Here is a 71,729-nt window from a genome sequence, read left to right on the forward strand (position 1 = left end):
CCATCCTCGCTGTGAAGCTCCGAGGGTGGACCATCCACAGTTCTATGTTGCATATGAAGCAATTAAGCCACAGAGAAGTTAAGACATTTGCCTGAAGTCACACAGCTTGTAAGTGCAGAGCCGGGTTTTGAACTCGGGCTACATGCTCTTGACTCTCTACACTGTACTGCCTCTTCAAGGGAGGGAGCCTCTGAGAATTTCCATGCTGTGTGCGTCCGTGCTCCTGGGTTGGGGCTTAGGCGAGGATGTCTGGAGGCCACCATCAGATCAGTTTATTGACGGTCTTGGGTATGAAGAACAGAGTTCGACTTTGGAGCTGGGCACAGCTGGACTTGCATCCTAGCTGTGCCACCTGCCGCTTAGGTAACCACCAGCCATTCACGTATTGTCTTGGCCCACCTGTGAAAGGAGTCAAGCCCGACCTTGGCGAGGTTTCACATGTGCTGAGTGTGCCCGGCGTGGAGAAGATACTCCATAAACCTTGCGCTCGTTGCCTGCCTTCCTGGTGGCCTGAATCCATGAAGCTTGACCTGGTTTCTTCCTGGCTCTTTCATTTCCTGCAGGATACGGTTTCAGGTCTCTTCCAAGTGATTCACTCTAAACAAGACGCGGGTGGGACGCTGTCTGCAGAGCAGGCCGGGGTGCCCATCCAGGGACTCTGGCCACGCTTAGCCTTCCTCCCCTCAGGAAAGGCCCCCCTCCGGTCCCCGAGGGGCCCTGCCCTTTGTGGCAGCCGGAAGGAGAAGCTGAGGCCAGCTGAACTCCTGTTCTGCGTCCACAGCTCCTTGGGGCCGCCTGGCGCCCCAGCGGTTGGGCCGAGCAGGGAAGGGCGGCTGGCTTGGCTCCAGAGCAGCCCGGCAGGCCCGGCCATGCAGGCGGCGCTCGCTCAGAGCCCCTTTAATCCGATGGCGGGGTGCAGTGATCCGTGACCAGGGCTTCCAGGAGCCTCCCGAGCCAGGCACCAGCCTCCCGAGCCTCCGAGGGTGGTGGAGAGGTTGTCGCCTGGCTCCACGGAGCTGGCAGGAGGCGGGCGGTGGAGCCGGGGGCTAGAGGCTCCAGGTGGATGCACACAGGTCCCCTGGGAGGTCCCCTCTGGGTCATGGGAAGGGGGGTCCGAGCTGACAGTGGGGAGGGGCGCCCGGTGAACACAGGATGGACGTGCTAGGGGAGCCCACTGAGCGGGCGCCGCTTCTGTCCTGCCCCTCTCCCCTGACCTCCGGACAGCTTGAAAAGCTTTTCTATCCAACAGCAGTCGGGTGGGGTGGAAGAGGGGCTTTTGTTCAGGCAAGATCATGGGGGAGGAGAGCAGGGTGGTGGGGAATCAGAGAAGCCAGGCTCCGACCTCAGTGCAGTCACTTGGGCTGTTCGACCGCAAGCAGGTTACTCAGCCTCTCTGAGCCTCCGTTCCGCTAGTACAGCACCTGGCACATATAACAAGCAAGGAGGAAATTGCTCTGTAATGTCCTTCCTCCTCCCCTCAAGTAATTCTGTGGTTTTCACCCCCTGCCCGCTGTGGTTCTCCCAGACCCTCTGCTGTCAGACCTCATCCCACGGGACCCTGCTGGAGCCCAGAGACCAGGCTGCGTCTGCCCCTCCCCTGGAGGGAGCCAGGTCGGGCCAACACACTCCCGGCCTGCAGGTCATCCCAGGATGGGGTAGAAATTCAGCTTGGAGCCGCTGGTCACACGTTCCTGGCGGCCAGCTGGGAGGTGGCCCTCGTCCCTGTGCACAGACACAGCTGAGCTTAACATGATTGTGGAGAGAAGCCTGGCGTCTGGAAGAGCACGGCTGCCACTGAGGTTCCTGCCGTGTCTCGTCACCTGGGAAGCTTGCCCAGCCAAATCGGCATCTCACTCTCCAGGGGCCTGGAGAGCCCAAGTGTGGTGGCTTATCTGTGGGTCCTCATCTCCCCCACCACCCCCAAAGGCCACTGGTTCTGAGTAGCCCACTTCCGGGGTTCATCCTTCCGGCCACCCCCCGCCTTCATGAGGAAGATTCTCATCAGAACATTCCCTGCTGCCGCAGCTTCCAGGTACTAGAGAAACTTTGCCGCCAACCTGGGAGATAGGACAGACCAGCTGCTGACTTGGGGGCAGGGGTCCCTGGAGACCCTGGCAATATTCCCGGGAGATTGCACCTACTGGTGTGAATGTGGATAAGAGTTTTTGCCTGGTTGGGCTGGTCCCAAAGGACCCAGCAGAGCCCTGACTGGAGACAGAATCTGATCCACGTTTTATGATTCTATTCCAGCATCACCTCCTCCAGGGAGCCTTCCCTGAGTTATACACATTTAAACAAATTTTTTCCCTGGGTTTACAGTTTTCCCTGTGCTCCCCCACATCAAATGAATCAGTTTGAATAGTAATTGTTTCTTTATCTGTTTGGTCCCCTAGGCCATGAACTCCGCAAAGGTACGAGCTGTATCCCAGGTGCCTGACACAAGCCTTGGCTCCCCAGGGAAGTTCAACAAATGCCTATGGAATGATATATGGGGGGGATCAAGGGGAGAGGTCACTATGGTGGACACAACAGGGCTTTTAGAGATGAACCGGTACCCAGAATGTCCTCAAGAAGCTCACCCCCTAATGGGCAGAGTCCTGTGTTGGGCTGCCTGGGTCTTAGGTGTCTGGGAGACTTACCTGTGATGGGGGGAATAAGGTGGCAGAGCACGCAGCAGTCTTGCTCTGAGAGATGCTCCTGCCCCCCCGACGTGAGCGGCTGGCGTAGCGGTAGAAGCCGCGTGGTAGGATGAATGCCCAGTGTCTAAAGCGTAGAGAGAATGGGGCTTAGTCTGGCCAGAAGGCGGCTCTACCCACAAGCTCAGGAAAGCAGGAGCGTAGTGGGTGGGAGGGGCAGTGGGCTGTGGTGAGGCTGCACCTTCCAGGACAGCTGGCCTCCTCCAGAGGACAAAGATGAGAAGTCTAGTTTCAGTTACCGGGCCTTAGATGCCCAAACACTGTTTTGGAATCAAGAGCGTGGGTAGTTTGAGGCCCTCCTCCAGCAGGCCCAAGTCTCCAGCTTTTGTTTTTGCTTTTGTTTTTCTGTATCCGGACCTGGAGGATGTGCACTGGTATCTCTTTTAGGAGGCTCAGACCACGGGTGATAGCCATTGGCAACAGCCCCCAAAAACACTATCCTTGGGACAGAGGCCCTGGGCTGATGAAGGCTTTGGCATCGCTGGGTGGCGTTGGGGGAGTGGCTTAACTGTCCTGGGCCTCAGCTCTTTATTGCAGTGGAAGCATTCCGCCTCCTGTAGCTCCCGGAGTTGACATGGCGCTTAGGTCAGAGGATAGATGTTCGAAAGTATCTTCCAAAGCAAATACTCTAAAAAGCATCAGGTGCTATTGGTATGCGTTTGAAGCGGTGGTTAGCCGGGCTCATGTGACCTCAGCCCCGACACCACCCTGCCCTGCCCCCAACCATCACCTCTAGCTGGGTTCTCTGGAGCCTTCTCCAAATCAGGGAGTTGGTTTTGCCTGTTTGTCTTGGCTTCTGACACAGACAAAGCCTCATGAGCTGCAGAGAGTGTCCTGGCAGTGGAGTCAATGCCCAGGATGCCTGGCCCGGACACTGCCTCCAGGAAGTCGGGGCTCTTGTGACCGGTGACACTGCGTGTGATTTCTCTGCAGAAAGTGGGTGGACGTGGGGTTTGGCAAGCTTTCTGTGCCTTCAGCCCTTCCAGCTCCTCCTGGAAAAAGCCTGGTCCGTGTCCCTAGGCGCGAAATAGTCCCTTTGAGCGGGGCCAGGTTACTGCTGAACATGTGACAAAGCCGGTTTGCTAGATAGTTCCGCCCTTGCTCTGATCATCGTGAAATACCAGTGTGTCCTCAAGGCCATCCGACTTAGCCCAAATCCTTAATTTTACAGTATTTTAAATCCTTAATTTAGACTATGTATAAAGAAATATCATTTTATACATTTGACTTTAAAAAAAAATTTATTTAGGGCTTCCCTGGTGGCGCAGTGGTTGAGAGTCCACCTGCCGATGCAGGGGACGTGGGTTCGTGCCCCGGTCCGGGAAGATCCCACATGCCGCAGAGCGGCTGGGCCCGTGAGCCGTGGCCGCTGAGCCTGCGCATCCGGAGCCTGTGCTCCGCAACGGGAGAGGCCACAACAGTGAGAGGCCCGCGTACCGCAAAAAAAAAAAAAATATTTATTTTAATTTTGGCTGCGTTGAGTCTTTGTTGCTACGCGCCGTCTGTCTCTAGTTGCGGCGAGCGGGGGCTACTCTTCGTTGCGGTGCACAGGCTTCTCACTGTGGTGGCTTCTCGTTGCGGAGCACGGGCTCTAGGCGTGCAGGCTTCAGCAGTTGTGGCACGTGGGCTCAGTGGTTGTGGCTCATGGACTGTAGAGCGCAGCCTCAGTAGTTGTGGCGCACGGGCTTAGTTGCTCCACGGCGTGTGGGGTCATCCTGCACTGGTACTCGAACCCGTGTCCCCCATGTTAGCAGGCAGATTCTTAACCACTGCACCACCAGGGAAGTCCTATACATTCAACTTGATGGTACCCTAAAAGCCAAGATATTGAAGAAGTTAATGAGTAAATGAATGTAAAAATCGCCAAGAGCAACTGGCTTACGTTTCATCTCAGGGACCGAGAAGTATGAACTTGGACGCGAAATGCAGGGCAGCAGAGGGATAATAAGATGAGCCTCTCAACTCCACGGACAATTTCAGATCTTAACAGTTCCCGAGCTTTCTTACTTTTGGAGGCTCCACCCTCCATCTTATCAAAAGAGTTAAAATGCACCCACACCCCACATTACATATAATTCTACAGGAAAAAAAAGAATGAGGAGACTTTTATGATTTTTTTTCTAACTTGGAGATTTCAGAAAGAAAGATCTGTTCTTGTGATTTAAGCTTTATATATTCATTAATAACTATTTGAGAATTGAGTTAAATTACCACTGGCCAGTTAACGATGTTATTTTGTAGATGCTTGACTAAGCATTTGGTAAAGATAGGTTTCATAGTTCTTTACATTCTGAAGCCAGTGTTTTTTGTTTTTTATTTTCTTTCTCTTTTCTTTCAAATGTTTTCATGCGCCCATGAAAAGCCTGTAGATTTTAATCACTGTGCCTATATTGCCTTAAAAAAGGAAAGTCTTATGGGAGTCAGAGCTTAAGCATGATTCCTGGCTAAGTGTCACTCACTGTGACCAGTCCAGGCCTCACTAGCTCCATCTGTTAATGGGGCTAATTCGCTCTCAGTGTTTCATATGATTGTTTTGACAGATAAGCTAAGATAATAAATGAAAGCACATAGCCCAGTGCCTGACTCTTCCATAGAAAGTCGTCTGGTTAAATATTATATGTTAGCATTAAAACTCAAGTCCACAGAAGACACATGATTTTCTCCTATTCTCCAGTAAGTTCCTGAAAACTGAAATTTTTTGTTTGTTTGTTTGTTTGTTTTTTTGCGGTACGTGGGCCTCTCACTGTTGTGGCCTCTCCCGTTGCAGAGCACAGGCTCCGGATGCGCAGGCTCAGCGGCCATGGCTCACGGGCCTAGCCGCTCCGCAGTATGTGGGATCTTCCCGGACTGGGGCACGAACCTGTGTCCCCTGCATCGGCAGGTGGACTTTCAACCACTGCGCCACTGGGGAAGCCCTGAAATTTTTTTAAAAAGGTAATTAACAGGGATTTCATTCATTAAGAATTCAGAATAATTTCACCATGTTTTAGATTTACCTTTAAACTTTGTATGATAAAAAGTTGAGTCCAGGGAATTAACGATAGAAACAGTAGTTGATGGAGAGGGGGAGGTTTTTGGTCTACTTGAGGCAAGGAGCTTTCCAAGACCTTAGAAACAGCTGCTTGGAAACAATTGTGTGTTAATTAGGGAGGATTCTTGTCAGATCCCACAGAACCTCTCCTTGCCTGTGCCTTTCTGGACCATGTACTCTAGCTGCAAATAGTATCAGCATCCCTATTTTTGGTGGCTTTCTGTAACTGAAGGTTTTCTCTCCTTCAGACCAGTCTTCCTCCCTGAGTTTGACCTTGGGAGCTGTGTGGAGGTTGACCTTGATGGGTAGTGTCATGGGAGACCCCCGGAGGCCACCTCCAAGCATGTGATGAACACACACAGGACATGAGTCACACCCGAATGACACCAGGTAGTCTACCCAACATGATATTTGGCAGTCATAGTTATTGTCTTTCTCATTGGAAGGGCAAAGAGGTAGGTGGATGGATGGGAAACTGCAAGCTGGAAAGTACGTGGGCATTTCAGAGGATGTACTAACAGCCGCTTGGCACGACTTTAGCAGGGTTGTTTTCTGTTTCAAGGCCACGTGCCTCGGTCTTCTCTTGGTATATGGGGTGCACACGATATTCACGATGGTGTAGGAAGCCCTGGGGTTCAGGACACCTAAATTTCAGCTTGAATTCTGTTAATAGTAAGTCGCCATGACTGTGGATTACCTAGGGTTTACAGCATATTGAATTTGATAAGAATGATACATTGGGGGAAATGAGATACTTTCCCAGAGCGAGCTCTAAATAAATGAAGTTTCACCTGACTTCACTGGCTGGTTAAAAGAGTAAACTTGAGCTGGAAAATAGTCTTGTTTGGCGGACTCCCAGGTGCTTAAACAACCACACCCAGAGTACCAGAGGCTCATTTCAAATCGTCGTCTTGCTCTTGGTCTCCATGCTCGTCTAAATTTTTATCAGTGACCTGACAAAAGATCAAGAGAGTCCTACGACGCCGCTAGGAGTGAAGCCGTATACGACGGATGCCAGCGTCAGGATCCCTGATACTCTCCACGGACCCAGACGCTCGGCCAAACCCAAACCCAACAAGATGGAAGACTTTCAACTATCGCTGTTCAGTTTCATGTGGTCTCAGAATTCAGAAGCACAAGAACTAGATTAGAGAGCCCTCCACGGGCAGCAGTTCCCATGAAAGAGATCTGGGGGTTTTAGTCGACCACAAGCCTAATTTGATCCAACAGTGTGACTGTTGCTAAAAATGTTAAAAATGCTGGTAGGCTGCCTTAATGGACATATGGTGTCCAGATCCCCAAAGGGGACGCTACAGGGTCTCCTGGCCTGAGCAGGCCACGTCTAGAGGAGTATGTTTAATCCTAAGCATCGCATCTGAAGAGAAACAGAGTGACCACTGGGGGCAGGCAATGGAGGTAAGAGTTGAAGACATTGACCTGGAAGAAGTGGTATCGTAGAGACCCACTAGATGCTCTCCATCTCACAGTCTCTTCCCAGGCACATTGGAAATCAGCATTTACCAGCCTCCCCTGTGGTTAGTTTGGGCCTTCATCTGACTAGCTTCTGGGTGACGGAATATGAGTAGAGTGGATGCACTCCATCTCCAGTGCCCTGTAACATGTCCTCCTGATGTTATCATGTGCTTGCTTTTCTCCTTCACTGTCCCCGAGAGTACGACAGAACAAGATCGAGGGAGCTGGGCACCCGCAATCATCGGAAATCCCACTCGGAAGGTTTCCCATCCAACGTTCGTTTGGACTATGACAAGAATGAAAAAGAAAACTTTTTCTGTGTTAAGTCACTGAGATTTGGGGCGTGTTTTGTTACAGCAGCCAGCATTCACTATGCCGATTATTCTAAGACAGCTGTGGGAGAGCATCCAAGGGAGAAAGTGATGGTCGTGCACTAAGAATATGTGTGGCAGAATCTTCCATGGGAATTCTGTCTTGTTCTCACAACTACAGGACACTTCAAAGAATGAGAAGGTGACTTTTATCCTCCTGGAAATATTCCTGGAGAAATGGCTCCTGTATAAGCAATTATCTCTCCCTTTCTAGTAATAGTTTTTTTTTTTTTAATGGTCTAATCATACTTTCCCCACTTGCTAGTGATGTGACCTCCAGCAAGTTACTTGACAACTCTGTGTTTCTGTTACTTAATCCATAAAATGGGCACAAAAGTAGCACTCACCTTATGGAGTTTTTGTGAGAGTTAAATGAATTAATCATACAATATACAATAATGCCAATCTGTGTGTCTTTTCTTTGTTTTTCTTTTTTTTTTTTTTTTTTTTAAGGGGCTGTTCCCAAAGAACTCTCCGCTCTGGTCCTTTATTTTTATTTTTTTTTAAATTTTATTGAAGTATAGTTGATTTACGATGTTGTGTTAATTTCTGCTGTACCACAAACTGTCTCAGTTATATATATATTCTTTTTCATATTCTTTTCCATTATGGTTTATCACAGGATATTGAATATAGCCCACGCAGGTCTTTAGAAGGTTGGGTGCATCAGATTCTCCACAAATGAGAAAGAGGTTTTGGTTTTTCCATAGATGATGGACTCAAGGCCTGGCCTGCCTTCGGTGCCTTGGGTGGGGGAGGGGAGTCCTGTAGGGAATCCTGCAGGAGCGGAAGGATGATGGGGAGGACCCAGCGTGAGAAGCAGCATCTGGCTCGTAACCCTGAACCTAAGTGTTATGAACCTGAGAATGGACGCCTTACGATGATGGAGGCCACCACCTAGAACACAAGGACCAGATCCTCCCTGTGTTCCAGGGGCCACAGAAGCCCGGGGTTGGAGAGAATATCTGAGAAGAGGGTGGGATTATCCACCCCTGGGGCAGTTCAGTGAGCAGATACGAGGTGATGATGTATTGCTGAGGGCAAGGGCCTCAGGTCCCCCCCAGGGACTCTGCCTCGTAAGTGCTGTGTGCCCTTGGAAAAGCCACTTACCTTCTTTAGGTATCACTTTTCTCATCCTGTCAATGAGGCTCACAATACCTGCTCTGTTATCTCCGAGAGGAGAGGATGCTAAGTGAGATCGTGGCTGTGGAAGACTTTGACAAACTCACTTGTCGGTCGCAAAGTGCTACCGCCTTGCGGGTCTCTCTAGTTCCGTTTTCGCTACAAAGGAAACTCCTAACCTCTTAACTTGGACTTCAGCGGTTTTAGGGGGCAAGGGGCCCCTGGGAACCGGAAGTGATGAACAAGAGGCCAAGGATGCAGGAGAAATTGTTCTTGCAAGACCGGAGATGGACCCAGATGTACTCCGGGGTCCTTGCCAGCCTGAGCGCTCTTCCTGGGGAGTATTTTCTTGGCACGAGTTCTTGGAGGGGCTGCAGGCATGGGGCCAGGTCGCAGCCTGTTTCGACAACGCCGAGCTGTCCTGTAGTTCTTGGCCTTTCCCAGGCTTCACTTGAAAGTGGGGCCGTGCGGCTCGCACCCCTCAACCAGCAGGGTGGGCGGGCGGGGGGGTGCGAGGAGGAAGAAAGCGCAGGCGCCTGGGCGTCTCACGTAATAATTTAGCGCTGCCTACAGCCCGAGAGGTGTTTCACACGCTGCAGAGGTAGGTCATGAAGCATTCTTCCAAAATGAGGGAATGCGCCTTTTCTTGACTCTCCCCCTCCCCCCAACGCTTTTTCCAATAGAATCATTAAACTGGGATTTCTGGAGGGCCCGACACCTCACCGCGCTAGCAGATTCCGCGGGGAAGGGGAGGGGAGCTCTGAGCTTTGGTGGGAGGGGAGAAGCCGGCCTGGGAAGGGGCTTGGCGAGTGACAGGGAGAGAGCTGGCCTACCGAGGAGGGCGTTGGGTCTCCGAGGGCACAGGGGAGGGGCCTGCTGATTTCTCACCAGCCCAGATGACATATGACTTCGCACGTCCCCGGGTCTCCAGGGCTGCAGCCGGCTGTGTACATTCAACATATGTTTGGTATTATCCGTGTTTTTATAACAGTAACTGCGGTCTTGAAAGGGACTAAAATTAATTAAAACGCAGCACTCTGCCACATTTCACGTGCTTATCATAGGAATGCTTGCCTGGAAAGGACCTCCCTTGGGAGGGTCATCTTCCCATCCCCACGCCTCTGCCTGGGTCGGTACCCAGGCTGGCCCTACCAGCCCGCCTTAGGAGATTGCCAGTGAGGGAGGGTCTGCAGTGCAACTCTTTCTTGGTACTTGAACTACAGTAAGTAGGACAGTGCAGACATTCAGAGGTTGTGCTTGAAATGTCAGGATTACAGCGAGGAAGCCCCCACGGGTCATGTTTATCAAACCGCTGTAAGCTCTCCCCTGAAGGCACCTGCCGGAAGGCATCCCTTGGTTCCGAGATGCATCATTTGGCAGGTTTAGGGCAGGGTTTCTCAGACTCCACTTGGCACCATTGACATGTGGGACTGGATCATTCTGCGTGGTGAGGGCTGTCCTCCCATGGCAGGATGTCTAACAGCATCCCTGGCTTCTGCCCACCAGCTGCCAGGAGCATCCCGCCCTCCGGCACGTGACAACCAAAAACCGTTGTCCAGGCACTGTCCAGTGTCCCCTGGGAGGAAGGCAGAATCGCTCCTGGTTTGATCGGCTCTAATTTTGGGATCCGGATGGGGAAAGGGGCGAGGTGCCGTCTTCCGGATCAACACTGAGAATCCTTAATGGGTCTTGTCTGAGGCTCCTTCTGCCATGTTTGAAAGAAGGAAATAGCTGGGGCAGAAAATTCAGAAAATCTGGGGTGGGGCGCAGGGATTTGCATTCCTGAGGTTCCCAGGAAAAGCTGAAGCTGTTAGTCTGGGAACCACCCTGGAGAAGCCTGCTCCGAGGCAGGCGTCCTCACCCTCCACAGTGTGTGCGTCTGCGGTCAGAAGACTCCGTGTTGGCACCGTCCTGTGCTCTGGAGGATGTTGGCAGCATCCCCGGCTTCTACCCACTAGATGCTAGTAGCACTCCCCCCAAATTGTAGACAGCAAAAATGTCCCCAGACATTGCCAGGGACAGAATTGCCTCTAGTTGAGAGCCACTGATTCAGGGAAAGGCTCTCTGGAATTTCTGCTGTGTCCCAGGTGTCCAGGCGGGAGGTGGGAGCTCTTCCACGTTTCAGGAAACCCTGCTCGCCAGCTCCGCTCGGCTCCAGGGAAGCCGCTGTAATCCAGGGAGGAGTGACAGGCGAGTGTGTCACCGTCAGTTCTGAAGAGGGGAGCAAGTGACTTGCTATGAATAACATCCTGGGGTCTGAGAGTGATTCACCTTTTAAAACAAAATCGAATGGGTATTCACATAGCAACACGGCTTTCACTCTTTTGCCTTCCGGTATGGTTTTCCGAGTGGCCAGAACTGGAACGATCCCCACCTGTCTCATTTTGAGCACAGCCCAGATCGGCTAAGCAGCTCTTGCTAATATGCCCCGAGTCGTGTTTCAATTACAAAGTATTGCCGCGTTTTATTGTTTCATCACGAGCTGGGGTTGCCCAGGGGACCATGGCACATACAGGGCTGCCATCCTCTGGCTCCACCTACGAGAGAAGCTGGGCGCACTGGTGTGATGCACAAGGCGCTGTCGGCCCCGTTGGCTCACCTCCCATAACTCCCCCCTCTCACGGATGTGCTCCAACCACAGTCGCCCCTTTCTCTACCTCTGCCACATACCTTCCTCCCCACACTGCCCGGCCTTCTTCCCCTGATGCCCCAAGCATGGCTCACTCCTCCTCTGTCATGTCTCAGCTCCAGTGTCACCTTCTCAGAGAAGGTGGGTGCCCTTGACATCGTGCTGACCTTGTCCTCCCCGCCAAGTCAACCACTATCATGTTGCCCTATTCTCTCCCCATAGCACAGGTCGTTACTTGCAACCTCCCTGGTTTGCATGCCCCCCAAGTACGGGATGGGCTCCCCAGGAAACAGATGCTACGATGGGAATAACCCCTATAAAAGGAAGGGGACGAAGCAGGCTTGGGCAGGAGGGGCCATCAATGTGTGAAGACCTAAAAGGTCTCTGTGGCCCGTGAGGGGCACCAGAGCAGAGATGACCCACTGGAGGAACCCCTGTGGGTGGACATGGTTTGGTCCTTGCCCATCACCTTGCACAGCCATTGACCAGGGGCTGCCCCAGAAGAACGTGACCTCAGCTTGAAAGCTGAAGAGGACCTTGGAGACGCTAGTGGCTGAGGCTGTCCTTCTGGTCAGGCAGTGAGTCCTTCCTTGAAGGGGGATCTGGGTGGCTCATCTCTGGGTCTGCCCTCCTGGGCTACCATGTATGTTCTCTGGGAGCAGGGATCTCACAGATCCTTCTCACAGCTGGTCCCCATTTCCTAGAACAGAGCATCACAGATGCTCAAACAATATTATGGAAAGACAAACATGTGTTTTGGGGAAGGAGAGGCAGAGAATTACCACTCAAACTGTTTTTCACCTGGCAGTGCTTCCAAGGTTTTCAAAGTTAAAAAAAATCACCATGGTGGGGTATCCTGTCACCTGCCTCTTATAGGTGGGCTGGGTGACATCTCTTGAGCCTGCTGTGTGAGTCAGGGGGGAGGGAGGGTGATGAGGGGAAAGCAGCGGCCCAGGGGGATCTCAGAGGAAAAGGAAAACAGAACTACCAGGTGGGCCAAAGGCACATTCCAGGGGCCGTGGGTGCCTGTCAGACCGGAATGGTTATCCCGTCTGGCAGAGCCGAGCACCTTGGGTGGCCAAGTAAACTTCAGATACGGTGTTCCCAGAGACCGGGGTGGGTGGCGGGGAGTGTCCTCTCCTTGCTTAGCCTTTCTCCTGCCCCAGCATTTTCCTCTGCCAATGAATCGGGCTGGGATGGGCTTGTCACCGGAGCTGCAGTCTTTTATGGGGCGTATTGAAGCCCGAGATTCCAAGGGAGCCAGCCCCACGTATGAAGCACACAGGGAGGCAGGGGTATCTTCCTGGGTGGCAGAGACGCCCGTGGGGCAGGTGCCCAGGGGCTTTGGGGTAAGGAGGGGAGGGTGTGCACTCTGGGTGCTGTGGGGAGAGGACGGGGGGTGGGGGTCTGTCCTGGAGAGATGCCTGGCTCAGAGAGCAGGTGCGAACCTCTGTCTGCAAACTCAGAAATGCAAGAACTACAACTTGATTTTCTTTTTTTTTTTTGCGGGACGCGGGCCTCTCACTGTTGTGGCCTCTCCCGTTGCGGAGCACAGGCTCCGGACGCGCAGGCTCAGCGGCCATGTCTCACGGGCCCAGCCGCTCCGCGGCATGTGGGATCTTCCCGGACCGGGGCACGAACCCGCGTCCCCTGCATCGGCAGGCGGACTCTCAACTACTGCGCCACCAGGGAAGCCCCATCTTGATTTTCTTATAACTCCATTCCACCAGGGCATTTCAAGTTCTCCCCCCCGCACCCCGCCCTCACCTTTGTCTTTGGAGTTGCATCAGGTGTCAGGGGGTGAGGCAGGCTAACTGAATGCAGTGGCACTGGGGGCTGGGAAGCGTGCTCCTTCTCATCATGTATCCACACGGGACTCCCCTGAGACTTCCAGCTATACATCAAGAGGTCTCTGGCCATTCGTTCACACTGGTCACTGCTAGGTTGTCTCTTGTTCCCAGCCAGAGACCCTCCGGGGCCACACACTTCCGGCTACTGCTCCAAGGCTCCTGGCAGCACCCCTTACCCGGTTCCCAGAATATCGACTCTCTCTGCTTGGCTTCCTTTGCTCCCCTGATGCAGGGAATCTCTCTTAGTCCTTATCTGAGAGCTGCTTTGCCCTCCCTCATCATATGTTCTCCCATACATATTTGTTGTATTTGCTATACACTTTCAAAGCCTTCTCTGAAACTCAAAACCAAGAATTTATTATTTCCTAGGTTTTTTTTGCTGTATTGCCCATTCTCTAATGCAGTAGATTCAGTAGAGCCTGACTAACTACATGAGGAAAGGCCAAGGGCTGCAAGGGAATATCGTAAGGTGCAGGCAGGAGTGTGAACATTGGTTAGTACTTCAGAAACATTATCCCCGCACACTTGCTTTGGGGAACTTGTTCTGCTTCGAGCCTGGCTCCCCTTCTGCCTCATCTGAAGGTGGCTGGTGTCACCTTCCATCCTCAGTGGTGGCACAAATGCAGTCAGGTACTGATGGGGGGACTGAGGTCGGTGAGCCCTTCCATTCCTTTTCATTAGCAAGCCCTTCCTTTGCAATGGCCAGACCCCCCCTACATTGAGTCAGGAGGGTGGGGAAACAGACCCAGAGCTGGGAAGAGTGGCACAGCCCACAGAGCAGAAATATACAAGTGATGCCCTTTGGAAATCTCAGAAGCTATTAAATCCAGACTCAGTTTCCCTGAACCCATGTCTAGGTAGTGCACTGATGTGGACAGAGCAAGGACTCCAAGTGAGAGCGACCCAGGTTTAAATATTAGCCCTGCAAGGTGGCAGTGATCCTGGGAAGTGTATTTCATTTCCCTTTTTTCTCTGTTTCCACATTTTTAAATGGGCGTCATCACTGTGATGTTTATAAAGCCCTGAGAACAGTGTTTGGCTTGTCTATTCATGATCAATTACTGTTTGTTCCCTTCTTTTTTCTCTAGGAAATCCATAGATGAGGGCAGTTCTCATCTCTATGGGCCTGAGTATTTAATGCTGAGAATACTCAGGACCCTCAACTCCTGAAAACAAAAATCAAGTAAATTCAGAGGAAGAAGTACTCAGAGTTTCTTTCTTAGCTCTGATACCTGGGAAGATGGGTAACTGAGTATCTCATCCTGGCACAGATCTTAACATGGTGTGACTCAGTCTCCAGCAATGCCCTGCGTTGCTGGGGGACTTATTTCATACCTGAGAGTCTCTCACTGGTAAGATGTGTTTCCTTTTTCAGTATCAGTTTCTTCAGCTGATTGGCTCCATTCCATGTCTCATTGTTACGGGTGCCTCTACCCAGTAGAAGTACAGCTATAACACTTTAGCAGGAAATGCACGATAAAATTCTTGCCTTTAAGTGAACTCACCATATACTGAAACCAGAAGTCTGCAGGAAAGATGGTGGGGAATGATTTTTTTTAAAGCCACTGTGATTGCGACGACAGGCTCTTCTGGGCTTAAAGCTGGGTTCTGCACCCTTCTGAAGTTAGATGATGTCTCAGCTTTTGTGCACTCTTGGTTCAAGGGTCACTGCCAAGAGCCCTTATGTTCTGGAGACAAAGGAGATGCTGGGATTTCAAAGGAATGGCTGCCTTTGGGAGAGAGGAGAGCTCAGAACCTAAGGCCTTGGAGCGGCAGGGCCAAACCACGATGGGGTCACTTGTATATGAGACCATCCTCTTGTTTCGATGGTATCCGGGGGCCCATATAAATATGTATGGCATATTACATTCCTCAGATGTGAGTCTTTGGCTGAGAAATGAGGGTTCTTGGTAACATTCCTTGGGAATTGAATTGTCTTTATTCTGACTCAGGGGGCTGGGGGTTGAGCAGGGCATAGAAGGGAAAGGGGGCATTGGACTAGGTGAAAATCTCTGTCACCTATTTTTGCCTTTACCCAATGCCTACCTCTTGTCTGGAAGTGATGAATCAGTAATACCACCTGTGGGTTCAACGGTGTGGATTTCAATTACTGCTCCACTGGGGAGGACAGGCAGAGGAAGTGTTAAGGATTGGTCCACTTTTGCAAAGCTGTTTTACCTTCTTTGTGCCACGTGTAAGAGGCGGTACTGCTTGAAAATCCCCGCAGATGCACGGCCTGCCCCAGTCCTTCAGCGTTGGCTGTTTTCTTACTGCCAATGAGCTGATCGCTGTCACTAACGGTTACCAACCATGGGAAGGACTCAAGGCTCAGGCAGAGGTCTGGACTCATAGTCATGGAAGTTAGAGCTGGCAGGCACCTCGGCAGTAATTAGGTCCACTCAACACCCTCGTCTTACAGATCAAGGAGTTAGGGAACCAGGACTGGGGTGGGAGGGTGCCCAGAGGCACAGAGACACTTAGTAGTAGAGAGGAAAGTAAAGGGCAGACTAATAGATAACTGTACATCCAAATGGATGTGTGGTGCTTGAGCTAAAAATCTAATTGTGAGTTTGCATGTCTTCCCTCATTAGAATAGACAACCACGTGTGTGGATTTCTCCTGGTTGCCCCCTCCCACATGCCTCACCTGTGCTCCAGGAGACTAACCTGTGTAAACTGCATCAAAAGTCTTTCTGCCTCTCTGGTTTCCACGTGGTTCTGAACAATGGTGAGTACTGGTGGAAGACAGGAGAGAGGGAGGAGAGTGGAGCTGGGCTATTCACAGGCCCCTCCCCACGCTACCCCCTGTGTGTTCACGGGCGTCTGCTCTTTCAAGGGCAGCAGCTGAGCCCCTATGGATGGTACCACCCCTCACCGCTTCCTGCACCTGCCCACACCTTGTAAACTGATCCCTTTACTAACTCGCCTCAAATTAACTAATTTGAGCGTGTCGTGCATTTCCTGCCAAGACCCTGACTGACACAATAACTGAAGGTTAACGGGAAGCATTTAAATATTGCAGTGGCATTTACGGAACTCTGCTTTCACATTCCTTAAGAGTTAGCTAAGCTTTGGAGAATTTGGGGTAGCGAGAGGATGGACGACACTGAGATAATATCAGGCACCAGTAAGATCTACCCACTTTCTTTTGTTTGTCCTTTTAGTATTCTTGTTGTTGTTATTTCTATTGTTATTATAATTATACAGGTGACAATTGGCAGGTGACATTGACAGGTGACATTGCTATTGTAAACAAATAAGGCACTGCAAGCGTGTATAGGTTGAATGATTCAATCTCTGCTCGTGCCATGACCAAACTCACTCTTCTTCCTGCTGCCTGGTGCATTTTTTTCTAGTCTTTTTTTCTAGATATTTTTGTATATATCCGTGTATCTATATATACACACAAATATAGATCTTCTAAAACAAATTTGGTCCCTGGTAGATGCACTGTTCTGCCATTCCCCCTATAGCAATATCTATGGATACCTCGTTCTTTTTTAAACTGCTGCATGCCCTGGATATAAACAAGCCAATTAACCATTTTGTGGATGTGTAGGTTTTTTGTAGGTTTTCACTGTTACACACACAAAATTGCAATAAGCCTTCCCGTACTGACTCACACACATGCACCCTAGAGGGGGTATTTCCTTGGGATAGATACCTAAACATAGAATTTGGTTAAGTTATATAATTTAAATCTGGTAGATCTGCCCAGCTGACCTCGATGAGAGCTGCTTCAGTAGTGTGTGAGAGTACATTTTCCTCACACTCTCCCCAACTCGGTGTAGTATCAACTCACTTAAATGTTGCCAATCAGATGGAAAATAAAAGAAATACTTTTTAAAATGTTGGTTTCTGGGATTACCATGAGGTGGAGCATCTTCTACTGCTTTTTTCCATTTGGGTTTCTTCTGCAAATTTTCTGTTCCCTTTTCTGCACTTATGGTCTTTCTCCAGGGTGGCTGTCTTTGACCCTATTATCTTCAGCTATGGAGACAGGTAAACATAGTCCATAGTCCGTGGGCTGTTCTTTGCAGTTATTTCTAAATTCAAAGCATGTGATTTTGCCGGAGATTTTCAGTGAGTGGCCAAAGAGAACCAAGATTAAGAAACGAAAGAGGAAGATCGAAATCTTAAAACATGTGGATTACAGATCCCCTCATATCTACTCATATAATTTTATATTCTACTTGATATATTTAGTTACAGATTATCTCTAGCTGTCTATGTATCATCTGTCTACTCTCTGAGTTTGCTCTGATGTTACCGCCATGTTCTTGGAGCACAACTGCCTCTGAAGGCATGAAGGCACGTGTCCTTAATGGGGAATAATCATTGATGAGGGTTGAAGAACATTCTGTTCAACTTCTGTACATCTTACTGAGGCCCAGAGAGTGAAAATGACCTGCCTGCAAGACCACCGCCAACTGATGGTAAAACTAGAACTTGAACCCAGGTCTTCTGATTCTCAGGTCCATGAACTTTTCATGAGGCTGAATTAATATCTTCAATTTAATTCAGTCCAACTCAAGAGACCTTACTGGGTACCTACTCACTCTAGCAGCCTACGAAGTGGGCTGGTGACTTAGAGGTGAATATGGTACCCTCCCACCGCTCCTGCCACTAACACGCTGTCACTTGAAGATAGACCTTTGTGTTCTGGTTCAGGAGGATGGCAGAGCCTGCAAGATGGCTTGAGAACTTCTCACGAGCGACACTGTGATGGCAAGTTTTCTGGGTCACCTTGGCCAGGCTCTAGTACCTAGTATTTAATCAAACACGAACCTGGATGTTGCTGTGAATGTATTTTATAGATGTGGTTAACATTGACTACCATTTGACCTTAAGGAAAGGAGATCATTCTTGACAGTGTGGGTGGGCCCTAATCCAACCCGTTGAAGACCTTCAGAGCAAAGACTGAGGTTTCTCAGAGAAGAAATTCTGTCTCAAGACTGTAGCACCAACTCCTGCCTGACTTCCGGTCTGCTTGTCTGCCCTATGGATTTTAGACTTGCCAGCCCTTAACATAATTGCATGAGCCAATTCTTTAAGAAAAATCTCTTAATATCTATGTATGTATCTATGTATGTATGAATGTATGTATGTATGTATCTATTATCTATGTATCTATTATCTATCATCTATCATCTGTGTATCTATGTATCTCTCTATTGTCTATCACCTATCTATCTATCTATCTATCTATCTATCTATCTATTTATATCTCTCCTATTGTTTCTGTTTCTCTGGAGACTCTGACTGATTCAGAGATTTCTTCTCTTGCCCACGTTTAAATGTTAAGAACAGGAGACTGGAAGACCCAGAGGCTGCTGAGGCTGCAGCGTAGAAACACGTGGAGCCAGTCTGGACCATGTTCTGCCTGCTGCTTCCAGAGATATCACCCACTCTCATTCCTATGCTCCACCATACCCAGCCCTCAGGGTTGCTAGCTGGCTGGTCCCTGGTCCTCCTCTGTCAGCAGAAGAGCTCTCCTCCACTCCTTTCTGGTGTCAATGAATACCATCCTCATGACACGTCAGTTTCACTGTTTTGCAGTCCTTGTCATCTGCAGGAAAACATACCTCAACGGTCTGCCACCTCTGACTTCTTCCAAGTCATTAGTCCTGGAAGTCTGCCCAGCTGTTTCGATGGGGTCACCTGCTGGCATTCCCCACGGGTGACAGCTTCTCCTCGAAGGTGCTTGTGGAAGGTGAGTCCTGCAGAGGCTGTATGTGAGGTTACACAGAGGAAACGGGGCAGCTGTTGGCCACGCTCATTCCCCCACTGACCCCTCAGAACAGACATGGCTGCTTCTCATTGCAACAAAGCGAGACGGGGAAAAAAAGCGTCTTGGAAGAGATTTGCCGCGTTAAAAAAAATGTCATAAAAAGAAAGCTTCTGAGGCCATGTAGCTTCGGGGTAAGGAAAAGGTGGAGACCTCGCCAGAGTAGGCCTCTGAGGCTTCCTGTTTGCAGGCAAGCGGGAAGCATAGTGCAAACATCCTTCTTCATTTATGGCCTTTGTTCTTGTTCAGCCAGTGTGCTGTTCCACAGGGTGGCCTTTCAGACGCATGCTCCCGTCTGCATTATCTGCTTCAGATCAAAAGAGAAAATGCATGAGAATGTGCTCGGAAGGCCTGGTTACCGCACACATGCCAGTTATAATCATAATCATAAATGCTCGGGCTGGGACCTCTTGGGGAATCTAGGCTTGTGTCTCTTTCCCTGAGATCTGTCTCTTCCTTGGAGCTCAGGCCGGCCACCACGTACTGCGTGTAAATGTGCCAGGCACTGCGCTGAGCATGGGGGAGGGGGCACTCATTCCCCAGTGGGGCCCCGAATGAACCAAGTTAGAGAATGAGAGTTTCCATTTCTCCCAGAGAGCGCGGTGACCAAAGAATTCATTCGTTTAGCCCCTTCGGCATCCGCTTTTCAAATTTTGTTTGAGAAGCTGCTCCTGCCTCCTCTCCTCTCTCTCCCAAGATTTAGAAAATCCATAACCACACCTCTCCATTTGCCCGAGAGTCCCAGTTTACACTGGTTTTCCCAGCGTAGTTACTAATAGCAGGTGTCCGTTCTCAAGAGTGTTCCAGTTTGCATGACAAGTTCTATGGTCTCATTTATCTATAATCCTTCTGGGCAGCCATGAAAATGTCAAGGACCTTTTCTAGGAGCTAGGCCACGGCTTGATACAGAGGAGGATCCTCAAAATGCTGGTTATTGAACCAATTTATTTGCTAATCTTGGAGATTGGAGGCAGGGACCTGGGAACAGATGCGTCAGGTCTCCTGGACAGAATATGCAGGAAGAGTCAGTGTCCAGAGGCGCTCGGGGGCGGCATTTGTGTGACATTTTTACACCGTGAAAAACTAGCCACAGCTTTTAAACCCTATCAGCAAGATGCTTGAGTCAATTCAAGGTCTTCGTGGAAGAAATTGGGCTTCAGGAAGGCAGAGTTGAATAAAAAGTACAAGGAGCATCTTCCGAGCCCGTTTGTGGCAATATGTTACCACACATCCAGTGGGCTGGATAGTTAGGTATATGTGTCATTTGTTTGGAATTTGGCACATAAGGAAGCATATTTGCATAGGTTCTGACTCAGGACTCCTAGCAATGGGAGGTAGAGAAGAAAGGTATTATCATCCCCACTTTTTATTTTTAAGACAAGGAAACTTTTCCAAAGTTGCACCGCTAAAGGGTGGCAGAATCCAGGGTCTCGATGAGCCCTCCCGCGCCCATTGCTCTTTCCAGGTCATTATCCTGGAGATAGTATTGGAAGACTGGCCAAAGCACTTTGCGTTCCAGTAAGAGGTGTTTTGAGGTTGGGGTTCTGTGGTAGCAGTTAATACAGGGGCCAGTCGGATCAGAGAAGCTCCCATGAATTGGGAAATGGTGACAAAGCTGTTTTTATAGAACTGACGTTTGGAGGGTATCAAGCCAGCTCATTTCCATTTACAACTTGCAGGCCTTCCTACCCAGAGGAGAAACAGGGACAGGACCCCAGCCCTGTACGCAGGGGGCAGGGACAGATGCAAATGCTGTGTGCGCTGCTCGGCTACCACTATGTGATCGGGGCCACGTGAAGCCAGGGTGATTGAACTGTTGGTGACCCCTCGGAGCAAGGAGGCTAATTAGAGCTTCTCTTTCCCCCACTTCAGTCACAAGCCCCTCCTGCCCTTCCTCCTGATGGTGCAGCTGATAAGGAGGGATTGAATTTATGAAAAGCGATGAAGATGTTTGGATAAGCCTCGGGACCCAGGCAAGCCAGCCGGACGAGTCAGGGCCTGACGGAGGCAGCGGGGTTGTCTGAAAGCTTCGGAAGGAGCAGGCGAGGCAAGGCCAGGAGGAAGGGGGAGCACTGAACTTGAACGTGACACCCCGCGGGCATGGCCCTGGGACTTGGCAGTCCAGGTGGAAATGGACCTGCTGAAAAAGCTGGCTCTGCGGGGAGATTTTCAGCTCGCCCCATGCCACCTGGCAGCTGGTAGATCCTGCCACCCGTGGCCCGTGTCCCCGGAGAGAGCCGGTGTGAGCAGAATAAACCTGAGGACATAGAGCCGCTGAGTGAGGAAAGGGTGGGAGCCTAGGAAAGAGCACCTCCCCTCCAGAGGTGACGTTTACACGGGTGGGAAGAATAAGGAAGGTGAAAATGTTTATCGAGCATTTACCATGTGCCAGGCCCTGTGCAGAGGGCATTATATGTAGTGTCTTGCTTTATCCTTTTGTGTGAATGGTTTGGTTGTTATCGTGCCCGTTGCACTGATGTAGTAAGTGAAGCTCAGAGAGGGTAGGTAACTAGCCCGAGGCCACACAGCTAATACGTGATAAATCTAGGGATCAAAACGAAGTTGTGATTTTCTTTTTTTTTTTTTAAGTCTGGCGGTGAGGGGCTGGAGCCTTTCTTCTAGGTGAGCCTGCTGCAAGCCGACTGGAGCTGCACAGCAGGGTGAGGGCAGGTGTGTCGGCCAGGATGGGAGGGTGAGCTCCATCTTTTATTCTGGGCTGCCTCGACTCATTCCTTGGCTGGATGGCTCCTTACCTGTCCCTCTGCATTGGTCCCCCTGGTCTTCTGCAGGTGGTTACAGGGAGAAGATGCTCTCTGCCCACCTGGAAGAGCCCCTCATCCTCAGTGTTGGCTATGGAAGCACCAGCTTCTAAGGTCTTTGGAGGGAGATATCCCAACAGCTGCCTAACCCCAAACGCCCAAGCCCTCTGTCATGGAGGAGCCTCGGGGTCCCGTGGCCACCTGGTCTCCTGGTCTCGCCCACGTGTGCCCCGCCGAGGACTGTCTGAGAACCACGGCTGCCTGTAGCTATGTTTCTCCTGGCTGCCGCCCACCCACACCGAGCCTGTGATTCATGGGGAGATGATGGAAGCTGAGTAGCTGTCTTGGGTGTGCAGAATGAGCTGTGTTCCTGAGGCCAGGGGTGGGGCTGGGAGGAAGGCGGGCTGGCTAGCATAGGCGTAGTGTTCTGTGGGATGAATGTGTCACTTGCATCTAAATTAAGGGAGACCTCTGATCCCAGCATCCTCGGGAAGGAGTAAGGGCATCCTTGGCAGGGTTTCCCTAACTCGGTTCTGGATTCTGACTTTCTCCTGCCTCCCAGAGGCCAGCCTCAAAGAGGGGAGATGGAGAAGCAGCGTCTGCTGAGTTAGCTCCTCCCCTCTGGGAGACTCCTCCCCAAATGGGCCCCCAGCCTCACACATTTATTTTTAATCATAACAAAGACTCAAACTTTTTTTTTTAATTTTTTTTTTTTTTTTTGCGGTACGTGGGCCTCTCACTGTTGTGGCCACTCCCGTTGCGGAGCACAGGCTCCGGACGCGCGGGCTCAGCGGCCGTGGCTCACGGGCACATGTGGGATCTTCCCAGACCGGGGCACGAACCCGCGTCCCCTGCATCGGCAGGCGGACTCTCAACCACTGCGCCACCAGGGAAGCCCTCATACTTTTTTTAATTTAATTTTTATTTTGTATTGGAGTATAGTTGTTTTACAACGTTGTGTCAGTTTCAGGGGTACAGCAAAGTGATTCAGTTATCCATATACCTATATCCAATGTTTCAGAGTCTTTCCCCATAGAGGTTATGACAGAATGTTGAGTAGAGTTCCCTGTGCTCTGCAGCAAGTCCTTGTGGATTTTCTGTTTTATATACAGTAGCGTGTGTATGTTAATCCCAAATTCATAATTTATCTCTCCCGATTCCGTAGCTTGCTCATCACTGCAGATTCCAAAGTCACATGGACTGCATTATTTTCAACACTAGATTTTCCACGAAATTTCCCTTCCGTTGGGAATCCCTTGTAAACACGAAGGGAAAGCTATGACCCCAACAATTAAGGCTAGGACTGTTCAGTGTGGTCTGGTCTGATCCAGCTGGGGCTGGGAGGTAGTAAGAAAGAATAAAGCCAGAGTGGAAGAAATGTCTGTGCATTTTGATATAAAGTACCGTCCATTCTGGTTAAATGCGAGGCATGATGTATAAATCAGCCTGGGTCATTTAAGTTAACAGTTCACACTTAGTTTTAATGTTGGTCATGGTGCCCGAGACTCATTTCATTAGCGTCAGTTTAACAGTTGGATACAAGGGCCAGGGGTAATATTAATGATTACTTGTTAGTTAAGTGGACATGGAGCTCTTACACAGAAAGCCGGCGGCACAGACCCCTTTCCAAAGGCCAGATCGGGCAGGCGCTCCCTTGTGTGTGCTGTGTTAGGCAAGGAGCAGCCGTGGGTCTGGGAGACCTGGAGCTCCCAGGAGGACAGCTTAGAAGGATGCCCTGAACCCCAGCAGGGGTGGCTGGGCCTTGCCTGGATCTCTTCCCAGGGGGCCCCTGGAAAGGTGAGCTGCCGCCCCTTTGGGGTTGAGTCATTGTCTGAGCAAAAGATCTTTCTCTACAGAGCCAGGGAACAGCCCAGCAGGCAGCTCCCCAGGGCCCAGAAGAAATGGAGGCAGTGGCCCCTGGGCCTCCCTCTCAGGGAAGAAGCCACCTGTGCAGCCTGGGGTGGTTTTCCTTGTGTCAAGATGGGAATGGACACTGGTGAGTGGCGCCGACATTTCGAGAAAGCATACAGGTTCGCTCATTCATAAAATGGAAGAACAGTGTGTTTTGAGTCCTGGCAGGGCTCTGGGGCAGCTCTCAGGCCAGCGTCGCTGATTATAATCATTTCTGGAAATGCCCTGATTTGCCCCCAGGGAGAAGCCAAAGTTGCCTGGGAACGGGCCACAGATGGAGCCCGAGTGCAGGATGCCGACCCTGCGAATGGTGCCAAACTGAACTGTCAGGAAGGGTCCCAGTCCCACTGCCCCTGTGGCCCTTTTCCTCCTCCACGCCTCTTCCCAGACACTCTTCTGTCTCCAAAGCTTCCTGGTCGGGAGGCTGCGGCTGGGACTATGTGACACAAGGACAGGAGGGTGGCCTTGTGAGAACACTGGAGGAAGGGGATTCTTCCTGGCCCTGTTGGATCAGTCTGGCTGGGGGGTTCTGTGGACCCTGATCTGACATTTTTGTAAAGTGGAAAACACTTATTAACATTCAAACTCCCTTCATGTAAAACCATATAAAAATATTACTCAGCCATAAAAAAGAACGAAAGAATGCCATCTGCAGCGACATGGATGGACCTAGAGATTGTCACACTGAGTGAAGTAAGTCAGACAGAGAAACACAAATACCATGATATCACTTACATGTGGAATCTAAAAAAAAAACGGTACAAGTGGACTTATTTACAAAACATAAATAGAGTCACAGAGGTAGAAAACAAACTCATGGTCTTACCAAGGGAGGAAAGGCAGGGGAGGGATAAATTGAGAGATTGGGATTGACACGTACACACTACCATATACAAAATAGGGAACTAACAACGACCTACTGTACAGCACAGGGAACTCTACTCAATACTCTGTAATGACCTATATGGGAAAAGAATCTAAAAAAGAGCAGATATATGTATATGTACAGCTGAATCACTTTGCTGTACACCTGAAACTAAACAACATTGTAAATCAGCTATACTCCAATAAAACATAATTTGAAAAAATATAAAAATTCTTAGCATTTTGATTTTATGTAAGTCTATATTTTCTACATAGTTACAATACTGTATAATTTAGCTTTTCGTAATACATTGTTTAAATACATCATCAGTTCTATCAAACATAAGCAATATTCTCAAATCCACCAATCTCCTCTGTGCGTCACTCTGCAGGGCTGATTAGCAGAAGATGCTCTTTATTAAGAAGTGTATGGTCTGAGTGTTAACCATTGATGAAGCTGAGTATTTTTATACAGCATTTTCTTTTTGCTTTGATGACAACAAGACAAAATCCTTAAGGACACTGAAATTCAGTAAGTAAAGTCCAGAGACGCCACTTTAGCTGATGAATCCAGTTCACACATAACACTATAGTATTAAAAACCTTAAAAAAAAAAAAAAAAAAAGCCCTGTGAAATCTGCCCTAGTATAGTGGGCGCTGGGTTCAGGCCTCGCCCTCCCCAAGCAGCCGTGTCCTACGTTGAACAGGTGACTCACAGAGTCAGCGTCTTCTCCGTGTTGCCTGTGGGCCCAGTGGGCAGGTGGGCAGTTGAGAACCAGTTTTATCAGAAGCCAGAGACCATTAGTGATTTTATTGCAAGGCTGCTCTGCCCCTCAGCTCTGGATGGCAGGTGCTATGAACTAGGTTTTGGTGGTGTCTGTGTAGTGAGACAGCCGTGGCAGAGGAGGCCTGGGTTCCTGGACACCCCCCTGTCATTTGGGCATGCTGGATCAATTTTGCTTGACACTGTGAAAGGATCAGCATTCGGTCAGTAAAATAACCAAATCCTGCCGCTTTAGTCTACCCTCCCCCACCCCCAGCCAACTGCCTGGTACCAGCTTCATTCCGTGTCTCGCTTTGGCTTAAGGCATTTTTGCTGTCAGGAGTGCCCTTCCTTTTTCCTTCTGTCTGCCTGGCTCTTGCCTAGTCTTCAGAGCCTAGTTGAAGCCCACCTCATCCATGAAGCCTTCCTGGACTGCTCCAGCTCATATTCCCCAACAGTATTCCCCAACTATGCCACACACGTGTCCCTGTATGATAGTCATTCACACTGCTCATGAAATATTTTCAGCTCTTTGCCCACCATGCACGTGGTAAGACTGCATTTCCTGACTGGTGGCATTGGGTGGGATCATGTGACCAGTTTTGGCCAATGAGTTGTGAGCAGAAGAGACTTGTCACTTCAGAGCTAAGCCTTCTTTTCCAACAACTTCCGTGGTGATCAACAATATTCCAGTAGTGGCTACCCCATGAGCCTGGTCAGAGGACAGGCCAGGGCATGGAGGAGAGCCACTAGCTGACTTGTAATAGACGTGTAGCAAAAACAAAAGGTAGACCTTCGTTATTTTTAGCCATGGAGACTTCGGCATTATTTGTTATCTTAGCATAACCTGTACTGTTCTATTCTTATACATGATGTCTTTACAAATGTTGTCCCCTCTACTTCGATTAGTGCCCCTCCTTCCACTTGGCAAGTTGTTACTTATCTCCCAGAGCCCTGTTCAGGTGTCACTTCCTCGCTCATGTCTCCAGAGTTAGAGACATCCTTATGTTTGGTCATTGAGTGTCTGCTGTATCCCAGGCTCCATGCTTGGTGCTGGGGGTTAAACACCATCGATACAACCAAGACCCTGCCTTCTGGGGCTTTCAGGGGGAGATACTGTGTGTTTACAGCCTCAGTCTCTTTTCCTTGATATAAGTGCCATGAAGGTGGAGCTCAGACTTAGCCTTATTTCTATTCTCAACACCAACCACAGAGTAGGAAATCAATAAGGATTTGCTAAACCATGGATGTCACCCCTTCCCTGGAGCGTCCCCAGCCCCGATTCATAACGCTCACGGGTAAAATTTGCATATGTTTTCATGACCCCCGTTTTGTCCCCCTCCTGGATGTGGGTCCCTTGGGAGCGTGGCTGTGCCTTATGGTTCTGTGGGTGTCAGGACCGGTGGGCAAGGGAGGCTGGATGCAGGCTCGGTGCATGGTAAGTGTTTGCAGAGAGACCTTGCTCACAGCTCATAGGAAAGGGGGTGGAGATCATCATGGACTCATGCCAACCACGTAACTACTTGTGCAGAAAATGGTGAACTGAAATAATAAATGCTGGAGAGGGTGTGGAGAAAAGGGAACGCTCCTGCACTGTTGGTGGGAATGTAAACTGGTGCAGCCACTGTGGACAACAGTATGGAGGTTCCTTAAAAAACTAAAAATAGGGCTACCATATGATCTTGCAATCCCACTCCTGGGCATATATCTGGAGGAAACTCTAATTCAAAAAGATACATGCACCCCAGTGTTCATTGCAGCACTATTTACAGTAGCCAAGACATGAAAGCAACCTAAATGTCCATGGACAGATGAATGGACAAAGAAGATGTGGTACATATATACAATGGAATATTACTCAGCCATAAAAAAGAATGAAATGATGCCATTTGCGGCAACATGGATGGACCTAAAGATTATCACACTAAATGAAGTAAGTCAAACAGAAAAAGCCAAATACCACATGATACCACTTATATGTGGAATCTTAAAAAAAAATGATACAGGGCTTCCCTGGTGGCGCAGTGGTTGAGAATCCGCCTGCCGATGCAGGGGACACGGGTTCGTGCCCTGGACCAGGAAGATCCCACGTGCCACGGAGCGGCTGGGCCCGTGAGCCATGCCCGCTGGGCCTGAGCGTCCGGAGCCTGTGCTCCTTAACGGAAGAGGCCACAGCAGTGAGAGGCCCGTGTACCACACACACACAAAAAAAATGATACAAATGAGCTTAAAACAGAAACAGACTCACAGACATAGAAAACTATGGTTACCAAAGGGGAGGGGGGGAGGGATAAATTAGGAGTTTGGGATTAGCAGATGCAAACTACTATATATAAAATAGGTAAACAACAAGGTCCTACTGTATAGCACAGGGAACTATATTCAGTATCTTGTAATAACCTATAAAGGAAAAGAAGCTGAAAAAGAATATATATATAACTGAATCACTCTGCTGTACACCAGAACCTAACACAACAGTATAAACAACTATAAATCAACTATACTTCAATAAAAAATAAAGAAAATGGTGAATCAGTGATGCTGAAATTGCAGGCTTTCCATCTTCAAATACTACTCATGTATCACAGGCAAACAGTGGGTTGGAGCCCCAGATCTACTGGTGACTCTGTTGGTCATTGGGCTGGTCCCTTCCCTTCTTTGGGCCTTGGTGTCAACGTCTGTACAGTACGGAGAGGACATGGGGCCTTTGCTTCTGCTTCCTCTAAGCTGATATAGGTGGGTCCATGTGGGACAACTCCAGAAAGACTCCAGAAAGACCATGTTGGGGAACCTGCACCTTTTGCACTGTTCGAGGTTAAGGAGAGAGCAGCCCTAACCTGGTCTGGGCCCCCGGACACACCGTCTCGTGGCCTGGACTCTTGAGGACACTTTTGTGAAACAGCGTTGCTTCCCAGGCCCAAGGGAAAACTCTCTCGCCACCCCACACCCTGCACCCCGGGTGATGCTGACCCTTGGGTGGGCACTCGAATGAGCCTGCCCCCTCCCTACAGCTACAGCCTGTGCTTCTCCTAGGAGCCTGGCACGGAGCCCCACATGCTGTCATGGCCTGGGGGCAGACACCTTCCCTCCCCACCAGTGCTTTCAGTGGCTGGTACCACCTGGTTGGGTAGCTTTGCCCCAGACCAGGCTCCCACCCTCCAGCACCCAGACCACTGCGTCATCCCCAGGGCTGCAGAGAGCAGCGCATGTGCCCAGCGGGTTCCACATGAGCGGCTGCCTCTTGTCTTTCTGTTCAGAAAATTCTCAGGCTGGGTTGGTGGGAGCTGATCTGCAGACACTTCATTCACAACTTGTTGTTGGTTGGTTTTTCTCTTCCAAGGGAGGCGGGGGTGTGGCTGCAAAATAAATCTTTGGTTTTTTATTTCTTCTCCCCAAAGAAGTCATTGTGTTGTAATGCAGGGAGAGCCCAAGCCGATGACATTTTTATGGGGCTGCCTCCAGTGAAGACTAGTGTCTGCTCGGGCCATCCAGAGGGTGGCTAGCGCTCTCTCTCCCTCCTCCCGCCCTGGCCATCCCCACCCCCTTTCTCTCACAGCAATACAACTTCAGTTCAATGCTTGTCTAGAATTCTCAGTGGGGCTACCTAGGCTAAAAGGGGGTGGAGTGGGAGGTGACATCACATCCCCGTGAGCCGATTGGCTGCTTTCAGGCTTCGGGAATGATATCATCTCAGCTCCTGCTTCCCCACCCCCTTTTCCTTCCAGTCCTTTCCAGGCCGGGCAAGCCCCCTCCCCAGCGCCCCACCCCAGGGTACCCCGTTGCCTTGGCGACCAGAAGTTTTCAACCTCCTTGTCTGAAGGAACGGTCATTCATTATACGTCTGACATGGGGGTGAAGGGTGCAGGGAGGGAGACCCGGGCTGGACAGTCGCAAGGGGAGGTTGTGGACAACCGAGTAATGAACAAAAATATGTTTCACGCCTGAGAAGCTGTCAAAGATGGCAGCGAGGAAAAGGTCATTGCAAACGGCATTTATGAAATCGAAAAACGGAGACGGAATTCTCAAAAGCAAGCAGGGGCCAAAATACGGTTGAAAATCACCACCCGCTCCCCCAGACAGCTCATTAGGAAGATCTGGGAGCGAGAATCCCAGGCGGTGTCGGGGTGCTGTGTTATCTCTGGGGGAAGGGCCAGCCCCTCCTCCCCTCCTGAGGAGTGTACATTGAGGCAACTCTCTCCTCCCACAAGCTTCGCTCAGAGCCAGCAGTTTCTCGAACAAATGAACCAGATAAGGATCCACCCTTGGTGTTTGTGGGTGTCTCCTAGTCCCTTAGTTTGAGTCCCCAGGAAACCAAGGCAGGAAGGAAGAATCTCTGGTTGAGGTTGTGTGCTTGTGTGTGTGTGTGTGTGTGCTTGTGTGTGTGTGTGTGTATGTGTGCTTGTGTGTGCATATGTATATGTGTGTGTGGGTTTCAATTACCCATAGATTCCTGGTCTACACTGATAATATTCACTAGGGAATATTTCAGTCCCTGATTCCCTGGGACAGTTTAGGGACAACACACAGATTCCCCTCGGTCGCACCCTATCTCATCCTCTGCCTTTTCCACTCCACTTTTACCCTGGGAGTATTTTCCCTCTCTCCATGGGCTGTTAATATCTGTCTGTTTGCGGTCTTCCCTTATACTGGTTCGATGTTTGTTGTCTTGTCTGGGGCATCCTTTGGAGTCAGGAATTCCAGATTTGAAGTTTGGAATATTGGTGGGACACCTGCTGCTTTTGGTCCCTACTTTTCACTCCTAACCACCAACGGCTGCCTCTTCTTGGCCTCCCACAGGCTGCCTCTCAGTCCATTCCAAGTAGTTCTGAATCTATACGGTTAAAAGGAAAATAAGCAAATGATGCAAAGAGATGTGGAAGATGTACTTGCTGGGCAATAAGGGGAAAGCCTAGAGATTCATTTCAGGGACAGATTCTTCTAGAAGTGTTTGTGTGCAGAGATCCATGGACGTTTTTCCCTGTAAGTCTAGAATATACTGACAACTCAACAAAAATTTGCTAGTGTTGTCTTCATGTTTAATTGTACAAATTTTTCTGAGCTAAAAATGTATTTTAAGTATTCTGTAATAACCTATATGGAAAAAGAATCTGACAAAGAATGGGTATGTATATCAGGTATATATATCTGATATATATGGGTATATATATATATCCGATTCACTTTGTTATACACCTGAAACTAACACAACATTGTAAATCAACTATACCCCCATAAAAATTTTTTAAAAATTTAAAAAGTGTATTTTAAAATACCATCTACAAATGGGTGAAAACTATAAACTATATACACACACACATCGACACACACAGCCATATACATATGTGGGTCTCTGTGTGTGTGTAAATGTGTGATTGCATTTCCTTAGTTCCGTTTTTGAAGTTTCCAGATGTTTTGCAGTGAGTAGGTATTACAAATATAATCAGGAAAAAAAGCTGTTTAAAAGAAAATCGGCCATTGGGCAGAACGTTCTAAACGGCAGATGAATATAACTTCCAAGATGAAGTAACCGGATGTCTGTCAACTCAGTGTAGCAGAGAAAACAGGGGCTGTGTTGGTCACCAGTGTGTGTGTGGGTGACGTGGATACGTCTGGTGTCCTGTGGCTTCTCTTCCTTTCTGCTGTGGTCTGATTTGTCAGGCTTAGAGGGAAAGCAAACTCTCTAAGTGTTAGATGGAGGTGATCTTGGACTGCCTTCCGATCCACCCTATTCCCATCTAAACTAGGTATTTAATGGCTCTTAAAAAGTGAACATTAGTCCAAGATTTATACAAGCTGTCACCTCAGAATCAACATGCCCCAAACCAAAGTAATAATTTCCCTAAACTCTTTCCTACCCATCCCTAAAGTTCCTGTGTCTGACCCCAGAACCACTATTTTTATCCAAGCTAAAAAATTCAGAGTCATTTTTTTTGGCGGTACGCGGGCCTCTCACTGTTGTGGCCTCTCCCGTTGCGGAACACAGGCTCCGGACGCACAGGCTCAGCGGCCATGGCTCACGGGCCCAGCCGCTCTGCAGCATGTGGGATCCTCCCGGACCGGGGCACGAACCCGCGTCCCCTGCATCGGCAGGTGGACTCTCAACCACTGCGCCACCAGGGAAGCCCCAGAGTCATTTTTGATTAGTCCCTATACCTCAGCCTCCAAGACACTCACCGAGAACAGTTCATTTTTCCTGCCAAGTCTGCCACTGTATTCATTCTTTCTAACTTCCCACTCTCCCAATATAAGCCATTTCCTTCAAGGGCCATCTAAAATGCCACCTCCTCCAGGAAGACTTCCTTGATCACTCCTGTGGTTACTGATAAACATCTAACCTGAATTCCAACAGGATGAACGGACTTGAGTAACACCATCCACCCTGGATCATGCAGCCTTGATTTGTTTGAGGAATTAGACTTGGTTTTCCTCCTAGACCACATGGCTCTAGAGAGCAGGGGCCTAATAAGGTCACATCTGAGCTCAATATAATCTATTGATTAAACAAAAGGAAACCACTTCCTCTCTTGACAAACCGTGCTGGTATTTCACGCTCTTTCCTTTGTAGGTATTTTACCAATCACCCAACCCAAACACCTACTCTTTTAGTTTAAGCAAACTTTTCTTTCTTGCATTACCGTTTAGTACAATTTCTCATATGTTCCTGTCTTTGAAGGTATTGATTAAACTCTGTCTCTATATTTTAATTTTTATCCGAATAAATAGTTCCAAATTCTCTTTTTTGATTTAAAAGGCAGGATAGTCTAATGTTTAAGTCTGTGAACTCTGGAGCCAGACTGCCTAAGTCTGGGAATGAAATATGGTAGCCACTAGCCACATGTGACTCTTTAAATAGATTATAGTTTTAAAAAAATGAAAGATTCAATTCCTCATCCATACCGAGGCTTTCAAGCGCTCAAAGAGCCACATGTACCCAGTGGCTACCATATTGGAAAGCACAGATATAGGATGTGTCTATCATTGCAGAAAATCCTGTTGGGCAACTCAGGCCAGATCCACATCTCAGCTCTGCCACTCACCCTTCCTGTGAGTATCTGACTTTGTGGGTCAAGTTCCTCATAACACCTACCTCCTTGAGTTGCTTAAACTTTAAATGAGTTCATACACGTAAAGCACTTAGAAGAATGTCTAGAGCATCACACCAGGTCAGTCCTAGTTAGCCATTCTGGTTTACACTGGTCTCGTTTTCCAGACCCTCATTCATCTCCATGACCTGTTTAGTCCATGAATCTATATCACATTTTTGGTAACAGCATTCTCACTACTTCCTGCCAAGAATTCTCTTTAATTTCCCCTGAAAAGACAGCATTCTCTGGCCAGAAACTGTTCATAGAGGCCACCTTCTTACTTGTTGACATAGAAATTACTCTCTAAAACTATAAAGGACCCTGGGAAGTCAAAATCACTTTACATTGGACCTTCATGGCCTTTAGGCTGGTCACCGCCAGGCCAGGGAAACTCTTTTCCTCCCTTGGATCTGGGACGGCAAGTGGAGGGAAAGTCAAATGATGTTTAATCAGGCCAAGCATTCTTCGCTGGTGACCTAATGAGGGGCATATGAGTAAATGACCATTAGGCGGGATGTTTGTGTGAACTGCAGTAGAAAATTCCTCTCAACTTTCTGAAAAAGAAGATAATATATCTAAATAGCTTCCTGTCTCTTTCCTGCGAAGCAGCAGCGGAAGGAAAATAGATTCTCCAGCAGGGAAATTTTTAGCTCGTTGGGTGCACTCAGCCCTTCCCCATGGGGAAAAGTGAGTGGAGCTGGGAAACAAGGGAGCCTTCCGGGCACTCCCAGGTGCCCTGACATTTGGCAAGTTGTTTCAGAGCTGGGGGGTCCGGAAGACATGGAGGGTGGGTGGAGGGTAAGAAGGGACTCGAGACGGTGATGGGGTAACTCTGGGGTCTCCTGTCACTCCCCTTGCTCAGATCCTGGAACAACCTTTGCCTTGGTTCTTAGAAACCCCAGTTCATGTCTTAGCAGGAAAGGGAAGAGTGGATTGCTTCCTGCCCGCCGGAGGATTGCTTCCTAGCCCTGCGCCTGTTGCTTCGGAAGACCTTTCCATTGCTATGAAAAACACGTTCGGGGGCTTGACTTTAAGTGGAAACTGCTACTTACTGCAGCCAAACCACAACACGGAGGCCCGAAAAGCCCCTCTTCCATTTGCCGTGGCTCGGGGTGGGCAAGGCAGAACGTTCTCAGAAGTCCACACCATGGGCCCCTCCAAGCCCCACTCGTGAGCCGTTTGCAGCGGGGAGAGGCAGGCGCTTACAGGAAGCATGGGCCCGGGGACCGGCTCCTGCCGATTTACCCAGTTCAGCTCTGTTGCAAATGCCCAAGATGCGAGCTTTGGGCCCCTTCCTCAGCACCCCTCCCCAAGCAGCCCTTCTCCTTTTCTCTGGCTGCAGGTGACACTAGGCCTCATCAACCTGTCTTCTTAGGATCTAGACCAGAGGTCAGCAAACTTTTTCTTAAAGGGCCAGAAAGTGATTCTTCCCAGTTTTGCAGGCCAAGAACAAAATTGAGGCTATTATGAAGGCAACCATTTAAAATCTAACTAAACATTAAAAAGAACACAACAAAAAACAAACCTTAGCTTGAGGGTCATAGGTGGTGGGTTGGATTTGACCTCTGTGCTATAGTTAGCTGACCCCTGATGTAGGGCGTAAACTGTGATGACTAATTGCTGTTTCTTGGCTGAAAAATATTTACGGAGCAATGAATGTGTACCTGACACCATCCTGGACGTGGGGGACATCACTGTCAAGCGAAACGAAACAAAGTCAAATACAGGCTGTGTCCTTAAGGGTTCACTTTCCAATGGGGATGATAGATTTATAAAAAGGTCATTAAAAGACAAGATCCTGGGTGAGTGCAGAGGAGCAGATGCTCACTGGAGCAAGGCTGCAGAACGACATCCAGGCCAGCTATGGGATATGCGGGTGCGTGTGTGTGTGTGTGTGGGCGTGGTGAGAAGGAGAGAGAGGGAGACATATGTGGCCATTGCAGCTTCAATTAACGCAAATGCCCATCAATTTCCATTTCAACTAATTAAGATTACATACAATTCAATGATAAAATTAATTGATCATTAAAATTAAAAACGGAAATTCTGCTGCTCAGTTGCACTAGCCACGATCCCAAGGCAATGAGTGACCGCATGGAGCTTGTGGGTGCCACATTGGATGGGGGGGGCAAGAGAGGAGGAGAGAAGGCCCCCCAAGTTCAGGGGATGCCCAAGCTGAGTCTGTAGGACCCTGTGGATTGAACAGGAATCCCTGAAGCTGAGGCAGAGGAACAGGGAGAGCAGGGCGAGGGGAAAGTGTGGGCAAAGGCGTGGAGGTGGGAAACAGCATGGGTTCTGGGAGCAAAAATATAAGCCCAGGGCTTCCCTGGTGGCGCAGTGGTTGAGAGTGCACCTGCCGATGCAGGGGACGCAGGTTCGTGCCCCGGTCCGGGAGGATCCCACATGCCGCGGAGCGGCTGGGCCCGTGAGCCATGGCCGCTGAGCCTGCGCGTCCGGAGCCTGTGCTCCGCAACGGGAGAGGCCACAGCGGTGAGAGGCCCGCGTACCGCAAAAAAAAAAAAAAAAAAAAAAGCCCAGAAGAGCAGTTGGCAAGTGGCCCGTGCCAGCGGTGCTCAGTACTCCTGGTGGGAGGGGTCCTCAGGGGACCCACCCACGTGCCGGGGACTTGGGGTCCATGACCAAACACATACCCTGAGGTGTACTTATGTGAGTGTCTTGAACGTAACAGAAGATTTCAGTGACGCCCAAGGCCACGGAGAGAGAAGATGGGCCTTCATTCAAGTGGAAGCCGATGTGTTCCTTACACTGAAGCATCCTCTGTCCCTCACTATGACGCAGAGCCACCCAGACGCTATGGCTGTCCCTTCGGTGGCTCTGCTGGGGTTACGTCAGGAGCTGTGGTGCTCTAAGCCTTGAGCCATATGGGGCTGTTTCAAATTTCAATGAGTTAAAATTCAACAACATTGAACTTTCAGCTGCCCAGTGTCATGAGCCCCATTTCAAGTGCTCAATGGCCACTCCTGGCTCGAGGCTGCCATGTTGAACAGCGCAGGCGTAGAACTTTCCTGTTGTTGCAGAAGGGTCCTACTGGGCAAGACTGACCTAGGGGACATGATCTCTGTTCCTAGGTTGGCTTGGGAAAGCAGTTAGACCAAAAAGAAAGAAAGAAAACCCAGTTCTCCTTTACCAACAGGCGGTCCCTCGCGATGTGGGAATGTCAGGGCCTCTCGGGGAAGTGAGAAAGAGAGAAGAGAAACAAAATACAGCTGAGGTGAGGATGGCGTGTTTTCCCCAATATTACTAAGCAACCGTGTCCTAAAATCTCCAGAGCCAGCGACAGAACTTTGTTTACCAGGAAGAAAACACTTGAAAAGGAGAATATTTGGCGGAAATGCGCTTGGGATTAGCAGGGTTTTTTTTTCTTTCTTTCTTTTTTCTTCTTCTTTTTTTTTTTTTTTTTTCTTTTAATGCTGTTTTGTTTCTCTTCTGGGTTGTTCAAGGTACTGACCTAGCACTCAGCCGTCTTTGCCAAGAAACTCTTTCCCTGCCTAATTAGTCTGTGGTATTGTTCGGGGTTCTGGGAAGGGAGGGGAGGGGGCCAGGCAGGGGGAGGAGGGCAGGACCAATGGGGAGCTGCAGGGAGCCGGGGAGGGGGGAGCTGGGAGGGGGGAGCCCGGGAAGCTAGGCTGGTCATTAGATGCCGAGGTCTTGAAAATCCCTCTGTAATTAATTTTCTCCTGCATTAATTAGAGAAATGTTGGAACGCCTGGAAGAGGGAGGGATTCGTTGCCCCTGGGCTTCTTTTCAGGGCGATTTAAGGGAAAGATGGTAAGCTGTTGGAGAGCTGGCCTTGGCCAGGGCTCTCAGGAGACTTTTTTGCCTGTGGGAGGAGAAACCAACTTAAACCAGGGATTACAGAGAGGCACGGGCTCTTGATTTTAACGTGGGCTGGAGAATGGTACACACCTCTTCAGAAGCCGGGAGCCTGTGTGTGTGAGTATGCACACACACACACACACACATGCACACACACACACACACACACACACACGCACACACACACACATCACTGCTTCTCAAATATTTGCCCACAGATTCCAAATACACACAAATTTAGCAGAATTCTGTACGAAGAATTTCATCTCCCCTCTCTCTCCCTTGCCCCCAGTCTCACAACTGGTCCCACACATGTAGAAATTAGAGCATCCCTGGCTGGCAGCCCCTCAAGTGATTCTCTTTTCGCCTGAACAGAAGACAAGGTCATTTTCCCTCTGCTTTTTCTCTAGTTTTAAGCATCCGATGTGATGACTGTCTTACAAGTGAGTTTCTAACCCCCTGGAAAAGAGAGTCCTGAGAAGATTTTCATAAAAGCTTCTGGAATCAGCCCACAGCTTTTCTATCCTGAGTCCCGACGTGTTGAAAATGACATTTGGAGGCAGGAAGCCAGTGCACTTCTAGAATTGAATGCCAATTCTTTGGTTTTGTTAGCTGCTTTTATGGAAATTTGAATTGAGCCCAGCTTCTTCTAGACTCTGGTTCCGTATGGATTTTATTAATTCGACCGATGGTTTAATAGCTCTGTCGGCGCTGGCGGGCCACATCCAACAAGGAGTAATCCTGTGTCTTCAAGACTGTCCCTAAGGCCAACACCTTTGGTTAATGATTCAGTGGTGATCTCCCAAAGAGGGAGGGCCAGTGTGTTTCAGTCTGCTACTATTTTCAAGGCGGTTGAATCAGTGAATCAGAGGTAAAGTTTTAAGTTCTGGTCTCCAATGAAGTAATTCGCTTTACTGATTGCTAACTCAAATTAATACCTCTCTGGTAGAAAGAGATGGGATGGGATGGGTGGGCCAGTGAATGGAATAGAAGCTGGTGGCCTGAGAGGAGGGGCGTGGCCAGTTGGCCTGGGGGAAGGTGTGTGGCTCCATCTCTCTTTCCCTATTGGTTGGATCCAAGCAACTGGACCATGACTCCCAAACATTCCATGTGCAACCATTATTGCCCACTGAATGCACCGCTTCCTTAGACCTTTCAAGCTGTGAGTTTTTGTAAGCACAAAGACTTGGAGGGCTCCCTCCCCAGCTCCACTCCCTGACCATCACCCACAATCTTCCAGCAGGTGGAAGCATCTTTGACCTGTTCTCCTTGAGCCACGTGACTCCTATCTCTTGAGGGTGGGATAAGAGGAGAGAGAACAGCAAAAGAAAAGAGCAGAGTGTGGGGTGCGGGTTCTCGGCAGGAAATGGGGCTGGGCGTAAGGGTGATAAGAACAAGATGGAATCTTCCGGAAGCTCTCGGCATGCCCCTGGGAGGCTGCCGTGCCCTCTCTCTTCCCTGGCCCATCCCCGCTGCATTCTTCACAGCAGCTGTTTCAACTCTCTTCCCTCCTCAGGCCTCCAAATCCACCCCCATCATTCACAGAAGATGACTTCACCTCGCGCTCTGCTGCGAGGGCTAAGCCACTGGTCTATACGGACTCCAAGCAGCTCAGGAGTCTGGCTGTGCCACTGGGAAGACCCGGGTTTAAATCCATGCTCTGCCGCTTTTATGGTGGATGGTGGGCCATTTACTGAACCTCTCTCAGGCTCCGTTACCTCCCGTGTAAAAGGGGGTTGTCGTGAGGATTAACTTAAACAAGGCAGGGGACTTGCATGTAGAGGAAAAGTAAGCCGCTGGGCATCATACCAGCACCACTACTGTTTCTATCACGGCTGCCAACACCATCACCGCCATTCACTCTGCCATCTTCTCATCCTCACGTATCAAGAGTGTCTTCTGGTCCAGCCCCACTTCCTTCCAGCCTCCACAGAGAAGGAGGGGTCCTGCCTCTTGTCAGTGACTGGCCTCTCCACTCAAGCAGAAAGCATCTGCTCCCATCTTAGTCCAAACAATTATCTCTAGAATCTTCCTCTCTTTTCCAGAATCTTCCTCTTGGTGTTCACATGTGTTCAGGTTCCACTTAACTCCCCCAAGTGCTTGCTTTCTCTGGACCATCCCCTCAAACCACAGTCTTTTCACGGACAGAACTGTCTCAAGAATCATCAGCACTTACTGACACCACTTCCTGACCTCCCACTCACTCCCCGGCCCCTGGCAATTTGTCTTCTGCTCCCACCACTCTGCTGAAATGCAACTATCAAAGGTCTCCTAATTGCCTTCCTCCATCCTACTCAGTCCTTTGGGACCGTCTGGCTCTGTTGATCCAACTAGTCACATCCTCAACACCCTTCTCCCCGGGCATCCCTTATTCTGCTTCTCCTGGTTCTTCGTCTCTTTTGCACATGCCTCATGACCCTCTGTCTGTGTTCCCCCAGGGTCATCTGGTCTACCCTCCCCCCGGGTGGTCTCGTGCACTCCCTCTTCAGCCAGGATTTTACCCAGGAGTCTGCCAAGTCTGCGTCTCCATCTCTGGTCTCTTCTTAGCTCCAGATTCTCACTTCTGGCTGCTTGTTCTTCTTCTGCCCCATCCGTGCAGCATCTTTATCTCAGATATCAGCCATCCCGTGTGGTTTCGTCTTTCTCATTCCTTCTCCCCTCTGTCAATCCATAGATCTTACTGAGACTGCCTTCAAAGTGGGTCTTTGATCTGTTAGTTTCTTTCCATTCCCATGAGCTCTCTGCCTATGGACACTTATTTCCTGCTCAGATACTTGGAGTGGTGGCTCTTGAACTGGCCTGTCGGGGTCTAGCCTCTTTTTGTCCCACTTTCTGTTTCCCATTGACAGCAAGGTGACCTAAACTTAGGTTGGCCATGTAATTTAGTGTCCAGACAGAAACACTTTGGGGAGTGAAAAGGAGTTGTATTAATAGTGACAGGATGGTACTGTCCTGGGCAGAGAGAGGTACATGTTCAACCTGTGAAAACGGCATCCTCCAGATGTCATTTCCCAGTTTCAGAATCTCAGGGCAGCCATAACAACGTGGAATCTCAGCGTAGAGTGGTTTGCGGCTCATCGTGATCTGGCCTCCTTATTATTTTAGTCTCACCTTCACTCCGGGCTCTTAGGCACCTGAGCGTTGAACCATCCTGAGAGCTTCATCGTTTCCTGAAGTGTTTTGTCCTTCCCCGTCTGTAGCCTGTGCTCTGACATTCCGCTCCCCGGAAGACTCTTCTGCACCTCCATCCCTGTCCTTTAAGCCTCCACTCAAATGCCACACCCTCCCTGAAGCCTTCGCTAATACCAGTAGTTAGAGTGAATTTCCCCCCTTCTCTGTTCTGACGGCACGTTGCATGATCATCACAGATGCCCACGGCTGGAGTCATCTGTATCCACAGCCTGAAGACTGGGCACCTGGCCAGGGGTAGGGCCAGACCACATTCTTCTCTGGATCTCCCAGAGCTGGTAGCTCCATTTCTTGTTTAAGGAGTGAAGAGGGAATGAAACATTCTGAGCACCTACACTGTGCCAGTCATTCCCAGGTGGCCTCTTGTTCGGACTTGACAACTCAGCTTGACAGATACCATTATGCCTGCCACCTCCACGCTTTCTTTTTTCTAAATAGAAAAAAGATAAGCCTGAGAGATTAATTCACAAAGGGGGCAAGTAACAGAACTGCATTTCAATCTGAGACCTGTCTTCTCTAGAGAACATCCTTCAAAGCAGGCACGGATGACTTCTAATCCTATGATCTTTCTGTCCACTGGGCTATTTCTAATTTTTGTGTATTGAATAAGATTTAATAGAAATAGCGCGTGGTGTGCAATAGTGAAATTACAATGGGCCCTCAACACACCCCTCCTCCAACAAAACAATAACCAGACACTTCCATCCAGGGGAAATCAGAGTAAGCTCTGCATTGAGGTCAATCCTAAACAGGAAAACAAGTCAAAGACAAGCAGCCTACTGGAGGGTGGAGGCGGAGGTCAGGGTTGCGTATAAATACCTTCTGTCTTGGTGATGGTGTGAGAGATTTTATAAGCAAAATAAGCCATTGAAGCTTTTAATTTTTCTGATGCAAAATCTCCTTCTTCTCCTCTCTTCCCTCATCACTGTCGAACTACCAGGATGGTGGAGTGAATCTCTATGGAAAGTTGGCTTACCCCAGTGCCTGTCTCCTGGACTCAGAGTCAAGAGAAAATACGACCGTAAGTCTGAGCCATGTCAGGGGAATCAAAACCAAGAACCAAAAGAGGACTTTGGGAGAGCCTTTGGATTACTGACTTTTCTTTCCAGTTAGGCCACATACACTTGGTAGTTCTCAACTCTTTCTTTTTCTTTTTTTTTAATTTATTTTTTAAATTGACATATAGTTAGTTTACAATGCTGTATTAATTTCTGCTGTACAGCAAATGACTCAGTTATACACATATATACATTCTTTTTTTATATAATTTTATTTATTTATTTATTTTTGGCTGTGTTGGGTCTTCGTTGCTGCGCGCAGGCTTTCTCTAGTTGCGGTGAGCGGGGGCTACTCTTTGTTGCAGTACGCGGGCTTCTCATTGCGGTGGCTTCTCGTTGCGGAGCCCGGGCTCTAGGCGAGCAGGCTTCAGTAGTTGTGGCATGCGGGCTCAGTAGCTGTGGCGCATGGGCTTAGTTGCTCCGCGGCATGTGAGATCTTCCCGGACCAGGGCTTGAACCCGTGTCCCCTGCATTTGCAGGCAGATTCTTAACCACTGCACCACCAGGGAAGTCCTATACGTTCTTTTTTATATTCTTTTCCATTATGGTTTACCCCAGGATATTGAATATAGTTCCCTGTGCTGTACAGTAAGACCTTGTTGTTTATCCATCCTATATGTAATAGCTTGCATCTACTAACCGCAAGCTCCCAGTCCGTCCCACTAGAATGTCACTTTCATCTTAGAACCTCCTAATGCGTCACTATGTCTGATATGCAGACAGCTCTGAGATGCCATTCCTACCTCCTGGACAAGAGCCCAATGTCTGAAATGGTTTAGACAAGACAAGGTGTCTCCTTTGGAAACATACAACTGGAGCTGGGACAGGGAAAGAGAACTGGGAGTGGGGAGGAAGACTTCCTACACCTGGTGAGGACCTGTGTATATACAGGTGAGTGAATAAGGATTCCAACCACAAGAAGGGACTCTTCAAAGCTTCCTATCATACTTACACGTTTACTTATGTGCATCATGTGCCCGCTCAGGGCTGGATGTGTCTCTCTATAAAATTGAGCCCATTAAACAACGTCTTTGTGCCACCCTTCGAACATTGCCTGGGATACAGCAAACGCACAGTGAATCTTCTGTCTCTCTCCTTCCCCCCCTCTGGAACACAGTGGCCAGAAGCAAGAAGAGAAGACCTAGGAATGTGGAAGCCTCTACTGCCACATGGATGGTAGAGACATGGAATCTCAAACTCTGCCAGGTCCCCAGCCCCTTTCCTGCCATCGTTACGATTTCTGGCTTTCTTTACGCAACTCTCCTCCACTCCCCGCATCTGCAGGGAGGGCTAACGTGGACGGCGCAGAACGACCAGTGTGGGAGGGGACCAAATGATTTGAAAGAGGGGTCACCTGTCAGTGGTGAATAAACAAGGCCCATGAAGAACGCCCCCCTAGCTGACTTCTGAATAAAAGTTTCAGGATCGATTGACTCACCAGGGGTATGGGGAAGAACTTTACCTTCTAGAAGTCTCCCAACTATATTTGATTGAAACAATAGATTTGGGGTGGGGGGCTGGGATAGATTCAGATCATCTAGTCTAGCGGTCATCACAATAAGACCAAGGGCTAAAATGAACCCACTACCTAATTTATAAACATAGATGGACTGGAACACAGCCATGCCCACACATTGTCGTATTGTCTATAGCTGCTTTTGCTGTGCGTTAGCAGAGGTGAGGCGGTGCACCAGAGACTGTATGGCCCGTAAAACCTAATATATTCACTACCTGGCCCTTTTTAGAAAAACTCTGCAACCCTTGATATTCCATTGTTTAGATTGTGGACAATATGCTGTGGCAGAATGGGACCAGGCTGAACTACTTAGGAAACATGCATAAGGCCATGAGAGCTCTCGCACAAATTTTTTTGATTGTAAAATTTAAAGAAGAAAGTAAAAGACACCCCCAATTCTCTCACCGTCTAATAAGAACTGCTAATATTTTGCTGTGTTTGCATCTGGTCTTTTTCTATTTACACATAAAAATGTAAGTATATATAATTATGCCATTAAAATCCTACTGTGTTGAGTTTTGTACCCGGTTTGTGTGCCTGTGTTTCCCATTTTACAGTGACCACTTTGCACGTCCTGGGATAGTCCTGGTGAACTTGAGTTTGAATAACTTTTTAATAGGTGTCTCAGCATCACTGAACTTCTGGGTAGTTTTTAGTTATTCACAAATCAAAATATTGTGCCCTAGAGCAAATTCCATGGAGCAGAAATCTTTGTCTGAGTCTCCATTATTTCCTTGAGATAGATTCCCAGAAGCGGAATTACTGGGTTAAAGGGTAAGGACAGTTTTCAGGGTCTTGATAACATATTGCCAAATCGCTTTCCAGAAAGACTGTCCCAATTTATGCTCCCACCAGCAATGTACGAAATTGCCCCCTGAGCCTCCTCTCACCAGCTTTGAGTACTATCATTAAAAAAAGTTACCAAATTGACGGGCAAAAATTGCATTTTGTTGTTTTGATTCGGATTTCTTTGATTACTGGTGAGGTTAAACATTTTTTTCATATGTTAAACACTTCTTCATATGTTTATGGCCAAAGGGAGTCTTAATAATGGTCTTCAAGTGTGCAAAGGGGTTATTTAGTAGATTGGGACCAGCTGTTCTCGAGAAGAAACGAGAAATGTTGAAACTTCAGCAAGAAAGCAATGGGTTGAAGGTCCTTGGATGGAGAACGATCCTAAGAATGGTCAAAGGCTACTCGGAGCCCCTTTCCTCAAGGTGCAAGGAGACTGAAAGAAAATAGCTATAAATTGTTGGGTGCTTATAAGTGCTAAAAACACTGCTAATGTTGGCATATGTTTGCATTTAAATGCTCACAGAACCCCTATGAGGAACGTGGGGCTTAGATGTGATTTAATATTAATTATCCCAAGTAGGATTGAAATCTTCACCCTGAAATCCTAGTTTCCTCACCACTCTGCTCCACTGCCTCTCGGAGAACAGATTCAATGAAGTTTTCTGGCTTAAAGGTTTTGCAAATTCTTCCTAAACAGAAAATGAAGGAAGTGTGGACCTCAGTTCCCATAATCCCTCAGCAAGACCTCTTCCCTTTAGCAAAAATCAGGACATAGTTGTTTGCCACCAAGAACCCATTCTCTACTCTGATGTTTGTGCTTTTGCATTTTTGCTGACTGCATGAGCTTGCAGCGCTCGGCTTGTCTCCTTCTTTCCTCCTTTTGGTCTTATGTCTCCACCCTGCTCTGGAGGAACCGCAAATATCAACTGTGTGCTTCCCTCCAAACTGTCATTCTCAGCAACACATTGGCCAGGTAAGGCTATGCTTTCTTTGCTCCGATGTCGTCCCCTGGCCATGGGGACGATGATCAGGGTAAGGAAAACCCTCCACGGGCTCTCCCTCCTCTCGCCCAGGTCTCCACTCAATCAATGGGAGCTTTGTCTTTGCAGAGAACAAACCTGAAACCCATCCGGCCATGGCCGTTGTTGTCTGCTGGCTCCTGCGCTATTTGGATTCTGACTCTGTTAGAGATCTTATAAACTTCAACCTGCTTATTAGAAATTCAAGGAAATCACCGAATAATATTTAAAAGCAGACAAAGCCTTCTGTCCCCACCCTGTCTTCCTTTGCTGGTCTCACACCTCTTTCCTTTTTTGGATCCGGTTCCAAACACCTCATTGGGAATTTATCTTAAACAAATAAGATGAATGGCTCAGGTGAGCAATCTCCAGGATTACGAGGACAAGATGGTTGGAGTATTTTATTTGTGGGGAGGAACTAAAGGCATCAACTCTGGTTCTCCTGCCCCCTCGGTTTTTCAGTCGAGAATTTCAGCGGTCTCACCTTCTAGGTGCTTGGTGTCCTTTATCCCGCATGGTCAAATGATGGCTCCGATGAGCGGTGCTGTAAAAAGCATGATCTTTCAGCCTCCCCACCTGTCCATTTCCCACCCTCTGTTTCTTTGAAGTGCTGGTGCTGTGAACCCCTGGGCCTGTGTGTGTCCAGGGGGTGTGGATGAGAGCAGCGATGCTTTGTTCATTTCCGTTTGAGATAACAATTCAAATACCATCACCCCCGTAATGGGCTTGATCCTGCCTTTGTCACCTCTGAGCGCAAAGGCACCTGTGCTGCCTTGAATGAGGAAGAGGAGCTCTGCTATTGTGGAAGATACAGAAGATTTAGGTCACCGTGGCTCTGCCCTGGTTGCCGTGTGAGATTGCTTCCACCCACTGGGTTCATTTCCTTCCCTTTTGCAGTGAAGGGATTTTGGTCACTACAGTCCATTTCATCTCTAAAATCATGTACTTCCAGGACGGCAGGAGACAGGTATGCCCAGGGTCAACGTGTCGAGACTCCTTGGCTGTCCTTCCCTAACCCTCAGCTGAACCTTCCCGAGCTCTTCCGTTCAGATTTGTCTCCCATCTGAGCAGTGAAGGCAAATCCTAGACATGGCGACAGGTTTGGATGCATGAAAGATAGTCCTCTAGGGAGTTGGTCCTCCAAGAGTGGTCCAGGACCAACAACATCCCACCACCAGGGAACTTGTCAGAGATGCAGATCCATGGGTCCCACCCCAGACCTATGGAATAAGATGCTGCGGGGATGGGTCCTAGCAGTCTGAATTTAACAAGCCCTCGAGGTAACTTGCACGGAGGCTCCAGTCCTAGACCCACTGCTCTGGGCTTAATCTGCAGAGGTTAGCAGGAGAATAGAGACACACCCAAAGTCCTCTTTAGTTTCATCTCGTACTGGCAATGAAGGAAGATGTGCCGGGGACTTCCCTTCCTTCATCCACAATTAAAGTCTGACCCTTAATACATCAAAAGTTATTAATCAAATATTTGCCTGCAGACATCTTAGTAATAAGCATTGCTAAAAACACAAGGAAACAAACAAAAAATGACAAACAGAGAAAGTCTTACAAAGCTAAACACAGTCTTACCCTACAATCCAGCAATCATACGCCTGGATATCTACCTAACTGATTTGAAAACTTTTGCCCTGCACACGAATGTTTATGGCAACTTTATTCATGGTCCCCCAAACTGGGAGCTACAATGATGTCCTTCATTGGTGAATGGATCGAGAACAGTTGATGCTATACACAATGGAATACTATTCAGTGACAAAAAAGGAATGAACTATCAAGACACACAAAGATGTGGATGAATCTTAAATGCAGTTCTCTGTGCAGAAAGAACTATTCTGGAAAACTAAAACTGTGTGTTTCCATTTTTATGATATTCTCAAAAGGCACAATTATAGATGGCGCAAAAAAATCAGAGGTTCTTTTCAGAAGGGAAAGAGAGTTGAATAGGTGAAGCCCAGGGGATTTTTTAGGGCAATGAAACAATTGTGTTTGGTACTGTAGTGGTATATATGCATTTGCCAAAACCACAGAACTTCACGGCACAAAGGCAAACCTTCATGTATGCAGTTTTTAAAAAGTTATTTGAAGTTGGGCGATCCCAGGACAGAACGCAGGATGGGACCAAAGAATCTAACTGTATTACAAATATATGAAACAACCTCCTGGAAGGGATTGGGAGGAAGAGGTGAGGCCCCAAGTAACTTTGGAAACTAGTGTCTGAGACTAAAGGCAGCAGGAAGTGTACGTAACAGTGCTCTAGCTCCCATGGGGCTATGGCTTAACAGCCCTGATGCTGAGATACCAGTACATTGGAATCGAACAGTTAAGTAAGTGGGGGGGGGGGGATGGGGGGAACCTGGGTTCTCACTGTTGGGATGAAATTTACAGATAAGCAAGGGGAGGACGCTAGACTCACCCACGGCGTAGCGGATTTGAGTCGGAAAAAGCATGAACTCATGTTTAGCTTAATATGGATATAGATGATTACATATAGAAACATCTATAAATATGTACGTGTGTGTGTGAACATGGGCTAGTACACACATATAGATTTCCTCGCCCTGTCATTTGAGATGGCTTAGAATAAGCAACGTCCCAGCAGCAACGAGCACACCTAATACTCAGCTCTCTGTTTCTCGTACCGTCCTCCAGTAAAAAAGAACGAGAGCTCCTTAGAGAAATGGCTGATTTTAGGACTGAGGCAGGAAGTATCCAGGATGATCCTGGAGCATCCGTAGTGCCAGAAAGTAAGGACATAATGCAAACTAATAAAAACAAAACCCCAATAAAAACACACATACACGGGGCTTCCCTGGTGGCACAGTGGTTGAGAGTCCGCCTGCCGATGCAGGGGATGCGGATTCGTGCCCCGGTCCGGGAAGATCCCACGTGCCGCGGAGCGGCTGGGCCCGTGAGCCATGGCTGCTGAGCCTGCGCGTCCGGAGCCTGTGCTCCGCAACGGGAGAGGCCACAACGGTGAGAGACCCGCGTACCGCAAAAAAAAAAAACCAAACACACACACACATACACAACCATGGGGGTAGGAGAAGGGAACACCGGAACCCAGTGAAAGAGCTCTCCAAGGCCAAAGCTGAAACAATTTGAGCAAAACGTAAATAACGTGGAAATGGATTACAAATGTAAAACAAATATTCATGAGTCCATACTGATGTAAATAAACGAGTGTATAAATAATGAAATGGGGGAGAATAGACAATTCTCTGTGCAGAAGAATTCCAAATAATTTATGTAGGTATTCTGCCCTCAAGGGGCTGGGACTTCTTTCCAAAGAGCCCAGTAAGGAAAGGAGGGGAAAGAAGGAAAGACAGTGGAGACACCTGGTGACACGACCTCAGCCAGGTGGTCAAGGTCAGCATCAACCTTGATGAGGCATAGGGAGAGCATGGACCCCTGCTATGACATGATGGAGTGACACTGCACCTCTGTGGTCTTCTTTCTCCAACATCATAACCCCAGTGCATTCATGAGAAAAACATCAGACAAGTCAAAATGGAGGGACATTCTCTGACATACCTGACTGGCACTCTTCAAAACCATCAAAGTCACGAAAAACAGGGAAAGTCTGAAAACCGTCACAGCTAAGAAGTGGGTAAGGAGACTTGAGGACCAAATGTGATGTGGTGTCCTGACTGGGATCCTGGAACAGAAAAGGAACATTAGGAAAGACTAAGGAAATCTGAGAAACTTGGGGATTTTATTTAATAACAATGTCTCAACGCTGGTTCATAAATTGTGACAAAGGTACCACAGGGATGTATGAAAGGTCACCAGTAGGGGAAACCGGTGTGGGGCATATAGGAAGTCGTGGCACTAACCACCAACACCACAACTTTTCTGTAAATGGAAAACTCTTCTAAAATGAAAAGTCATTAAAAAAGAGCCGGGAAGATTCTTGCCCTTGAGATTAAAGTCAAGATGAAGGACGCTGATATGAAGTCATAATCAAATACCGAGAACAGATGCGATGTTGAACTGTCTGTGAATGAAATAAGTCATGAAATGAATAGCACATATTTTATGTCCAAGTAAATATGTCAGCTCATGTGAACGCCACGAAACCAATACCTCCTCGGTCTGTTTAGCTGTGGTGTTCCCAGCAGGTGAGGAGGGTGGGGGTCCTGGGGGTGGTGGAGGGGTTGCCATTTTAAATATAATTCCATATGTTACTCAGCCATAAAAAAGCATGAAATATTGCCGTTTGAAGCAACATGGATGGACCTAGAGATGATCATACTAAGTGAAGTAAACCAGACAGAGAAAGACAAATACCATATGTCACTTATATGTGGGATCTAAAAAAAAAAGATGCAAATGAACTTATTTACGAAACAGAAATAGACTCACAGACATAGAAAACAAACTTATGGTCCCCAAAGGGGAAAGGTGGGGGGGGAATAAATGTAGGAGTTTGGGATTAGCAGATACGCACTACTATATATAAAATAGGTGAACAACAAGGACCTGCTGTAGAGCACAGGGAACTCTACTTAATATCTTGTAATAACCTATAATGGAGAAGAATCTGAAAAAGAATAGATACATATATGTGTGTTAAGTGAATCACTTTGCTGTACACCTGAAACTAGCACAACATTTTAAGTCAACTGTACTTCAATAAAAAGTAATATATATATAATTCCATGAAGGAATTATAACTATTATTATGAGTATACCCAGCTTTCTTCTTCCTACTCGGTAACAGCAACCATTCCAGTTCAGTCAGACAAATGAGGACGAACTCATAATAATAGTAATAATTCCTTCAGTCCCTGCTGTAAACCTCATAGTATTTGGAGGTTCTGTATCGGTGCTTCTCAGCGGGGGTTAGTTTTGCCCCCCAGGGGACACCTGGCAATGTCTGGAGACGTGGTTGATGGCCACAACTTGGGAGAGGGCTGCTCCTGGCATCTAGTGGGTAGAGACCAGCAATACTGTACAGGACAGACCCCCCCACACCCCTTGGCAAAGAATCATCTTACCCCAAATGCCAGTGACGCTGCAGTTGGGAACAACTTGCTCTCTGTGAACCTCAAGTCTCTCCTCCCTCACAGCCTGGGAAAGAAGGACAGTCTCTCATTCTAGAGATGAAGTTAATGAGACTCAGCGTGATTCAGTGGTTCTCAACTGGGTAAGGCACTGGCCCCTAAGGGGTCTTTGGAATGTGTGTGGCGGGTGATTTTGGAAGTTACAATGCCTGGGGAGCAGTGGGGTGGGGACACTGCTTGCAGTGACTGGGTGGGTTCTAGGGACGCAGAGTGTCCTACGCATGAGCATTCCATGAGAGGGGTGTTCCCTCTCATGGAGAAAGCCCTGGAATCCATGTGCCCAAGGCCGGGTGCCTCTTTTTCTCTGGGACATGTCTCCTTGGATCAGGGGAACTCACAACTCCACGGCCGTCCCCTACCTACAAGCAGAGCCCTTCTCAAGATGATTCTTCTGGGGCCCAGATTCCTCAGTCTATCATGAATGTCGTATAGGAATGGAGGGAACAGAAGCACCGGTCATCATGAGGATGAAATGAGACAGTACGTGTAGAGTTTTTGTATGTTGCCTGCGACCAAGTGAGCGGTGAAAGTCCGGAGGGGGAGGGAGAGGGCGTGTTCACAGCCCTTAATGCAGGACGTCAGCTGAACCCAGCATCCTTCCAAACCATACGACGGTGGTCCCATGAGCACCCTCCACAGGGCATCAGGGAGGGCCCAAGGAAACTTAACAACTACCAGAGGCCTGCGGTGGAGTGGAAGCCATTATTGGTGATGGTATTAAGGACTGCCATTACACACCGAGAACTGGGTGGCTTAAACAACAGAAGGGTACCGTCTTACAGCTCTGGAGGCTGGAAACCCAAAATCGAGCTGTCCGCAGGGTCCGCTCCTCTGAGGGTGAATGGGAGCCTTCTATCAGAAATCACTGCCCTTCTCAGCCAACCCAATTCCTCCGGCTGAGACACACTTCGAAGGTCCAGGGGTAAGGCCAGCACTTCCCAGCCTCAAATCTGGCCCCTCCACGGTCAAGCGCAAGGCCCCGAGCAAAAAAAACAGTGCTGGTTGTCATTGTGGAAAGGGGACCCTTCCGGTAGAGAAACCTCGAGCACAGAAACCAGAACGCTGTGGACTGACTCGCTGCCACCTGTGAACCTCACACAGGGAGCTCTTGCTTGTGGTCAGAGGCTGATCCCCCACGTAGTTTTGCCTTTGAACTATGCACCCTTGCAGTGTTAGCAGAAGCCACATGCCGCAGGAGCACATATATGCAAATGGTTTTGCATTTGGTGCTCGTCCGCAGGAATGTGGAAAATCACATTTGGTTAAGTGTCATCTGAGCCCTGATTAGTCCCTTTTTGCTTTCTTGCCTTACCTCTAACCCTTATCACTTCCTGCTTTGGGACGCCCTGGCTATGGTAGCTCCTGGTTTCTGTTGTCCTGTTGCAGCGAACAGACAGCTGTTATCTCATGCAAATAAGCAGGGGAGGGGTGGGGGGATAACCTGGTGGCAGGTGGTGGCATCTCAATAAACGTCCCCCTCCTCTGGTCTCTGTGCTCAGCAGTTAATATGCAGATTAAGCATAAATAAATAAACACCCGGGTCCAATAGATGAAGCTCTGGTTCCTGCTCCGACGTCCACCGCACCATCTAGACTTTGTTTCGCCTTATCGCCAGGGCATTCACACATGCATTTTATGAAACTCTGCAGCCAGTATTTTAGAAACTCTCCATATTATATTTTCACATGATCTGGGACAGTTGTCTGAGATTTCATTGTACGTTGGTGTAAACTTCTTTTTCCAGAGAAATGCATCTCCAATTCTTATAATAAATGTCATCAGGGAAATAAGAGTCGATCCTTGAAACTGCTTAGAGGAAACTTTCCAGGAAAGGGAGATGCTTCAAGTGGAATATCCCCATACTAGCCTGGGAGTGGTTTGGATAGACGACGCTACCCTCTGATTTTATTATAGCATTTATTTATTCACTTATTCAATAAATATCTAGTGTGTGTTTATTATATGCTAGGCATCGAGCATTTAGCAAGGAACAAAAGAAACCTGAGGTCTACTTCTAGTGAGGGAGATGGATAATAAATAGATTTGTACCATTCATGTCAGACATGATATGTGCCACGGAGGAAACGTAAAGCAGGGTAAGAGGGTAGATGGAGAAACCACAGGGCTGTTTCGGGTAGAGCGGCCAGGGGAGCCTCCCTGGAGGGGCACAGGAGAGCAGACCAAAAGAAGCCTGGGAGCAAGCCATTGGCATGTCGGCAGGAAGAACCTTCCAGACAGAGGGAATGGAAAATGCTGAGTCCTTGAAGCAGGAGCATTCTTAGTATATTCAAAAAACATCTAGAAGGCCAGTGCAGCTGAGTACAGTAAATGAGGCAAAAGCATATGACCTGTGCTCAGAAAAAACGGTGGAGGTCAGATCACAGAAGGCCTTAACGGTCCAAAAAAGGAGGTTGGATGTTATTGTCATTTAAAAATGCATCTGTTTATCTGTTATCCTTATGGACTCTGCATTCCTAGAAAGAGGAGAACATGGCTTCTTTATTTTTGCGTTTTGGGTATCTAGTATCATCTGAGGACAGAGCGGGTACTGGGAAATATAAATTGGGTGACCTCTTCTGCTTCATTGCTAAGATCCAAGTGGGAATAACTTCTCTCCCTGCTCTGTCTCCTCTTGGCCCATGAGCTCTGAGGCAGGGTGTGGTGGCCATCCACAGAAAAATCCAGAATGTCTTTACGGGTACAGTTTGTAAGGCAGAATCTCATATCACCACTGCCCGTTTTTCACTGTCCTTCCCTCACAACTCCGGCAATAAATGCAAACAGCCCCTTGAATACTGTCAACACGCTTGGTTGCTTTGGGGTGTGTATCCGTGGGGCCTCGGGGGAGAGAGTCCGGCTGATTTGAAGGGGAATCATAATAGTCCCAGTTTGCATGGGAGCATAGGTTTTAAAGGACCCTTACCAACCTGGAACCAATTCTTTCCAGGATCCCGACTGCTAGTGTGTGTGTGTGAAGGGGATGAGTGGAACTGAAATACAGGAACAAAACTTGCATGAAGGGCTTCCCAGGTGGTGCAGCGGTTAAGAATCCGCCTGCCAATGCAGGGGACATGGGTTCTAGCCCTAGTCTGGGAAGATCCCACGTGCCGCGGAGCAACTAAGCCTGTGCACCACAACTACTGAGCCTGCGCTCTAGAGCCTGCGAGCCATAACTGCTGAGCCTGTGAGCCACAACTCCTGAAGCCCACGCGCCTAGAGCCCGTGCTCTGCAACAAGAGAAGCCACTGCAATGAGAAACCCGCGCACCGCAATGGAGAGTGGTCCCTGCTCTCTGCAACTCGAGAAAGCCCGCGCGCAGCAACGAAGACCCAACACAGCCAAAAGTAAACAAATAAGTTTATTAAAAAAAAACAAAAAAACTTGCATGAAGTCTCTAGTTTGTATGAACTGCCCGCTGCCCCCTGCCCCCCGGTGATGGCTGTGAAACCCTAGTCAGCATATAGAGCATTTCGCCTCTTGACTCCCCGAAGGCCCTTCGAATGCCAGGCGGACCCAGCGTGGAGGTGGTCGCCCCTGGGGGCACAGCGCAGAGGGGGACGCGCAGCGGAGAGGTGCTGGGTGTCCCTCCTGAGTGACTCCAAGAACTGGTCAGTCTCAGCCTCTGACCAGAAACTGAGATTTATTTCCCACTGGCTAGAAGAGAGAGTTATTTCAAAATCTTCTTCCTCCGTTACAAAACTCCCCGGGGAGCGTGGTTGGCTCTAGCTGCCACAATCTTGGTTTCTCTGTCTTTCATGCATCTATAGAGTTACATACGAAAAATGAGGGTGTGGGTTCTGGAGGGGTGGCCTCGGGGTCCCAGCCGTCCCTGGAGCCGATGGCTGGCTGCCTCTGGAAACCAGGCCCTGCTTCTGCTGGGTTCTGGAAGCCCCACCTTCTTGTGGAGCAGAGAAGCCAGCAAAAACAGACCTCTGGCAAGAGCGCGCGGCTTTGTTTGTTTGTTTTCGTGTTGTTATTTTTGTTTTGCGTTGCATAACTTCCTTGATAGAATGCTCAATTTTTAACCACAGATAACTATAGTTGAGTCCCAGGAAGTTAGAGAATGTTGGAATGAAGGGACCAAACCATTCCCATGGGGTGGCATTGCCATCGACTGCATCCTTTGTTGAGTGACACCCAAACGTCGTGTCCCTGTATTAGGGTGATGTCTGGCCCTGCTTACTGTCCTTTTACTGTCATCTGAAACTATTGTATGTGTACTTAGTTGTTTTTTTGGTGGGGTTCCCCTCCGCATCCCTGTTAGATCATAAATCCCATGAAGATAGGGATTACGATTTTTTTTTCAATGCTTTATTTCCAGTACCTACAACAGAACCTGTCCAGAGCAAGTTCTTACTACGTATTTCGTAAAAGGATGAACAAATGAGCAACTGCTAATATCTAGGCACTGAACTGGGCACTTAAAGGCATAGCTCACTTTTCCTTTTTTGTTTCTTCTTCAAAGTCTATCATGTAGGCGTGGCTATGATCCCACACTTTTGGGTGTGGAAACTGATGCTTAAGAAAAGCTACAGCAGCTGCCTAAGCTCCCAGAGCAGGTAAAAAGCAGAGGGATTTGCATGCTGGCAGCAGGACCAGTACGCGGCGGAGGCACACCACCCTGAGGCTGAGCATCTTCGGTACCTCACGGGCCTCACCTGGCCCTGCCCTGCCCGCGTCCCGTCTGTCTCCCGTAGACCCTGAGATCTTCTTCACAGGCCGGAACCGTCCTCGTGAAGTGATGACTCACACGCATGCTCACACCACATACCCACATACCCACCCCCACTATGTTCACACCCACACACACTCACCCACATACACACTCACACACATTACATGCACTCACACTCACATATATGCACACACTCCACACTCACTTGTTCACTCCCACGTGTTACACCACATGCACACACACCCACACTCATCCACAAACATGCTCTCACACTCATGCACACACACGTACACACACACACACACACACACACACACACTGGCTTTAAGAGTGATCATGGCAGTCCGGTCTGATTTCTCCTTACTGGGAGTTGAGAAGCGGAACAGAATCAGCTCTCTTCCGAACCTACATCATCCGTAGGAGAAAGGACTCCTTTGAGTCTATCTGGCTTTAGGGGAAAATCTTCCATCTGATTGAAACAAATCTTCTCCAGCTGAGCCTCAAAGAGATCTCTACCAGTGGTCCCTAAGTCTGGATGCCCTAGGGACCACCTGACAGCTCGTTAAAAAAAACGATTCCCAGGCCCCAGCCTGGGAGAGCTGGCTTCAGAGTACTGGGATGGGATCCGGAGTCTGGGTTTCTACTGGGCCCTCCCCCCAAGTGATTCTGTTGCAACCAGCGCTTGGGCCGGCCGCGCTGGGAAGCCACCGCAGCAGGCATCCAAGGGGGAAAATTCTCTGAGTTTCACTTGTTGCAAAATCAGTGCTCCCTTAGCAGGAAGGTATGGCTGAATCACATTTTAGCATTAGTGTCTTCTTCATACTAGAAGGTGCCCCACAAATATTTGTGGAACTTGGTGACTGGCAAAGGAGGGGGCAGCAGAAAATTCTGAATCATTGCCAGCTCTGTACTTGCACAGGATTTCTCCAAACTTTGTCTAGACCTTAGGAGCCGGTAAGAATCTATCTATGCCTGAGGATATCCCTACCCCCATTCTGACTTAATTGATTTGGGGTGCGTCCACATGAGTCATTAAAAAACTCCCTAGGTCATTCTAACATACTGCTAAGGTTGAGTGGCACTGTCTTTGACCAGGGGGTGGCAAACATTTTCTGCCAAGGACCACGTTTTGAGGGTCACAGGACCCTCAGCTCCACCACTGTACTGCAAAAGCAGTCATAGACAATATATAAACCAGTGGGTGTGGCTGTGTTCCAATAAAACTTTATTTATAAAAAACGGGCCACAGGCCAGATTTGGCCCCTGGGCTGTAGTTTACCAATCCCTGTTCTAGATTACCCTAGCTTTCTAAAATGTGGGCTCAAAATTACCTGTAGGATGTTTTAAAATGCTAATTTCCTCGCCCCCTTAGGTGGCCTTTTTCTAAATCCTAAATCTGGGAATCCATATAGATCCAAAGCATCCCAGAATTGGGGGCTGTTCTGATGTTGGGAACCAGTGAACCACACTTTTAGAAATACCCAACAATCATCTGACTCGTCCACTAAGACCATAAGCCTTCTCCACGCTTCTACCCTCCCGGGGGCTCCAACTCCAGGGTTCTGTCAGACCATCTGGTCCCTCTCACCTTCCTTCTCTCTTCCCTTTCTATTCTCTTGCCTCTTGAAATCCTTCTCAGACATTGGTTATTAACTCACACCAGTTGGAGGGGGGAGTTGCTGCCAGGCCTTTTGGCCAGGGAGGCTGGGAGGGAGCTGGAGAGGCAGGCAGGGCCCTTCTGCTGCCCCTGGGGATGGTGGGAGTGTGGCTCTCCGGAGACTGCTACGGAGAGTGCTTTGCATATCTTCCCCTGCCGCACCAGCCACAGGCGCAGCTCTGGCTCCCGTGAAAGCCAAACTCTTCGTGCCTCTGTGCCCTGGTGGGTATTGCTGGCTTGTTTTCACAGGTGAGGGTGATGGGAGCCTCTTCCAACTTTCTGTCTCATCATGAGATGCTTATCTCCTTGGCCCTCTCCAAGCTCCCGGGTGATGGCCCCGCAGAGGCCTCAGCTTCTGCTCGGTTGTTCTTAATTAAATTTGAAATCGACTTGAATGAGAGGGCTCTGGGAGCTTGGTGGGCTGTGGGCCAGCCGTCTGAGTAGCACCTCGCACAATCCTGACCCCTGGGACGTGTGTACAGATCACGGAGAAATCTCTCTGCAATGAGGTTATGTTAACTCTTTAGCCTGGGTGCTGGGTTTCCAAAGTAACCACGGATCAGGGGCAGAGGACCTGGCTTTGCTTGCTGAATATATGGATCTAGGGATTATCTGGGGCCCTGGGAATCAGCATCCCCTGGAAATCGGGCTTACATATGCTGCCTTGTCTAATCATTACAGTAACACAGAGATAGTTACCGCTATCTCCACCGAAGGAGAGGAAACTGAGGCACAGAGAGGTTAAGCAATCTTCTCAAGGCCATGCAGGTGGTGATGCAACAGTATTGGATCCCAGGTTGGCCTGATGCCCAGAGAACTTAAAATGTATTAAAAGTGACAGAACACATCCCCTCGTCACCAATGGAAAATATTTTCAAGGCAACCCAAGAGCAAAGGCAGCATTGCGTGGTAGGCTTGGAGGGAGTTCAGTCTGGCAGCAAGTTACTGGGGCGACTGAGGGCTTCAAGAGATGGAGTTAGTGAACCGACCTCCAAATTCTGCACAGTCCCTTTCTGCAGGGGCAGGGCGCCAGCTTGACCATTTCCCCCGAGGGTTACGTGCAGCGGGAAAAAGGGGCGTCTCCAAAGGCCCCGGCAAAATGACGATGGTTAAAGGACCCTCAGGGACTGAGGCCAATGCTGGGCAGAATTGTGAGCATGTTTCCCTCCTGCCACCTCCCCCAGGGCTGCTGACCTTTGTGCACTGCCTCTTCCAACCCTCAGGATCCCTTTCTCCTCAAGCTGCTTTCTGTCCCAGAGGAAGGAGACTGGTGGATAGGGGTTGAATGGTGTTCCCCCAAATTCATACGGTGGAGTCCTGCCTAATCCCCAGAACCTCAGAATGTGAGCTGGTTTGGACCTGGGGTCTTTACTGAGGTCATCAGGGTGGGTACGAATCCCAGGTGACCAGTGTCCTAATAAAAAGAGGAAATTTGGACCCAGAGACCCACACAGAGGAAGATGGTATGGAGAGATACAGGGAGAAGACGGCCGTCTGCGCACCAAGGACAGAGGCCTGGAACAGACCCTTCCCTCGCAGCCTCAGAAGGAACCCACCCTGCCGACATCTTGGTTTTGGACTTCCAGCCTCCGGAACTATGAGATAATACATTTCTGTTATTGAAGCCACTGAGTTTGTGGTACTCTGTTACAATAGCCCTAACAAACTAAAGCCGTGAGTAACATAGCTCCTAGCATGAATGGGTTTACAACAATTCCAGGAGCATTTTCGATTTCAAAGAGTAGGAAAAAAGTCAAAGGAACGTATCTTAGAGGACGGCATCCGGGCACTCTGCAGTTTGGCGGGTGGGGTGCAGGCAGATGTGGGGGGAGCAGCAGATCTCTAAGTCCCAGGCATTGCTTTACTTCTGCCACCCATGGTGGGGAGTGAGGGTGAGGGGAGGAGGCCAGCCTCGCAGCCTCGCTGGGCTCAGCCCCTACCAGACACACTTCCTCCACATTCCTCCCCTCTGAGACCTTGGCGTGTGTTTAGCTGCTTTGTTTAGGTATCCTGGAAACTGAGCCATGCTCCCACCACCCCCCCGAGCAAGCAGGGCTCCCTAGAGCTGTGACATACAGAATGTTCCTGGTCTCCAGAAGGCAAAAAGAAGTCCCCCCGGGGTCACATTCTCCTTAGCAGCTAATGCGTTGTGTCCAAGCTTCACTTTCCCCTGCGGTACATTTAAATGGAGGGGGTGATCGAATCATTTGGGAAAATCTTTGCTTTTGCATCTTTACTTGCTGCCTTCTCCCAGACAAGCCTAATTCTTCTGTTTGGCACTAATTTATTGAGCCAGGGGCTAGGGGCGCAGTCACGAATAAGCCTGACACTGGAGTTCACGGTCTAGGAGGGGAAAGCCCCAGCGGACCCGTATCGTCGGGTCTGATGATTGTTGTAAAAGAAGTGTCAGCTCCATGTCTCCTGCTCTTAACCTGTTACCCATGGTCCTTTATGTGTGTTTTCCCGGCAATCTTAGATTATAAACCGAGGCCACAGCAGTCCGGCACACTTCTTCCCAGAGGCTTTTTCTGCTCCAGGTACCAAGGAGGCAGTTTTGATCAAAAGTTAGCACCCAGGGCTTCCCTGGTGGCGCAGTGGTTGAGAGTCCGCCTGCCGATGCAGGGGACACGGGTTCGTGCCCCGGTCCGGGAAGATCCCACATGCCGCGGAGCGGCTGGGCCCGTGAGCCATGGCCGCTGAGCCTGCGCGTCCGGAGCCTGTGCTCCACAATGGGAGAGGCCACAGCAGTGAGAGGCCCGCGTACCATAAAAAAAAAAAGTTAGCACCCACAATAATCACGTGGGGAAGTTGTGAAAATGCAGATTAACTGGTCCAGCCCTCAGAGATTCTGAATTAAAGGGCCAGGGGTAGGGTTCAAGAATCTGCGTTTTGAAAGAGAATACCTGGTGAGCGTGGAAATGTGGGCACTGCAACTTGAGAATACCTCCTAGGAACAGAGGCCTCTTTATTTTCATCGGTATTTCCACAAAATAAAACAGGACGCAGAAAATCGTGAAAACGGAAAATGGCAAATGGTGGGGAGAAAAAAATTCTTCTGGTGAAATTAGCAGCTCAATTAAATGTTGGTTGAATTGAATTGGAGTCCTGCTACCACAGGTGTTTGGGGGTTTTTTGACTTTATTTTTTGAGAGTAATTTGAGGTTCACAGCAAACCTGAGAGGAAGGTCCAGAGATTTCTCATTGACACCCCTGCCCGTACACAGGCACGGTCTCTCCCACCATCAACATCTCCCACCAGAAGTGGGACATTTGTTCAAACTGATGAACCTACACTGACACATCATAATCACCTAAAGTCATAGTTTACAACAGGGTTCACTCTTGGTAGTGTACGTCCTAAGTGTTTGGACAAATACATAATGACATGTGTCTACCATTATAGTCTCACACAGAGTAGTTTCACTGCCCTAAAAATCTTCTGTGTTCAGCCTATTCATCCCTCCCTTCCCCTTAAATCCGGGCAACCACTGATCCTTTCACTGTCTCTATAGTGATGCCTTTTCCAGAACGTCATATAGTTGGAATCCTACAATATGTAGCCTTTTTAGATTGGCTTCTTTCACTTAGTAATATTTATTTCAGATTCCTCCCTGTCTTTTCACGGCTTGATAACACTTCTCTTTAGCGCTGGATAATATTACACTGTCTACACGGATCACAGATCGTTTATCCTATTGTTTGTTTTTGAAAGGGCCTGAGGTAGATGGTACAGTGTCTGCATCAGCGGTGGGTCCATTTCCCTTTCAATAAAATGTAGCAGAAGATTCACACGCCTCCTTGTATTTGATTGAAAAACTTTCCGCCACACCTGGATTTCTTTGACATTCTTAGGATTGGGGGTGCTTGTTAATCACAGGTACTGAATCTAACCTGGGACAGGACCACGAGGAAGGTGGATGAGATGGTCATGGCGGTCACCTGTGTGTCCGTCGTATGACCTACAGGTGACCACGTGGTGGAGACCTGCTCTGAGGGGAGTGTCCCCACTCTGGAGTTGTTCTCTGTAGGATTCATGCACCAGCTCTTCTATGCAGTTCTCATACATTGTCCTGGGGGGCCAAACAAAGCCTTGCCAGCCAACTAGGGAGCTCTGTGTCTTAGACAAACCCCTTGCCCTCTCTGAGCCTTGTTTTGCTTATCTGCAAATCAGTGGTTTCTCAGACCTCCTCTAACTCTGACATTACATGGCGTGGCCACGTGAAAGCCAGGTTATCACCCTTGTCTCCTTATCGGAATCCGACTGCCCCAGCCGTTTGTCAGCCCAGCATGGAGAACAGCACGAGATAGAGTCAGCACTCAATACATATCGGCAGATGGCTCCTTGGTTCTCAGACTTGACCACTCTGTATCTGGCATATTTCTGAACTGAGTGGGTTAGAAAGAAGGCAGCTGGAGATAGTTTTTTTTTCCCTTAGGGATCCCCCTTCTTTTGCTTCAGCTCCATCCAGCTGCCGGTGCGCCGGGCCCCTGACCCTGCAGCCAATTTCCCTCCTACTTCTTGTGACTCATATTTTTCATCACGTCTCAGGAGAGAGGCGTCTGTCACTTCCTTCTTCTGGAAACCGGGAGGGTTTGGGCAGAATCTGAGCTGTAACTCAGCACGGCCGGGACCGGGCATAATCCTTGAGCAGTTAGCAAAGCTGGGAGTTCTGCTTCCAGCACGGGTCTTGCGCACGTTTGGGTGAAGGAAGTTTCCTGCTTTCTTAGCTGCATTCCTCCCTTCCTGCTTGAAGCATTCAAGAGAGGAAAGAAAGTGTTCTTGTTCCTTTTCCTCTATCCTCTCTGAGTCGTGATTCTGAAGGACACAGAGGATTATTTGCTTTGGAGGGAAGAAGTGTGCATTTTTCACGGGCAGCGTGCAGCAGCGACGGGCTGGCTCAGAGCCAGCGTTGAAGATAAGACCACCGGGGTCTTGCCTCCCTCCACAGCTCTGACCCTTTTCCCATGAGACTTCCGGAAAGGGTCTTTGCTGAAAACCCAGCCAGAATCCTTGCCAGTGTGTTTGGGAGAGGAAAGCTTATTTGACATCAGTTTTCCAGTGCATTCCTATAATTATCGCTTGATTCTAAAGCACTAAATGGTTATTATTATGAAGCCAATGTGTTTGTTGCCAAGGTGATAGGAAAGACACTGTATAAGCCACACCAGCTTGAGGTTTAGGGAAATCAGGGTTTTTACTGGATATGAGAGGAAGGTGGGGTGGTAAGAACAAAAGGTAGCGATCTTTAGCCATGGATGCAAACTCACAGATTCTTAGGATCTGAAATGGAGGAGAGAGCAAAACCTCAGGACTGGTGGCAAAGAGAGCAGAGACTTAGAATGCACAGGTACGGGGTCAAGTACCCATTTTCAAGGATTCTCGAATATATAGACTATTGCGATGTTGAAATGTATATTTCCCCAAACTCTGACTCATTTTCAAGTGTTTATACAGCTCACCGCATGCCGGTCATTGTGTCAAGCGTGCTACATGTATTAGCTCATTTAATTAAATTTCCGTTGAGTTTTGTCGTTTCTAGATTTACGGAATTTTCACCCAAAGGCTTCTAGTGAAATCTGGGATCACTCCTCTCTCCTCTGTCCCCACCTCTTGGAACGGGGACAGACGATTCTAGATTCCAGCCCACACTTTCCCTGTTGGCACCTGCATGTCTGTCTGGCCTCTCCAGTCCTGGGAATGTTTAACCCTTCGTCTGCTCGACAGGACAACAGCTAGCGAACAGGAATAGGAGGCTGGGTGGGGGGGACTGTCCGGAGAACGGGGAAGGGGGTGTAGGAAGGATGGAGAAAGAACCAGGAGTTGAAAACAAACTCAGAGGGAAGCTGCAGCCAAACGATTTGAGACTGTTTTTCCTAAGATGTACCATCCGAGCAGCAAGAGGGAGACGTGTCCCAGCTGCTGAGATGACTGCGAGTTTCTGATTCAGGCACTCCTCCCCCTTAGCTCATTCTGATCAGGTTCATCTCCTGGCAGGGAGCAAGGAGGCTCTGATGAGCTAATGCTGCCAGGAACTTGGGAGGAGGGGATCACCTTTCTTGCCAGGGCAGCGTCCTGCTCTTTGAAGGACTGGTTTGGAAGAAGGGCCAGAGTCAGGACTGAAGCAACTGAACCAGGCGACACGCTGCCTTTGCTTGGACGCTGTGACGTGTCTCTGTCCATCTCGAAGCGTCTTCTCTGTCCTTCCTTCCCCACTTGGCACCATTCACGTGTTTGTGGTCCTGACTGGAGGGATGTGATGGTGACAGTGCTGATATGTTGAGATTCTTCCCGGGAGCCCTTATTGCAGTGGCCAAAGCAATCCTTCTGCCTGAATGAGGGGTTGGTGTCAAGGGCCCCAGGGCTGGGTAGAAAGGACCCAGGGCGAAAGCAAATCAGGAGCCTGTAAAGGAGGGTCAGAGGTCAAATGCTGGGAGGTGATGTCCGGAGAGCCAGAGGTAGGACACTTCAGAAAGGTTCAGAGGTCTGTAATGACTGAGACGGTGCCTAGTTTAGGTGAAGCCAAGAGTGCCCTGGGCAGCTGAGGGGAAAAGCTCTGGGAGGTCTGGGCTTCCTTCATTGTTGCATTTGGGGATGGTTGAAGGGGTCAGAGGGGAGGTGGGCAAGTTCCCTTTTCTCCCTTAGTTTCCTTCTAACGGGAGGCAAAAGGGTTAAATGACACAATTCATGAGAAGTGCCCAATACAGTGCCTGATATATTATCAATATTCAATACATTAGCTTTTAGGGTTCTATTTTGTGAAACGACGTCTCCAGAGGTCCTAATAGAATCCAGCCACACCTGGCGATATTCTCTGGAGTTGGCAGGAAATAGCCAAATGCACTTTCTTAGTTCTGGCCTGAAGTTTTGGAGCCTTGGATCAGTGGGTCTGTGCTAGCTGGCACGGCCCCCAAACATAAACTCTTGCGTTTGGGAAATTGTGAAAAAATCTAGTTTCAGGTCTGGTGATTTGAAAGTGAATCCACCAAGAAGGTGACACTTGTCTTTGGCCATTTTCAGCCAGCGGTTTCACAGTGACTTGAGAAGAGAGTGGAAGAAACTTGATATATAAATTTGTGAACTCTGGGATTCTTCGGTGGGTATGGGGGTGGGGGATGGGCGGATCGGGGAGGAAGGGTTGGGAGGCCATCCAGCCCAGTGTTCCTTGACTGCAAACCCACCCCCAATTCTAGTAAATGACCTGAAATATTTTGGGAACCCTGCTCTAGCATAAGTGGTGACTTGGTAGAATCCTTTCTTTTTTTTTTCTCTCTTGAAGCCATTCCTCTCTTGCTACCCTCTTCAACCTGGCTTTGTTCCCAAAAGATTTGCTTGTCTGAAGGCCTCAAGAGAGCAAAATATCTCAGCAGCTGGAAAACCAGACCGGAAGCAGCAAGCACCCCTTCCTGGCCGGCTCCGCCTGAGCCCTCTGGTTCCCTAGCTCAGGGCCAGCTTGTTGCTAAGTCATGTACCCAAGAAGCCGTGGGCAGGAGGGGCTGAACTGGCTGCTCTGGGCCTCGCCTCCCATCTTGCTGAGAAGCTGTTGCTTCTGGCCAAGAGCAACAGGGAGACTTGGTTTCGGGAAATTTAAAGTCATGTGGAGAACAGCAGCGTGACACATGGGTGGGCCGTCTGCTCTCTGGGGTGCTGACCCAGCTGCTGCATGAGCCAGTCCAGCGGCCAGATGCTCCAACGCAAGGCCTTCATTCCTGGCGTGGTGGCAAAATGGGGTAGGGGCTCAAGGAGGCTTATCCCACAGTAAACATTCTAGGGATCTGGAGGATGACTTGATATCAACCGTCCCCTAGTCCAAATATATCAACTCACACGTAGCAAGGGTCTTCTACTCACAGACGTCCCACGTTAGTTATGTGATCCAATTTGTAAGAGAATCTCTCTTGATAAAATCTCTCCAATTTGGACGTGACAGGCTCTTCTGGGATGGTGAGTCATTACGGATGCCTGAAGTAGCAGGTACTAGGGGAGCCATGATGAACCTTGAGGCTACACGGGGATGAAGGGGCCAAGGTCAAAAAAGGTCTTACGTGGTATGAAAAGAAGGGCACGTTTTATCCTATCAGCAGTAAGGAACCAATGAGGAATTAAGCTCATGGGGATGAGAGGATCATTTTGGCATGTTACAAGGATGACTTTGGTATCCGCTGCGGATATATTGTAGCAGAATTAGGCTGGAGGCAGGAAGACCAGGTAAGGACATTATACACAATTCCAGGCAAGGGAAGCTGAGAGCAGTGGGATGCAAATGGTGAGGGAAAGGGGGCAGGTGACCTGAGAGATTCGGGGGAGGTGGGGTCGACTAGGCTTAATTTTTATTTACCTGCGAGTATGAGAGAATGGGGAGCATTCAGCACAGCTCTTGGTTTTCTTTTTTGGACAAAGCGTGGTTAGTGGTTCTATTCTCAGAAATAGGGAGATCAGGAAAGAGAGCAGCTGGAAGAGGGTAGACGGTTAGAGGTTGACGTGCTGCGGATGAGATGCGCGTGGAAGGTATGAGTATGTACGTCCAGCAGGCAGCAGGCTTTATGAATGTGGAACCCAGGAGAGGAGTCTGGGTTGGGACTGTCATTTAGAAGTCAATAGCACGTGGGTGGTGGCTAGCCTTGGCATGGTTAAGTCACCACCGACAGGAAGGGATGTCAAGTGATAAAAGAACTGAGTCTTGGGAAACACTCATATTTGAGAGGTGGGTAAAGAAAGAGAAGTTCACGTAGGAGTTAAGGATGAGAATCTGAGGAGAAGGGAGAGAATTAGGAGAGCGGAGAGGGTCCAAAATGGAAACGAAAGAACATTTAAAGAAGGATGTTGTAGGTCATATAGTAAACATCGCAGAAAGGGAAAATAAGACCACAGAAAAACACTCTTGTGCTTGGGAATTAGGAGGTCACATGTGATCTTGGAGAGAGCTGTTTTAGTACAGAGAGGGAGGGGAAGAAATCTAATGAGCTAAGGGCATTGAGGGGTGTGAAAGCAGATACTCTACAGGTAAGCTACACTTAAGTGAAACTTGGTATCGTGAATGAAGAGAGATAGATGGATGGTCGTTAAATAGATCAAATATTATTTAGAGGGGATGAAAAGTTTATAGCCTCTTTCTTAAGATAGAAAACACTTGAGTAGGTTAATGGACTAAAGAGGAAAAAGTCAATGGAGAGAGAGAGAAATAAAAAATGCAGGAAATATTGGGGCCAACTCTTTGAGGGAGGTGATGGAAGGAATACGCATGAGTTTATGGACTCATCTGGGATGGAAGGGAAGGTCCAATTTGTATTAGAGATACAGGGATGGAGGTAGGGATGACGGTAGGGTTGGGTACCGAGCGAGGAAGTTTATACTTGATTGCCCCCTTTTTATTCAATGAAATAAGAAGCTAGGTCATCTCTGTTGGGAAAGATGCCAGAAGGGACTTAAATGTTGACATTGCTGCTAGGAAAATGAGGGATGGGATTGATCTGAAAATTCTAGGAGGATTGCTGGGCACTGTGAAGAACTCAGCCGAGATAGGCTCTTGGCATGTGTAGCCCTGCCCATGTGTGGGGTCTGTGAGAAATTCTCCAGCTGTGCCCAGCCATCAGGAAGTGGGACCAAAGCAGACCTTTGGTTGGCCTGGTCCATCAGTGGGGCTGGAAGTGGAAAGACAAGCAGCGTTGTTTTAGTTACTGGCAGAGAGTGGCCATGGCCAAATGGGCTTAATTGGGAAGAAAATGACACCAGGAGGGAGGTGACAAACTGGGAGAAAAGGGAGGCATCCCAAATCTGGAGAACGTGATGAGGTGAGAGAATGGGCAGAGAGAAAGAGCTGGAAAGATAGGACATTGTGTCAGAGATTTCAGGTGTTAAAATGTCAGAGGTGGGACTGTTTTGGGTGATGGCAAGTCCAAGATGTGGCCAGGAGAGTGGGTTGGTTGGTGAAGAGCAAAGGCAATGAAAAAGTACTGAAATGGAGGTCAAGGGACCAGAAAGCTCTAGCGTGCGCTGGATGGGGACCACCTAGGATGGCTGCAGGATTTGTCACAGGAAGAGGCTGTAAGGCAACAAGCATGAGATGGAAGGACCCAAGTGCTCAGAGATGAGCCTCCTGTTAACGATGAAGACTCCCCCAAATCTAAAGGCAGAATTCTCTTTTTTTTTTTTTTTTTTTTTTTTGCGGTACATGGGCCCGGACGCGCAGGCTCAGTGGCCATGGCTCACGGGCCCAGCCGCTCTACGGCATGTGGGATCTTCCCAGACCGGGGCACGAACCTGCGTCCCCTGCATCGGCAGGCGGACTCTCAACCACTGCGCCACCAGGGAAGCCCCTAGAGGCAGGATTCTTGATAAACATGCTCTCCTGGGCAAACGAGATGAAGAACAGGGAGGGTCCATTCTATTTAGTCTCCTTGCCCACTTCTGCCAGGGCACGAGCCTGGGGACCAATGCAAAGGGGTTTTAACAGCAAAGGGGTGAAACTAGTTATTCCCAGCATACAGAGAAGTGGAAACTTTGATAAGAGCATCAGTGCCTTGTCCAAAATGACACCCCTGTGGTGCTGACCTCAGTCTGTCGCTTCATCTCCCTCGTCCTCCCCACTTGGCGTTTGCATTTAATCTATTGCAGCAAAGCTGGATCGACAGGGACCTCCTCCGTGCATGCCCTCTGGAGATCTGGCATTTAGACTTGATACAGGGACCTGGAGGGGAATTTTCCCACTTGGCAAAGGAGTATGAAAATCAGAAGGGAATGTTTTTCCTGCACAGCAACAAGAGGTATCAAATCCTGACTTCTCTTCCTCCCTTCCAGCTCTGTTACTATTTATGTAGATGTAACGGTTCCATAACAATACCTTTTGCTTGGAAAAGGCCTTCTCTGACCCAAAGCGCTAAAAATCCCTACATTTTAAATTTCGGTAGTAGATGTGCTTGGATCTGTTTCCACTTCCATTTAAAAAAAAAGAATGATCTCTGTATCATAGCATATATATCACCTCACCTAGGTGTGAGGTCCTCGAAGATGGGGACTCTACTGCACCTTAGTGATTTTAGAATCCTCTAGAGTCTTCCGGTCCTTAGCACAGGGCGAGTGGGTTTATTGAATGAGTGAGATGTGTTTATGGGATGGACAGATGGAACTCTTTTGCTTACCCCTCTAAAGTGGGTACTTTGAGGCTTGAATAACAGTGTCAGGGATACCTTACACTGAACCCTCATCGCTCATCCGTGGCTCCCTTGGATAAAGGGGACAAGAATGGTGAAAAGAAAAAGGATCAGAAACAATACCGATGAACTTATTTCCAAAGCAGAAAAAGACTCACAGACATAGAAAACAAAGTTATGGTTACCCAGGGGATGCCGGGTGGTAGTGGGGAGATAAACTAGGAGTTTGGGATTGACATATACACACTACTAGATGTAAAATAGACAAACAACAAGGACCTACTGTATGGCACAGGGAACTATATTCAATATCTTGTAATAACCTATAATGGAAAAGAATATGAAAAAGAATATATATAATATGCATATTATATACATATATATATATAAAACTGAATCACTTTGTTCTACACCTGAAAGTAACACAACATTGTAAATTAACTATACTTCAATTTTTAAAAATAGTTTAAAAAAAAGGATCAGGTCCTGAGACCCCCTGAGTTTAATCTTGGCTTTACTACTAGATGTGTGGCCTCATATAAATCTTCGAAACTCTCTAAGTCCCAGTTTCTTCATGTGAAAATAAAAGGAAATAATACCTCCTTCATTAGATTGTGAGGAATGTTAAATTTGATTGCATGTAGCCAGGTAACTGAAATGTAGAAATGCATCAATTAAGAGAAGATTCTTTCTCGATTCCCATCCATGTAGACATCCATCTACCCATCTTCTGGCCTCAGGGCATGTGTCTCTGAGATGTTGAACTAATTAAGAAGCGTTTCCTGAAGCTGTGGAACAGCATTTTGCTCTATACAAAATTAATCTGGAATTGATTTCATGACCAGGACACAGTACAAGCCATGCTCTGAGAACACTAATTAGCTCAGATGCCCATGTGGGTGAATTGAAGCTTTGGAGAGAAGGCACTCTATAGATCATAGCCCATCATGTCACTAGGAAACAGTTTGGTTAAGAACTTGACAGGAAGACCCTCTTTCCTGAAAGTGAAGGAGGTGTGGTCGTGGTGGCCAGGAGCCTCGAATATCAAAAAAAGAACAAGGATGGGAACTTACTTAAGTACTCACCATGTTCCAGGCACTGTTCTAGTTGCTTTCTATTTTTAACATTTTTAAGTTATTTAATAAGACTCCTTCAGAGAATTGGGAAAGTGGGAATCCTGGAGAAAAGGAATTCTGGATATGCTAGCTCTTACACTACCTCTCAGTTTTACAATATATGAGTACAAATGGATTTGTTCAAAGCTGCTTTCTGCAAACAGAATTGAAAGGAACAGAAATCACTGTAGATAGATGTGATCCAGGGCCGTCTCTGGACCAAAAATAGACTATAAGCCTGAAGAAGTCAGGGATCCCATGTTTTCAGCTCATTCCTGTACAGTGCTTAGCAGATGATAGGTGCATCCTACAGGATTTGATGTTTGGAGCTGCAGCAGCCATTTTGTGACCATGAGGACAAGGGAAGAAAATGTCAGGGAAGGTGACCCAGAGCCCTGACACATTTGAGCTGCCAAATTAACCTACTCTGGGACCATCTACCTTCATCCCTCTTGCTTTATGGAATAATTAAATGTCTTCATTTTAAAGTCATTTTTTTGTATGGCTACTTTATTAAACTCATGGCCAGAAGCATCCCCGCTGACCCCATCTCTAAATAGGAGCTTGGGCTGGTCATTTAACACTTCTGTGTCTCAGCTGGATGGTCACAATCATGCTCTTTATGGAGCAGCACCTCCCGAGAATGATGATAGCCACCTATTTCTCAAGGCGACACTATAAAATTTGCTGGGACCTTTGGGCTGATCTCTCCCACTTTTAAACAAACTCTCATTTCACATGAGAGTTGAATTCCCAGCAGTGCGGGTGGCATAGAATAAGCCCGGCAGTTTCGTGTTTGGTTTGTCAAGGTGCCACGTGGTTCTGGGTGCCAGGGCTGTGTTATGTGATCTGAGCCATCCCGCTGACCTGCCTGTTGCCGTGCCGCATGGCAAGCCAGCGTTTGAGAGAGACGCATAGTTGACATTCTTCCCCTCCTGGGGAATTCTATGCAGAAAGACACCTGCACTGGTCCTCTGGGCATTTTCTCCTTCCTTTTTCCGCTGGATCTGCCATCTCTGAAACCGAAACTGGGGTCGGGGGTGGAAGGGGAAGGGGGAGCCTCAGTGTGTCCTGAGGTTTTATTAGCCAATCAGACAAGACCATGATTTCCATAAGCATTTAGGTCGGATTTTAGGGAGTGTTTGTGACCTTCTTGTGAGCACATGTGTATTTCATAGAGATCAAGAAGCTCAACTTTGATTCCTCAAACATGTCACCCTGACATAGGGCTGGCTGCCTGGGAAGAACCATCTCATTCCAGTATCCACTGAATCTCCCCTGTATCTCCCCTGTGGTGATCCAAAATATTAGGGATAAAAAGATTAGATGAGCCTTGAATACATCTGGGCAACTGTGGCTAGAAGGCTTACTAATAGTGGACGAATAAGGGCTGCATTTTCAGCTCATTCTCTTGGAAGAAAGGATGCTTCCTGCTGAGGCTTTGTCATTGCCCCAGTGGGCCACCAGGCTCTACAGAGATGAGTGGGTAGAGCCTTGAGGCGGGAAAGACAGAGAGCTGCAGCTACAAGCACAGCCAGGCTTGGGGAAGCACACTGTGTAGGAGCAAGGGGTCAGAGCCTTCCCCAGGAATCTGCTGCTATAACCAGGGCATAGGCAAGGCGCCCTGCAGCAGAAGGATGCCCACATTGAACCTGTACCAGGACAATTGCTTCGGGTTCATTGATGATCAATTATCATGTGCCCTTTGGGGAGGAGGACATGGGCCTCCACTTTGGAACCTTCTGTGTTTCCTCCATGCTTTGGGAAGCTGTACAGTCGAGTCTGTAGTTCCCAACTCAAGTTTGGGTCCAGTTGGAATTGTAATCAATCTCTTTGTCTCAATAGAATCCCAAATCCACTTCCCCTTTGGCTCCTATTATATTTTGCTATCTGTATCATGTCTCCCTATAGGCCTATTTTATTTTTTAGATTTTTATTTTGAAACAACCTCAAGTGTAGAGAAAGATGGTGAATGCTGTATAGAGAATATTTTTTTTTCTCCAGGAACCACTTGAGAGCTGCCAACGTGATGCCCCATCCTTGTGAAAATATTAGTATGTAATTCCTCTGAACAGCGTAGCTTCCTCCATAGCTGCATATACGTAACTGTATCCTACATAGCTAGGATCCAGCCATCACACTCCCAACACGTTGCTACCAACTTAACCGTGGGCCCTGTTCAAGTTTCACTGACTGTTCCAAGAATGGATCCAGTTGTCATTTCCTTGTCACGTCACTTTAGGTCCCTTTGAACCATGAGTTACTCTCCTCAGCTTTCATGACCTTGGCAACTTTAAGGACTATAGGCCAATCATTCTTAGACTATTTCTCAACTTTAGTTTGACGATGGCTGATGATTGCCTTTAGGTGATGCACACGTGGCAAGGATATCACAGAAGCTAGGCACACCCTGATGCATGACACACAATTCTGACCTCTCCATCCTAAAGTTAGTCCTTTTCCCTTGTGTAGCGAATAAATATTTTTCTTGTGTGAGAAGGCACTTTGAGACTCTGCAAATATTCTGTTCCCCATCAAACTTTTGAGTTATTTATTTATATCAGGTTGGACATACGTATTCTTATCTTTATTAGCCATGAACTGTTCCTTCATTAATTTTGTTGCTCACATGATCCCAGATTTGGCAAGTGACTTGAGGCACTTTTGAGATGCCTTCATTATTTTTGGAGTACTTTCTTAATTCATGGCACAAGAGAGTGATCCAGGCTCGTTTGTACTTTCCCCACTCAGCCCTGAAATCAGCGATTTGTCCAAGGATCCCTGGTTCCCTTTAATGGAAAATAGCACGCAGTTCTGGGAATGTCCTCATCCCTTCTAGGGTGTTGCTGCTTCCAGACCCTCTCAGTGGAAGGTATGTGCACCCACATATGTGGAAGTGCATACAGCACACACACACACACACGTACTCAAATTTACACCCTTTTTCATTTCTGTATCCATTTCTATCTATTGAAAACCATGCCCTTACATCATCTCAATTTTCAGTCCAACACCACAGGTTTCATTCTTTTTTCTCCCATTCTGCAGTTGTAATTCTCTTTCCCAACAGTGAGAATCTGGCTTCTGTTACCGTGAGTATAGTTACCCATCTGACCGACCCCTTCGTGTATCACTCAGGTCTTATCACAATTGCCACCCCCTCCCACGCATGATGCTTCTTCACCTTGCATGGGCTCCAGCACCCCACGCTGGGCTTCTCCTGCTGTGTAGACACCCTCATCATCCCTCAGGCCGACACTGGACCCTGGGTCATCACAGCTCATCCTGTCCTCCTAGAGTGGACAGCTCCACCAATGGCTTGTGACCCGTGTGTTCAAGATAAGAAGGGGAAGAAGAAAAGGAAGGTGTCAAGAAAGCTCTACCTGGTCTTTGCAGTGATGATTTTAGAGCCCAGGGTGGATGAAACTCTGTAAGCAGCTTGATCTATTAAATCTGTCTTATGAAGCTTATTTGTGTGGGTGTAGCTACGTCACACTAATGTCACGTATGTTTCCTCTCTCTCTTCTTCCCTCCCTTAATGATGCCGTGACTGCCTGAGGAGCCATGATCCAAACTCCAGACCTTGCTTCTTACCTTCCTAGGTCTGGTCTGCAGAGCCTCCTTCGGTGACAGGAAGGGAAGGCACGTCCCTGGGGGCAGTACCTTCTGCCCCCACCTCCCTGACCCTTCCCCATACCTACGGCCACTTCTACAGGCTGAGATCCCAGCTCTCTGCCTGTCCCTTTCCCCCACAGAAGCCCCTCTGTGACAAAATGCCTGGGAGTCATGGCACGCAGGATCAGTGATGGGGAAGGCCAAGGCCATTCCTGTCCCCTGCCAGGCTGGTTTCATGCCATGAGGCCACATTCCTCATACTCCCTGGGGCCAACCTCATCCTCCTGAGGTTTGGCGAAAGAGTGGGATCCACTGCTGTGCACAATGAGGACAGGCCCCCTCCCACCACTGGTGGATTGGGGATTAGCCTGTGAGAGCAAAAGGCCGTGTGACCCTGCCACCACTGCTATGTCTGCTTTGTGACACCACAGGTCACATCTCTGAGACACTGCCGCCATCTCTTTTCCCTGCATCAAGGCCCATTGCTTCTGCTGTGTTGGGTGCATTTGGGGAAGGGAACAGAGAGGAGGAGCCAGGGTACCAAAGAAAATCCAGCATTTTCACCTCCAGTGCGCGCGGACAGAGGGCAGCTTTGCGTATCAGGTCTGGGTTTTATGTGCCTCCCCAGGTCCTGTTTGGTTGGAACTTGACGTGGAAGATGGGGACAGCTAGCTCTCTTCTCTGAGT

At 48.6% G+C, this 71,729-nt stretch overlaps 2 long non-coding RNA genes across 3 annotated transcripts in view; both read left to right on the forward strand.

Moving 5' to 3' along the window:
• Positions 1–638, forward strand: part of LOC137212422 (uncharacterized) — a 172,172-nt gene extending 171,534 nt beyond the window's left edge. For both annotated transcript variants that reach the window (XR_010937507.1, XR_010937506.1), the window contains one exon: positions 1–638. This exon is cut by the window's left edge and continues 4,056 nt beyond it. This is a non-coding gene — a long non-coding RNA (uncharacterized lncRNA).
• Positions 639–17,980: 17,342 nt separating this feature from the next.
• LOC137212143 (uncharacterized) lies at positions 17,981–41,248 on the forward strand. The gene is made up of 4 exons (XR_010937375.1): positions 17,981–18,884; positions 35,496–35,573; positions 40,308–40,388; positions 41,145–41,248. It is a non-coding gene; the product is annotated as an uncharacterized lncRNA (long non-coding RNA).
• Positions 41,249–71,729: the final 30,481 nt, after the last annotated feature.

Source organism: Pseudorca crassidens, chromosome 19, assembly GCF_039906515.1.
Source record: "Pseudorca crassidens isolate mPseCra1 chromosome 19, mPseCra1.hap1, whole genome shotgun sequence".
Taxonomy (NCBI): domain Eukaryota; kingdom Metazoa; phylum Chordata; class Mammalia; order Artiodactyla; family Delphinidae; genus Pseudorca; species Pseudorca crassidens.